The 70,295-nt window shown below is 39.0% G+C and overlaps 2 protein-coding genes and 1 pseudogene across 6 annotated transcripts in view; 2 read left to right on the forward strand and 1 right to left on the reverse strand.

Moving 5' to 3' along the window:
• EIF2S3 (eukaryotic translation initiation factor 2 subunit gamma) overlaps nucleotides 1–16,025 on the reverse strand; it is a 16,648-nt gene extending 623 nt beyond the window's left edge. Inside the window, exons 1-13 of one of the 2 annotated variants that reach the window (XR_016391388.1) lie at nucleotides 15,837–16,025; nucleotides 15,219–15,282; nucleotides 14,095–14,222; nucleotides 13,883–14,004; nucleotides 11,670–11,764; nucleotides 10,234–10,392; nucleotides 9,157–9,291; nucleotides 7,561–7,655; nucleotides 6,995–7,139; nucleotides 4,916–5,085; nucleotides 4,364–4,536; nucleotides 1,133–1,316; nucleotides 1–382 (exon numbers count right to left, since the gene is read on the reverse strand). The exon at nucleotides 1–382 is cut by the window's left edge and continues 623 nt beyond it. Coding sequence is in view for 1 of the 2 variants with exons in the window: in XM_022560436.3 (XP_022416144.1) it covers nucleotides 319–382; nucleotides 4,364–4,536; nucleotides 4,916–5,085; nucleotides 6,995–7,139; nucleotides 7,561–7,655; nucleotides 9,157–9,291; nucleotides 10,234–10,392; nucleotides 11,670–11,764; nucleotides 13,883–14,004; nucleotides 14,095–14,222; nucleotides 15,219–15,282; nucleotides 15,837–15,905 (1,419 nt within the window). In the remaining variant the exon portion in view is untranslated. The remainder of the gene's footprint in view (nucleotides 383–1,132; nucleotides 1,317–4,363; nucleotides 4,537–4,915; nucleotides 5,086–6,994; nucleotides 7,140–7,560; nucleotides 7,656–9,156; nucleotides 9,292–10,233; nucleotides 10,393–11,669; nucleotides 11,765–13,882; nucleotides 14,005–14,094; nucleotides 14,223–15,218; nucleotides 15,283–15,836) is intronic. The other variant, XM_022560436.3, reaches the window with a different exon arrangement.
• Nucleotides 16,026–20,568: 4,543 nt separating this feature from the next.
• On the forward strand, nucleotides 20,569–20,910 carry LOC111167496 (guanine nucleotide-binding protein G(I)/G(S)/G(O) subunit gamma-5 pseudogene; annotated as a pseudogene).
• A 7,310-nt stretch (nucleotides 20,911–28,220) lies between these two features.
• KLHL15 (kelch like family member 15) lies at nucleotides 28,221–60,375 on the forward strand. 4 transcript variants are annotated; one of them, XM_089904673.1, is made up of 4 exons: nucleotides 28,579–28,669; nucleotides 34,207–34,257; nucleotides 39,913–40,624; nucleotides 55,086–60,375. In XM_089904673.1, exons 3-4 carry the CDS (start codon nucleotides 39,920–39,922, stop codon nucleotides 56,193–56,195), a joined length of 1,815 nt encoding a protein of 604 aa, XP_089760799.1. In that variant the 5' UTR covers nucleotides 28,579–28,669; nucleotides 34,207–34,257; nucleotides 39,913–39,919; the 3' UTR covers nucleotides 56,196–60,375. The 4 variants fall into 4 exon arrangements, with proteins under 4 accessions (XP_022416140.1, XP_089760799.1, XP_089760797.1 ...); XM_022560432.3 differs by lacking the exon at nucleotides 34,207–34,257 and having other exon boundaries at nucleotides 28,221–28,669; XM_089904671.1 differs by having other exon boundaries at nucleotides 34,207–40,624.
• The last annotated feature ends 9,920 nt before the right edge of the window (nucleotides 60,376–70,295 follow it).

The raw sequence follows: 70,295 nt of genomic DNA on the forward strand, positions 1-70,295 counted from the left end.
CAGTGGTATGTGTGCTACAGCCTTGGTTGTAGCAGTTTCCTTTCAAACCTGCACTGATGTATAAATTAGATGTTATTTGGGAATGATTAATTTCTGGTAAAATGTAGATTCAATCCAACATTATGCCAATTTTTACATTTATTGTAGACCCTATTTTAGTACTAGAGGTTAAATTTTCATCACCAAAAAATGAGAATAACCTTATAGCTACTCCTAAGGTAATGAGCTGTGAAATTAATTCCTCACTATTGCTTTGAAAATATACCCCTAGGTTGTTAAGAGAAATTCCGACTTCATCCAAATCTGTTATTTAATTCTTCAGTCATCATCTACTGTTGGCTTGATTGTCACTCCTCTTCTTATTTGACCCCAACCAATTAAACTGCAAAATGAAAATAAAAGAAATCATGAATTTTATATCCATTTCATTATCATTACCACATAATCACATGACATAACTAGTTTTACTTGCCTATCTGCTAAGTCTAAATTTGTTTACAAAACCTGCTCCTCCAGAAAGAAAGCTCACATTATCTTCTTAGACCCAGAGAGATGGGCTCTAGCCAGAAGGAATGATAGGAAAAGCAAACAAAAAGGTGCTATTATAAATATGCTCATCTTCACTCTTATCAAAATATACCTGCCCCTCCGAACCACAGATGAAGCAACTTCCAGTCCGCCCAAGGAACCATGCTCATACACAAACCACCTCCACCTGATTTTTTTTTTTAATTTCATTCTCTTTTCCTCTTTGAAAAATGTTTTTATGTTTTGTTCTGTTTTCTTTTTAACCATTCACAGCACTTCAACAGATCACCATGACTTGCTTTATCATGACTTTAGCTGGTAAAGGAAATTAAGAGAAGACCTAGAGGACTAGATAATCTATAAACAAATTACTCTCAAGAGCAGAGGGATTTCTGCTCCTTCTCTCTTTCAATGTCTGCTCTAGTCACTGGTCAGACCAGACTGCTACCTCAACTGTAGCTTCTAGAACAGAACTTACCTAATCATGGGTTAAAAACAACAAATCTAAAGAATATAAGGATCATTCAGATGCTTCCATTTCTTTTAACATACTTGCTAATTTTTAAGCAACGTATAAAATTTCATTTGGGTAGAATCCTCTTACAATATTAGTAGACAGGGACCTCACTGGTGGTCCAGTGGCTAAGACTCTGTGCTCCCAATGCAGGGGGACCAGGTGCGATCCCTGGTCAGGGAACTAGATCCCACATGCCGCAGCTAAGAGTTCACGTGCCACAGCTAAAGCTCCCGCACGCAGCAACGAAGATCCTGTGTGCCACAACTAAGACCTGGCGCAGCCAAATAAATAAATAAATATAAAAAACAACAGACACAAAAAGATCATTCCTTTCTTTTAAAATACACTGTAAATCAGTATGTCTATAACAGCAAATAGTATAATCACACAAGAGAGTAAAATCAAGCAGGCATAAATCACCACAAAGCAGAAATGATTTACTTAAAAGAGAACAAAAAGTTTAACTCTGTTTAAATTAGAGAGTAATAATTCATATCTTCTGAACAGTAAATGGTGAGAGACCATCCTGAGGCACTGTACCAGGGAAGCCTTAATAAGGGAGGTAGGTAATGAGAAAAAAACAAAGCCAAGGGTGATTTGAGTAATTATGGGGACAATCAGGACACAGAACAGTCTAATTTAGAGGGTTTATATGAGACAAAGCAGGAGAAACTTAAAATTCGTTCAAGCAGGCTTCCAGAAAGGTCCTGAATATCAGAAAGTAGTGGGAAGCTACTAAAAATTACTGAGTACAGCATGAAAAAATGTTTTACGAAGATTAATTTTGACTGAGTACTTAAGTAGCAGTGGAAGAGGCAAATTCGGAATTTTTTGCAATAACTTTTATGTGTGAAATGATGGTGGTATGGGCTATAATGAGGTCACACAGAATAGAAAGGAAACAGTAGATTCAGTAACTAACCAGGAAAAGAGAAAAGAGACAGGAGTCAACAATATGTGCATGTTTCCTAGCTCTATCCACTCGAAGCGTCCCGAAGCAACAGCACCTTAGGAGCAGCAAGCACACCTAGCACCCGTATCTGCATTTCTAATACCATTTTCCACTAAGAGGAACCAGGGCCCCCTCAGGAGAAATGACCAATTCTAAACTGGAGCAGGGGAGAGGTACAAGATGATTCCAGAACATCTTGTGCCACAAAGTAAGGAACTGTCAAAAAAAACAAAAACAAAAACAAACCCAATGGGGAAATACTGAGGCTTGTGCAAGTCCCAACCTGTCCATGGGGTTGCTATCTGCTTCGTAAAACAAAGCAGAGGGTTTGTCTTCTAAGAAAAGTCATCTTCTCTGAAAAAGCCTCTTATGTAGTTGGCTTTGGCATCTTCCCAAGGTAGGAGGGCAGGGACTGATTCTGGGTTTTCAGTTGAGGTAGAGAAGACAGTGGCTATTACCAGAAAGTCCAGAGCGGGATGCAGCTACCTGCAGAATGCAACACTGCTAACCAAGCCTGGGTTTCATGACAGTCATAGAAATGGATTCCTTAATAAAATAATAGGTTAAAAAAAAAGAGGGAAAATGTCAAAAGGACATAGGAGTCACCTAAAGGGTCTCTACTGGACAAATCCTCGACAATTTGGGTATCAAAATAAATAAAAACAGGTTATCACCTCACACCAGTTAGAATGGGCATCATCAGAAAATCTACGAACAACAAATGCTGGAGAGGGTGTGGAGAAAAGGGAACCCTCTTGCACTGTTGGTGGGAATGTAAATTGATACAGCCACTATGGAGAACAGTATGGAGGTTCCTTAAAAAACTAAAAATAGAACTACCATACGACCCAGCAATCCCACTACTGGGCATATACCTGAGAAAACCATAGTTCTAAGAGTCATGTACCACAATGTTCATTGCATCACTGTTTACAATAGCCAGGACATGGAAGCAACCTAAGTGCCCACTGACAGACGAATGGATAAAGATGTGGTACATATATACAATGGAATATTACTCAGCCATAAAAAGGAACGAAATTGGGTCATTTGTAGAGACATGGATGGATCTGGAGACTGTCATACAGAGTGAAGTAAGTCAGAAAGAGAAAAACAAATACGTGCATTAACGCATATTCGTGGAACCTAGAAAAATGGTACAGATGAACCAGTTTGCAAGGCAGAAATAGAGACAGAGATGGAGAGAACAAACTTGGCAGGGTGGGGAGGTGGTGGTGGGATGAATTGGGAGATTGGGATTGACATATATACACTAATATGTATAAAATGAACAACTAATAAGAACCTGCTGTATAAAAAATAAATAAAATTCAAAAATTCAAAATAAATAAATAAATAAGAACAGTAATGAAACATAACCTACTGAATAAAATAGGATGCCATGAGTGCGTATTATAACTAGATAAGTAAATAATGGGGCAGAAAGAATGACAAATGATAAATGAGGAGTGGTGGAGCTGGGGGATGGGGATCACCACTTTGTAAACACTATAATCAAGCTCAGTTCAGACAAAAATCATCAGTGGATGCTAAATCCAGCGGGGTGGGATTTGATGAGGAGCAGGCTATTTGCATAGAGTCGCCCCACAGAACGCTTATTTGCAAGGGTAAAAAAGAGTAACCATATAGTGGAGAAACTGGCTAACACCTTGACTGCATGATCAAAATTAACCTCAACAAGGAGGAATCAGATATCATGTGTCTCTGGCTGTGACTCCCTAAGGAGAGAATCACCACCTACACGAAAGTATTCCAACCAAGAATACGTAACCTAAACCTAATCTTAGGAAATACCAAGTAAACCCAAACTGAGGAGCAGTCTAGAAAGGAACTAGCTTGTATTCTTCAAAATTGCCAATGACAAGACAAAGAAAGGCTGAGGAAGTTCCAGATTAGAGATCAAGAGACATGAAAACTAAATGCAATGCATGATCCCAGACGGGGGACACAGAGGACATTACTGGAAGAAGTGATAAAACTGGAAAAGACTGTAGATTTCAGTATTTTAACAATATTAAACTTGTTAAGTGGTTACATAAAAGAATATCCTTGTTTTTAGGAAACATACACCAAAGTATTAAGACATCAAGGGGCAACCTATTCCTCAAATGGTTCAGAAAAAGATAAGGGAGATATTAAACCTAAGTTCACTGGTTTTCGCATAGGTTGTGTCTATCACAAATCACGCCTAGAAATACAGATTTCTAAGTCAATCGAATAAACAGTTGAGACTTGAAACCACAGTATAGTAACTGTTGCGTTCAAGGTAAAGTGTGTTTGTGCATGTGTTAAGAAAACTGATTCTGTCTTTTTTATTAGACACTGACAAAGGCTAATAAACTTACCGCCAGTGTTTCTCAACTCTTCGGCTAAGTGCAATTTTTTCTCCCACTTCTGTGCACACAGGATTAGTCAAAACAATTTTGCCCAAATCAGCCTTGACTGCACTAACTCTTCCTCCTGTCGACAGGGATCCTATGTTCACCATAAGCACTTCATTCTTAGACAGCTTTTGCACCTAGGGAAATCAAGGGGGGGGGAAATAAACCCCAAAATCAAGAAAATGCTTTCCAAATAACTGCTTATTTTCCTACCACCTTGCCAACAAAAGATGTCAGCAATTTTCCATCTCTGCCAACCTGATCTCAGCAAGACTTTTTAAAAAAATCACATGGATAATAGGAATTATCATGTCACTGTCATACATGACATACTGTTTCCTGTTTTGTTTTACTTTGAACTGACTGCCATACAGAAGTTCTCAATTTTCAGGAAGTCAAATTTATCTACCTCTTCCTTTTTCTTAATCCCATGTTAAATGAAAAGAAATGAACCTCAAAACTGGTCTTAACTTCACTGTCACTTTTTTTGGAACAGGAATTACAGAAAGCACTTACTTTTGCTGCTTTCTTGTCTCCTTCAGTGCGTACACCTAGAAGCCGTCTAAGCAGGAAATAGGAAATTTCCAGTTCTGTGAAGATCTCAGGTAAAGCTCCAACTGCACCAAGTACCTGCCCCACCATTCTGTCAGCCCGGCACAAAGTGGGGTCAATTTTCGTTCCAACTCCTAATACAAAATAAGATATACATTTTATTGTTCAACATTTTATTTCCTATAAAGCTGTTTACCCAAAAGACTTAGTCAAACAAGTACAGCATATACCTATACATTTTAATACACACTTATATTTTCATACTCATGTATTAGCTACATAGATGTGACAAAATACCTGTTTTATCTGAAGAAACAGAACTGTAAACTCATGGGTTAGTTGGGCATTTGAGAACAGAAAGATTCTCTTGATTTAAATTCTAAGCAAAGGACAAACAGAGCTAAGAGCCTAACTCAAAAAGGAGCCTGAATATCCTTAATGAAGGTTGAAAAGATACGAAATTCATAATGAGTAGTTTTCAGGATATTTGCCTGCCATTTCTCCCCTGGAAGGCTGATCAAAAAGACAGCTTAAAGACTTTATATGATTCCTGGGATCCACTTCAAAATATTTTATCTGTATGTCTTTCAAGGAGAAGAGGGAAGAAGATACAAAGATGAGGCAAGAATAGTAAAGTAGGGCTTCCCTGGTGGCGCAGTGGTTGAGAGTCCGCCTGCCAATGCAGGGGACATGGGTTCGTGCCCTGGTCCGGGAGGATCCCACAAGCCGCGGAGCGGCTGGGCCCGTGAGCCATGGCCGCTGAACCTGCACGTCCGAGCCTATGCTCTGCAGCAGGAGAGGCCACAGCAGTGAGAGGCCCGCGTACCGCTAAAAAAAAAAAAAGAAGAGTAAAGTATTGGGAATTCCTGGCGGTCCAGTGCTTAGGAGTTGGTGCTCTCACTGCCATGGGCCCAGGTTCCAGGGAACTAATATCCCACAAACCGCGTAGCGTGGCCAAAGTAAAAAAAAAAAAGAGTGGTAAAGTATTAACTGTTGAACCTGGGTGGTGGCTACATGACCACACATTACACTACGTTACACTATTCTCTCTACTTTTATGTTTGAAAAGTTCCGTAAGTTAAATTTTAGAAGTCTCCAGAGTTTCCTTGTTTACAAAACAAACAATAAGGATAAAATTATACATGGTAAACTCCTAATTACAAGATACAAGAGAAAAATGAATTATATAGCCAAACACCGGAGAACAAAAAGACAAACTCCTTCACCAAATGTTTTCTTCTTTAATCTAAAAGTTATAATACCTCTAATTCTCACTGTATCTTGCCTTTTTCTGGGTATCTGGTAATACACTATTGTATGAGATGAGAAGATCCATAAATTATCTCAGTAATTCCAACATAATGGAAGTTATCTTCTTTAATTCCCACCTCAGTGTAACTATGATCTGACATGATCCAGCTGACACTTGTGGGTAACTCTCCATTTGCAAAACATACATTAAAAAAAACAAAAACAAAAAACCACCACCACTCTACTCCCAAAACCATGTAGGCTAAAAAGAAAAGTATAGTTAGGTATTTTAAATGATAGGACATAAAACTTACTTTGTTACTGCTAAAAAGGAGCTACTTTGAAAACTAAACCAAGGGCTTCCCTGGTGGCGCAGTGGTTGAGAGTCCGCCTGCCGATGTGGGGGACACGGGTTCATGCCCTGGTCCGGGAAGATCCCACATGCTGCGGAGCGGCTGGGCCCGTGAGCCATGGCCGCTGAGCCTGCGCGTCCGGAGCCTGTGCTCCACAACGGGAGAGGCCACAAGAGTGAGAAGCCCGTGTACGGAAAAAAAAAAACGAAAAGACAAAACTAAACCAAAATTCTCTTTTATGTTTAAAATTAATTTTTACAAACACATGAAACCATCTTATGACCTAAAATCAACAGCTTAACCACATATGTTCCTCTACCCCATTCAATTATTAAACATCAAATTAAAAATCTATATCTGTATGAGTAATATGTTTCTCATGAAAAGTACCATGAATATCCACAAATTAAAAACGTAGGGATGAGAGAAAAATCTTTACCAATAAGACCTCCTGGAGCAGCATACTGAAGATCATTATGCTCTGCGAAAAGTGATACAATTTTGGAAAAGATGGGTTTACACATGAGCTTTCCTTCACTGTCTTTGGAAACAATACCAGGTCTGACTTCTATCTCCTGGCCCACCTGTAAAAATATAAATTAGTGATTAGAATTTGTGGGACAACACGATTTCCATTACATACAAAAAGTCCTAACAGGAAGACCACAAAACTGAAAAGCAATCCTTTCTCTATTTCAAATATCACTATTTTAAAAAAAAAAGATATGGGAGAGATCTTCAAAACCAGAACCATCCAAATGTTTCAAACTACCTACCACACAGGCCTATCACCATATAAAATGTGCTCCATATTCATAGAAACCTATAAAGTTAGAGGTCAAACACACTCAAAAGATATACTAGTAAACAAAGAAGTCTATATCAAGTACTAGACACCATGAAGAAAACAATTATTTTTCAATTTGGAGTGTTCATGCTATTTTCCTAATTAAGACAAGAGAAAAACAAACAAAATAAAAACACAACAACCAAAACCTAGTTTACCTTTAATACTCCTTTTAGAATACTACCACCAGCTACACCCCCCTTAAGGTCATCAACTTCACAGCCAGGTTTGTTGACATCAAAGGATCTAATAACTAAAAAAAAACAAAACAAATTAAAGCCAATTCTATTCACATTAACTTCAGAAAAATTTGATTAAGTTAACTTCTCTAAAATAGTAGACACATAAGATTTATACAAGGGGGACTTTGTGACAAAATCTAATATTATTCCAACTAAGTATACTGCAACCTTAATTACGATGGAAAAAGTGGGAATAACTTAAAAGTTCATTGATAGGACGCATATTATGGTATACCCATAGTATGGAGTATCACGCAGCTATTAAAAAAGAACATTAGAGCACATGTAATGATGTGGAAGGATAACCTTCATATATTGTTAAGGAAAAAAGAAAAAACTAGTTATGCATAGTATGATCCCACTTCCACAAACAAAAACTAAAACAAGAAATGTGTATATGTTTATACATGATGATATGAACAAAAAGAAAGGTGCAGGTATAGTACACACCAACTGTTAACTTTGGTTACTTCAGGGCTAAGGGGCGAGGCAGGGAGACTGTAGACCTTTTTCTTCATATACCTCTATATTATATGATTTCTGCATTAAAAATGTAGTTTTAAAACTTCAAAACAACCCTAGGATTGGACTTCCCTGGTGGCGCAGTGGTTAAGAATCCACCTGCCAATGCAGGGGACAAGGGTTCAATCCCTGGTCCGGGAAGATCCCACATGCCACAGAGCAACTAAGCCCGTGCGTCACAACTACTGAGCCTGCACTCTAGAGCCCACGAGCCACAACTACTGAGCCCACGAGCCACAACTACTGAGCCGGCGCGCCTAGAGCCCATGCTCCGCAATGAGAAGCCTGTGCACCACAACAAAGAGTAGCCCCGGCTCGCCGCAACTAGAGAAAGCCCACACACAGCAACAAAGACCCAACACAGCCAAAAGATTAATTAATTAATTAATTAAAAACAAAAAACAAAAAACCCCACAACCCTAGAACTATGTGACCTGGACTTCGGTCCTGAGAGCAGTGATCATTAAAACAAGGGGTACACATCACAATCACCCAAGAGAACCCTTCCCACAACACACAGAGGGGGGGCCTGGATGAAGGAAGGGGTTCAAATGTCTGTTTTGAAAAGGCTCCTATATCTATGTAGAAATCACAAGTTTAGATGATCAAATTATACCAATATTGGTACTATGCACTTAAATAAGTTGAAAGAGATGAAAATCTTCATTAATGGTACAATGAAATAATTTGTATGGAAATTCTAATATCCTGCTCCTGACTAAAACATAATTCCATACAGAATAATGCATTACTCCACCTCAATCACATATCACATACCAAGCACAAAAACACTAAAAGTTCCTTCTGTATTCGAAACTTTCTCTCATCAGTAATGCAATCTAGTACTGCTAATACAATCTCAGAATTACTGAGTTCAAAAAAAATTTTATGGAGATTGTAATTTATTATCACCCCTGCAGAAACCATTGCTGATTCCCTTAAAGAGGAATCACCAATGTGGAAAAGATCAGACAAAATCCTATCACTTACCAATAAGTCGGGGTTCTGAAGTAAAGTCTCTTGGGGGTACTGGAATTTTCTTTACTATGTACTCACAGACAACTTCAATATTGTATTTTAGCTGAGCAGAAATTGGAATAATAGGAGCTCCTTCTGCTACTGTACCTATAAGACAAAATTCAGAAAGATCAAAATTCTTCAGTTTTACAGAACTTGTTCTTTACATATTATAGGAAACAGTTAAGATTACTAAAATAGATGCCTAAACATCCCCAAATACCAGCAACAGGTAGAAAATGATAATTCTTTTTAGAAAAGTGTCAGTATTCTATGTTTGTTTTTGCTCCTGAAAATGAATACTATTGCATTTAAGGGAAAAAAAGGTCAAAATATATTAATAGATATATTTAATACACCAAAATGATAAAACTGCTCAAAAGAAGAAAATACTAACACTCCTGGGAAAGAGCACTTTACTAGTTGAAAGATTTCTGATAACATGTAATTAACTTCCCAATAAATGTCAAGATAAAATTATAGACTCTGCTAATCAAAGACTGATGGCATATATAGTATTTGCTCCTTATTAATTGTCAAACAGGCTGGTGAAAGAAACGGACCAAACACAATGAGGTTTTAATCAAAATGACTTATTCTTTTTTGTTATGAGAGAACTGGGTGCATAGGAAATCAACCTTTCTAGCAAGAAAAACAAGGCTAAGAGAGGATCAAATGTCAATAATAAGATGTCTTCCCTGAAATGAAAAACACTGCTGTTAGAGGAAAGGAACACTAAAAGATAAAATAAATCATTGTCAGTTTCAATTCTAAAAGTAGCTACTCAGTAAGAACAGTGTAAGACTGAAGTTTTTTTTAATGGATTTTTTAATTAATTAATTAATTAATTATTTTGGCCATGTCGCGTGGCTTGTGGGATCTTAGTTCCCCGACCAGGGATTGAACCCACTCCCTCGGCAGTGAAAGTGCAGAATCCTAACCACTGGACCACCAGGGAATTCCGAAGACTTAAGGTTTTTTTTTTTTAAATGCTTTTGTTTATTTTACTATCACTGAGGAGGATTTTTATTAGATATTATGGCTTCTTACCTTGTACAAATGCAAGGATCTGTTCATACTGTTCTTTAGCCTGGCTTTCTTTTACCAAATCAATTTTATTTTGTAGAATCAAAATATGCTTCAGTTTCATGATTTCTATAGCAGCCAGGTGTTCAGAAGTCTGGGGCTGAGGACAAGACTCATTACCAGCTAAATGATAAAGAATAAAAAAGATGCATGAGAATTAGCTAGAAATATCTGTCAGAATAGGCAAATCCATAAGAGACAGAAGGCAGGTTAGTGGTTGCCAGGGACTGAGGGAAAGGGGGATCAGAGTGATTGCTTAATGGGCACCGGGTTTCCTTTTGGGGTGATGAAAATGTTCCAGAACTAGACAGTGCTGACACTTGTAGAACACTGTGAATGTACTTAATATCACTGAATTGTATACTTTAAATGGCTAAAATGCTAAATTTTGTGTTATGTGTATTGTACTACCAAAAAAACACTAGCTGACATCTAAAAAAGGAAATGCTTGAATGCCCTAGCCCTACTCAAGGCAAAAGTCCTGGATCGTTGCCGAGCATCCACCTTTGCCCCTGCTTCATCCACTGTGTCTGGATTCACTGGAGCCTCCTGATCATTTGGCTCTCTTCCCTGGTCCTAAGCCAAAAGCTTGGACTCAACAAGTTTGACATCTCAGGGTCTGCCCTTAGCTTTTGCTCAGGCATAAGGAAGAGCCCTCTGGCTCTGTCTAGTCTTAGAGACGTTCTGGCCCAGTCAAGCTCCTGAGAGGCAGAGAGTAATTAAGGGAAGACACTTAACACAGTCCATGAATTTCAGCTACTATCAGAGGCTACTCCCTAACAAACCGAGGGAAGAACACTAAAAACAACCACTGGTATTATAAAGAAATAGGTATGTTTTTTGGGCATCTTAATGACCATCCTAAGTGATGATGTTCAGGTGTCCTGTACTATATCCACTCGGCATACTTTTAAAAATTATATCCCATAGCAACAAAATCTCTTCTCACATAAGGAAGGTGGCACAACACCAGCCTTGAAAACCCCAATTCATCTAGACTTCAGCACTTATTATGAATGACATTTGCATCTAAATAAAACCATTATACACCAGTGTCGCAGTAGACAACTCAAAGATGCACACAAAAAAATACATGCACTTTTACATGTAAATATAAAACTAATAAATCATTTCATGTGATCTAAGGGGAGAAAATGCACTATTGATTTTTTCAAATATATACTACCAAAAGAATTCTCACAAGACATCTGCCCTAGGTCTATCTTTAGTATTTTGTGATAGCTGGTAGACAAGGATATCATCCTGGTTGACATGTTAGTTCCCATTTCCGTCACCTTTAGGTACTGGATGTGGCCCTTAAAGGCCTTAGTTTCCCTTTAAATAGTCCATCTTGGATTTACCCCACAATGATTTGTCCAAACCAGTTCTGACGTATTTACCTATCAACAGAAGAGCTGCATCCATCACTGCGGCACCATTCAGCATAGTAGCCATCAAAATATCGTGGCCAGGACAGTCAACAAAGGAAACATGTCTAACAATTAAAAAACAGCAATCAGTCCTAAGATCAATCAATACTTCAACATTCAAGTTACAGATTTCCTAAAGTTAAATCCCTTTATATATAGAATATGAATATTACATATAAATATGAAATAAGAATATGGAAATAATTTTTATTTCTGTAAAGTCAAGTGGTTACAGGACTTGGTGTTTCTAGACCTCAGAAATAAGATTACCTACTGGCTCAATTATACTTCAAAAACAAACAAACAAAAAAACTCATAGAAAAAGAGATCAGATTTGTGATTATCAGATCTGTGGTTACCAGAGGTGGGGGATGGAGGAAGGGGGAATCGAATGAAAGCAGTCAAAAGGTACACACTTTCAGTTATAAGATAAATAAGTACTAGAAATATGACATACAATATGATATAGTTAACACCACTGTTTGTTATACATGAAAGTTGTTAACAGAATAAATCTTAAGAGTTCTCATCATAAGGAAAAAATTTTTTTTCTACTCATTTAAGTTTATATGATGATGGATGTTCACTAAACTTATTGTGATCATCATTTCATGACGTATGTAAGTCAAATCATTATGCTGTACACCTTAAGCTTATACAGTTCTGTATGTCAATTATATCTCAATAAAACTGGAGGGAAAAAAATATGAAAAGAACAACAACAAAAATTACCTACTGGATGAGAGTAAAATCACTGCAGATCATTACAAAGCAAATGAAATTAGCTATGTGTAGAAATAACTGGATACAAAAACTCCCAAATCCAATTAAAGTGAATATGGTATAAAGTATATACTGGGAATGTCACTGATTTGAAAGCTAAACCAGTGTTAACAGAATGGGCAGTGCCATCTGAAAAAATTTGCCAAAAACTTCTCTAGCATCTTGAAAAGCTGGAATTGCCCATCTGAAGTGCAGATGGCAGCACCATTTAAACAAAATTATGCTACTCATTCGGAATCATTATTTTTAATAATTGTATGCTCACACTCACGATCTAAAATAGGGGCAGCAGACTGGCCCACTGCCATAACCACTCATGCACATCATGTCTGCTTTCACAACACAATAGCAGAAATGAGTAGTTGCAAAGAGAATCTATGGTCTGCAAAGCTGAAAATATTTACTATTGGGCCCTTTGCAGGAAAAGTTTGCTGATATCTGATAAGGGCCACAAGTAGGGTGAGGCAAGTGAGCCACTCGCCCTAGGTGCAAAATTTAAGGGGGTGCCCAAAAAAACGCAGTAATCAAAACAAACAATATTTAAACTTAATATTTAAAAAAATCAAAGTTCATGCAAAAAATCCATGATGAACAAAATATCAAAAATTTAAATGAAAACAGGATCAGCAACAATGCCACGCCAAAAGCAAATCAACCAAAAAACCCCAAGTGATAATGAAAAGGAAAACACTAGTAGTTTGAGCTGTCAAGGAACTAAGATCCCACAAGCTGCACAGTGGGGCCAAAAAAAAATTTTTTTTAATTTAAAAATAAATAAATAAATAATACTATTTATCTTGATTACCGAGGCTCTTTTTCTTTTCTTTTCTTTTCTTTTTAAAGCTTCTCCCTCCCCTTAAACTTTGGGCTTCATTTGCCTCTCCCTAGTCCCAGCTCGGCCCCAATCTACAATTTCTTTATGGAATATCCCCAACCCCCATAAACATCGCTGGGTGGATGACAGTATCCTCTAATAAAGAGTAAGTATACACAATCATATTCAGAAAACAGATGGGTAACAAGCCCGTGTATTTAAAAAACGTGATTAAGAATGGCTTTGTTCTCCTCTAAGAAACAGAAACAACACTGTTTAAGAGAAATTTATGAGGCCTGGCAAAAAGAATCCCTTAAATCCAATGAGCCATGTTTCCCTCCATTTCATTCTGCTTATGTGATACTTTTCCTTTGGAGAACCTACATGTACATCTCTTAATGTAGGTTTAAATACGTGACTTTTCAAATTATTGTCATTATGGACAAGAAAAACAAAATAATGCAAAAATAAAGCCATTCAACAATTAGGTTCACTGTTTAAAGTCTCAGTTAAATATTTCAAAAAGCACAAATCACACAACAACAAAATATGAAGTGTAAAGTGTTTTTAGCAGAAAAGAGGTCACCTGACTAATTTGAAGTTCCCTTTGGTCCCTGGAATATCTGTAGGAAACTCATCGGGTGTACTACTTCCACAGGATCTATAACATTCTGGCCGAGGACAACTTGGGTCGTCAAGTTTATAAATCTAAAAGTTCCAATGAAAAAAAAACTTGGATTTGTTATCTGCACATTCAACAATTAAAGTTAGTTTCTAATTTCACTGTACACAGCTCACCTTAGCATTAGCATAGCCAAGTTTGATTGTAATATTTCTTTCTAGTTCATTTTTGAACCTGACAGTGTGAACTCCAGAAATAGCTTTTACAACCGTAGACTTCCCATGAGCTACATGACCAATTGTACCTATAGACAAAGTACAAAAAATTAATTCATGTGCATTCAGTTACACAACATATTTTTCAGTTTTAGAGTAGAAAACCCAAAGCCATAACTCACTGTAAACATCAATGGAAAACTAATAGTGACTTCAATTTCTCCTCCTACACATCCTTGATTACAAAAAACTTACTCTGATACAGGACTGAGGAGAACTTTCCATGTAACCGACAACCTTGTTTTAAACCATACTCAGCATAATAAAAGCTATCCATCTTATGTTTTTACTCACAGAAAAGAATGCCTTCATTTAAAATAAACACTTGGTAAAAAGTACATGAAATCTTGTATATCAAGAAACTTTCCAGCATTTTCAGAGTGAAGTAAATAGGTATGAGGAGCCCTCACACAACAAAAAGGAATCCATGAAAACAAAGAAAACAACTCAGGTATCATTACGGTAATGCTGTCAAGGGTAGCACATATCTTATAAGTTTTTTTTTTTTTAATCTTATAAGTTTTTAACAGCCTCATAGTAGAGCCTTACTTTTAACTAGGCTTTACTGTGTTGTTTGTGCAGACTCTCAAATACCCCAAATTTACAATCAGTCAACATAACTTCTTCTCTAAAGTTCTATGTGCCAATTAAGAAAAAAAATTATCTAGTTAATAATAGCTTATATATCAAACAAAACTTCCGCAAACTCTGCCCTTGCAATAACCCTGTGTGGCAAGTACAGTCGCGTTTCCCTCTTTTCTTTAAAATGCTACATGACTATAATCACCTTATGCTATTAAACTTTTCTTATGTATTTATCGCTTCTTCTCACCTAGTCTGTAAGCTAGGCACGCGCAACATGGGCTTCCCAAAAATATCTAGCAGGTGCTTGGCTCGCAAGAGCTGAACATCTATTTATTGAATATCTGCATCTTCATGTAATTCAGGTAATCACACAAAGGGAGAGATTAAAATTAGTGGCCAGAGATCAATTAAGTCAGGTCTCCAAGTTACTCTTATCTTACCTATATTAATTGTGGCCTGTCTGCTGATAACTTCATGTGAAAGTGGCGTCAACTTGGTAACATCCTGCAATCGAACATTTTTATTTTAAATCGCTGTACATAAAACAAATCACAACTTTGACTTTACATTTGCTACCTACAGCTCTCTACCATTTGAATAGCCCTCTTCTACTTCTAAAGCGCTTTTTCTGTACAAGCAACCTTGCACTCTGATGACTGGGAAGCCCTAAAAGTCCTTCATCGTTACACACTGCCTATGGGGGATGTGGAAGCTTGAGGTCCCCCAACCTTGAGAGCATTAGCACTAAGGACAGTGTAGATACTCCCCCTTCCCAGACCTTCCGAACTAAAAAGCCTTAATGACACTTAACACTGTGACTTTCCAGCCGAATGATTCGGGAGGCTCGGGGTCTCACAACCGCATAGCCTCATTCCCAGCTCGCATACTAGCAGAGGAGCATGGGGCGGCGAGAGCACGACTTAGGGCGCCGGGCTCCGGGTCTCCCTCCTAACCCATGCTCCCGACAGCCCGGCACTGCCTCGTCTCAAAGCCTCCCGGAAGGCCCGGTCATCCCCACTCCTGAGCTCCTTCAGCATCCTGCCAGAGCGATGACTTACCAAAGTGTTGAGATCTTGCCGAGACAGGTGCGGCTGCCCTAAAGTCACACCAGCCTCGCCCCCCGCCATCTTGCCCGGAGAGGAAGGAAGCCGTCCGGGTGGCTGCCTGACCGTTCGCAAGCCCCCTGGTGCAGGGCGGGGCAGCGGAGGCGGGAGGGCCGACTAGGGCCCAGGCCTGGGAGAGGAGGATGGCCGGTGCAGCGGAGGCCTCACTGCTTGGACTTTTCTCCCCATGGATTTGTACAGTGCCTGCCGGCAGGCTGACTAAAAAACACAAGGCCAGTTTCAGGATCTATTCGCAACAGACCTGTTGCATATTTGTGCAGGCAACGATGAGGGCAGCCCTAAAAAAGGCCCCTTGCTAGGCAGGCGATGCAACCGACGCGCGCGCTGGGGAGGGTGCAGCCATTTCCGCTTCCCGTGGGGCGGGCCGAAAGAATTTCCCGAAACCCGGGATTCTTATCTGGGGTGTGAAGATAGACACTGGGAATGTCGTTCTTTACCGATTTCTATAATTTAGTAAGGCGAGATCAGCTCCGGGTCCGGCCGGGGCCCTTGGCCGGAAAGTGGCCGCGCACCGAGCTGGCGGTGGGGAGGGCGCCCTCACGCGGAGGTTCCGCGGCCCAGGGAGGGCAAAAGCAAAGTCTCTAACTTGCTCTCGGAGGGAGCTTTCTAGAGCCAGGGAGGTGGTCCATGGTGGCGCTAATGGAGCTAGCACTGGATAGAAGTTAGGTGTCTTGAGAGCGCCCCAATTTTTTTTTAAGCCGATCCGAATTTCCATCTCTATTTTCTTTACCCTTTCTTGTTTCTAAATATTCAATGTACTTTTTCTGCAGCTAATGAAAAGTGAAGGTCTTCAAATGTCATGTTTGAGAGTACAGATAGTATTCAGTGGAAATTGGGAGTCATCAAATATGTTTTTTTATCCCAAGAACATAAAACAATCTGTACATACATATTTTTTGTAAATCTTAAATGTAAGAAAATATAGTTAAAAATCACCTGCTCTAAAATCAAATGTAAAATTATTCTTTGGGGATTTGCTTTTTAAAACAGTGAAAAAAGCAAAGAGTAGTGAATATACTAAAGATATTTATAATCTCTGACTTATTTTAATGTACTTGGAATTTTGTTTCTGGTAAGAGCTATTGCTTTCTTGTTTGACTTCCTGATTTTCAGTAAAATGTGCATATAATAACAACAAACTATTCTGTATGAAAAAAACAAATCCGAGAAAACCCACTTTTTCACTCGAACCATTACCAATAAATCGGTATTTTAAAATTTAAAGATTTTTGAGACTTTATTAACCCCTTTTTCATCGTGTTAAAAAGAATTACAGTAAGTTTCATTCGCATTTCTACACTTTACAAATTTTCTATCATGTACAGGTCTTCATTTCTAGCCAGAAAAAAATGTAAGGAGAAATTAGTAAGTATTTCAGTTACCTGTGGTCATTGAATACTTAAGCAAGATTAAAATTAATATATGTTTTCTATCTGAGAAAGACAAATACCATATGATATCACATATGCGGAATCTAAAATATGACAAATGAACTTATCTACGAAACAGAATCACAGACATAGAGAACAGGCTTCTGGTTGCCAAGGGGGAGGAGGAGTCAGGGAGGGATGGATTGGGAGTTTGGGATTAGCAGATGCAAACAATTATATATAGGATGGATAAACAACAAGGTCCTACTGTATAGCGCAGGGAACTATATTCAACATCCTGTAGTAAACCATAAAGGAATATGAAAAAGAATGTATATATATGTATAACTGAATCACTTTGCTGTACAGCAGAAATTAACACATTGTAAATCAACTATCAATAAAATAAACATTTTGTAAACATATATATGTTTACATATATAAAACATATATATTTTTTATATATATATGTTTTCTATTACACAAGTTTGGGGTACAACAGTTAACCTAAAATAGTAAGTTACATTTCAATAAATGCATTCATTGGTTAAGTGATGGTAGAAACTGTACAATATATTGTATTTGGGTGGAGGCATTTAATTCCTAAATTTGAACAAATTTAACTTCTAAATTTATAAGTTCCTAAATTTCGAATTTATCTTACATTCTAAATAGTTATACCGTACCAGCCAATTCAGAAAACCCACTGAGGTAATAAAGATGTGGAATTAGTGGTGATGGTTACACAACTGCAAATATACTAAAAAACAGTGAATTGTACTGTTTAAAAGGGTGAATCTTATGGTATGTGAATTATCTCTCAATAAAAAATATAAAATTTGTTGGTAATAGTATATAATATGCTTCACTGTCAGAAACTTTTATTGGAAGTAGAAATGTCACTGAAAATAATGCTATTAATAATAGTATTAACATTGGCTCCAACTTGGGGAATTCCCTGGCGGTCCAGTGGTTAGGATTCGGTGCTTTCACGGCCCGGTCCTGGGTTCAGTCCCTGGTCGGGGAACTAAGATCCCACAAGCTGCAAGGCGCGAGAAGAAAAAAAAAAAAAGTATACAATTCAATGCTTTTAAGTAAATTTACAGAGTTGTGCAACCATCACCACAATCCAGATTTTGAACATTTCCATCACGCCAAAGAGATCCCTCATGTCAATCCCATTTGCAGTCAATCCCCGTATCCATCTCTGGCCCCAGGCAACCACTAGTGGTCTTTCTCTATATATAGATTTGCCTTTTCTGGACATTTTATATAAATGGAATTATACAATATGTGGTCTTTTGCTTCTGGCTTCTCTTACTTAGCATAATGATTTTGAGGTTCATCCATGTTGTAGCATCTATCAGTAGTGGTTCATGCCTTTCTATTGCTGAATATAATTCCATTTTATGGACATACCACTTTGGTTGATCCATTCACCAGTTGATGGATATTGGGATTGTTTCCACTTTTTAGGTGTTGTGAATAATATTGCTATGAACATTTGTGTACAAGTTTTTATGAGAACATATTTTCCTTTATGTTGGTAAATATCTAGTTGTGCATTTGCTGAGTCCTATGGTAAGTCTATGTTTAACATCTTGAGGAACAGCCAAATTTTTCCAAAGTGGCTGCACCATTTTACATTCCCAGCAGCAACATATGAGAGCTCCAGTTTCTCCACACCCTTACCAATGCTTGATATTGTCTCTTCTTTTTATTGTAGACATTCTAGTAGATGTGGTTTTAATTTGCATTTCTCTAATGACTATGTTGAACATCTTTTCATGTACTTAATAGCCATTCATATCTCTTCTTTGGTAAAATATGTATTTAAACCCATTTTAAAATTGGGTTGTTTATCTTATTATTGAGTTGCAAGAGTTCTTTATATATTCTGGATACAAGTCTTCATCAGATGCATGATTTGCAAATGTTTTCTCCCAGTCTGTAGCTTGTCTTTTCGTTTTTTTAATGGTGTCTGTGAAGAACAAAAGTTTCTACCTTTGATGAAGTCCAATTTATTTCTTCTTTTATGAATCTTGCTTTCGGTGTCAAATTTAAGAACACTTTGCCTAACCCAAGGACACAAAGATTTACTCCTATGTTTTCTTTTTTTAAAAAATTAATTAATTTATTTTTATTTGTGGCTGCATTGGGTCTTCGTTGCGGGCTTTCTCTAGCTGTGGCGAGCAGGGGCTACTCTTCTTTGCGGTGCGTGGCTTCTCATTGTGGTGGCTTGTCTTGTTGCAGCGCACGGGCTCTAGGCGCGCAGGCTTCAGTAGTTGTGGCTCATGGGCTTTAGAGCGCAGGCTCAGTAGTTGTGGCGTACACAGTCTTAGTTGCTCCACAGCATATGTGATCTTCCTGGACCAGGGCTCGAACCCGTGTCCCCTGCATTGGCGGGTGGATTCTTAACCATTGTGCCACCAGGAAGTCCCCTACTCCTATTTTCTTCTTAAAGGTTTATGGTTTCAGCTCTTACCTTTTGGGTCTGTGATCTATTTTGTGTATAGTGTGAGCTAAGGGTTTAACTCCATATTTTTGCATGTAGTTATCCAGTTGTACCAGCACTATATATTGAAAAGACAATCCTTTTCCTATGGAATTGCCTTGGCACCTTTGTCAAAAATAAACTGACCAAGGACTTCCCGGGTGGTCCAGTGGCTAAGCCTCTGTGCTCCCAATGCAGGGGGCCCGGGTTTGAGCCCTGGTTGGGGAACTAGATCCCACATGCTGCAACTAAAAATTCGCACGCTGCAACTAAAAAAAAAAAAAAGATCCCGCATGCCATAACGAAGATCCTGCATGCCGCAACTAAGACCTGGCGCAGCCAAATAAATACTTTGTTAAAAAGAAATTGACCATATAAATGTTTATTTCTGGACTCTCTATTCTGTTCCATTGATCTACATGACTATCCTTATGCCAGTACCACAATTGTCTTGATTTCTGTAGTTTTATAGTACATTTTGAATTTGGAATGTGTAAGTCCTTTAACTATGTTCTTTTTCAAAACTGGTCTGGCTCTCCTAGAGCCTTTGTATTTCCATATAAATTTCAGGATCAGCTTGTCAATTTCTGCAATAAAGCCTGCTGGGTTTTTGATAGGGATTTTATTTTGGGGGGGATTATATCTTTTTACTCCTTTGGATGCTCTCCTCTTCCTAAATACCCCCAAATTCTTAGCATATATTTCTTAGGAATAATAATATAAATAAATATTTACTGTTTACCAGGCATGGTGCTGAGTGGTTTACAGTCCTTATTGCATTTGTTCCTTACAATTACCCTTGGAGGACCCACCACCGATCCACCGACGGATTGCCGATCTGCCCAGCTCTCGCGTGCGCCATGTGTGGTTCCTCCAGCGTCGCCGCTATGAAGAAAGTGGTTCAACAGCTCCGGCTGGAGGCCGGGCTCAACCGCGTGAAGGTTTCCCAGGCAGCTGCAGATTTGAAACAATTCTGTCTGCAGAATGCTCAACATGACCCCCTGCTGACTGGAGTATCTTCAAGTACAAATCCCTTCAGACCTCAGAAAGTCTGTTACTTTTTGTAGTAAAATGAATCTTTGCAAGGTTTTTAAACCACTTTTCATAAACCGGTGAATATTCAAAGGAAAGCCAAATTTGAAGCCTGTACAAAAGCCTGTCTCTGTAACACGTGCCATACTATACAAACTTCTACTTTTGTCAGTCTACCTCTCTGAATATTCATGAATTTCTGTTTCACAAGGGTAATTATTTTATATACACTGGTGGCAGCATACAATAAAATACTTAGTATAAAAAAAAAGAAAGAAAAACAATTACCCTTGGAGATCGTCCATATCCTTGGAAAGGTGAAATTAATTGACATGTACACACCGCTATATTTAAAATAGATAACCAACAAGGACCTACTATATAGCACAGGGAACTCTGCTCAATATTCTGTAATAACTTAAATGGGGAAAGAATTTGAAATAGATACATGTCTATGTATAACTGAATCACTTTACTGTACACCTGAAACTAACACAACATTGTTTATCAACTATACTCCAATATAAAATAAAAATTTTTTAAAAATAAATTGCCCCAAGGCATAAAGCAAAAAAATGGAGGATCTAGGATTTGAACCCACGCAGTCAGACCCAGACCCACATGTTGAAGCACTGTGCTGCACAGTCTCCTGCACTGCTCTCTGGTGAAGATGACCGAAGTGCCACAGGTACATGGTGTTTGCTTGTATAAGGAGAGCACTTCTGATAGGGATTGTTTTAAATCTGTAGATAAATTTGAGGAAAATCACCATCTTCACAACCTTGAGACTTCCATTCCCAGAGGGCCATCCTGCCCCACTTATGTTTAGCATTCCAGTGTCCCTCCCAAGTCATGCTCCCAGGACAGCGGAAAGTTCAGCCATCCTTTCAGCCAGGCCTGGGCCCCGGTTGTTCACATGGACCTCCCCTGCTTCCACTTCAGCTACCCCCGCCCCAAGCTGAAGAGGCCAGAACTGACTTACCTGAAGTCCCTCCGTGCCCTGTATTGACAAAGACATTTTGTCCCAAGACGGCTATGCATAGCTATTTTTTTTAAAGAACTTAGTTTTAGAACCAATAAATAACCTCAGAGCCTAGATTCAATCCCGTCTCTATCCTTAACCACAGTCCCCAAACCCTAAAGCTGTGCTCTGGCAACAGTAGTTACTGGAGGCTTTTCTTCACTTCTTTCATCAAGCAAACGCCATATAGCAGCTCTTCATTGCTCCCACTCACCTCAACTCTGGTGTTCACACTTAGGATGTGTGTGTGTTTGCATGCAGATCTACTGAAGTGCAGTATTGATGAATATGCGGCTTGTGTCTTGAGGCTTCTAAAGTATAGTGTTGCTTTTCATTGGTTCATAAAGAACATAAAAATGATTAACTTTAGGGGAGGATTTGTTCTTTTTAACATTTTCATTTACAAGGGGGTATTGTCTACATTGTGTTTCAAAGTAAATACATTTCATTAAAATGATGGCATTAACTTCATCTTTGATTGATAGTGGGTGTTTAACAACTTACAGTACTTTTCTAGCCAGCTTAGCATACCACACTCTGTTTTACTCTTATGTCACTGGCTACTCCTTCTCTGTCTCCTTGACAGCTCTCTATCTTCTCCCAGATGACTCCCTAACGTTGGAGTGCCCCAAAGCCCAGCCCTTGCTCTACTTACCCTCAGCCCCTTGGTAATCTCCCAAACACCTCATGAATGTGTGGCTTGCATGTTGAGGCTTCTGAAACACAGGGTTATTTTTCATTAGCTTGTAAGGAGCACAAAAGTGGTGAATTTCTTTTAAAATTTTATTTTTTAATGTTTTCATTTTCAAGGGGGCATTGTCTAGACTGCATTTCAAGGTAAATATTTTCAGTTAAAATGGACCTAGAGATTGTCATACTGAGTGAAGTAAGTCAGACAGAGAAAGACAAATATCACATGATATCGCTTATATTGTGGAATCTAAAAAAAATGGTACAAATGAACTTATTTACAAAACAGAAATAGAGTCACAGATGTAGAAAACAAACTTACGGTTACCAAGGGGGAAAGTGGGGGGGGGGGAATTGGGATTGACACATACACACTGCTATATATAAAATAACCAACAAAAAACCTACTGTATAGCACAGGGAACTCTACTCAATACTCTGTAATGACCTATATGGGAAAAGAATCTAAAAAAGAGTGTATATATGTATAATTGATTCAATTTGCTGTACAGCAGAAACTAACACAACATTGTATTTTTTGTTTGTTCGGTTTTTGGCCGTGCCTCGCGGCTTGCGGGGTCTTAGTTCCCCGACCAGGGATCAAACCTCGGCCTTTGGCAGTGAAAGCACAGAGAGCTAACCACATTCCACGCCAGGGAATTCCCTAACACAACATTGTAAATCGACTACACTCCAATAAAAATTAATTTTTAAAAATGGCGACATTCGGGCTTCCCTGGAGGCGCAGTGGTTGGGGGTCTGCCTGCCGATGCAGGGGACGCGGGTTCGTGCCCCGGTCCGGGAAGATCCCACATGCCGCGGAGTGGCTGGGCCCGTGAGCCATGGCCGCTGAGCCTGCGCGTCCGGAGCCTGTGCTCCGCAGTGGGAGAGGCCACAGCGGTGAGAGGCCCGCGTACGGCAAAAAAAAAAAAAAAAAAAAAAATGGCGACATTCACCGTATCTTTTATTGACGGTGGATGTTCAGCAACTTACGTGTCTCCCCAGCTTGTAGCGTACCACACTCTAGTCTCCTAGGCCAGTTCCTGATGTTCTCTGGGATGGCTCCCTACCCTTGGCACACCCCAGGTTCTACTCCTTGCACCTTTTCCTTTTTCCCCCATTCCCTTCAAACCCACTCCTTCTTGAAGTCTTCCAGATCTCAGGAAATGAAAATTCCATCCTTCTTTGCTACCTTTCTTTCCTTTATCCCTACATCCAGGAAATTCTGTTGGTTCTACCTTCAAGAATATTTGCAGGCTCTGGCCAGTTCTCACCGCCTCCACTGTGGCCCCCATTCCACTCCATCGTTGGAAAAGTCTGTCTCCTTACCCATCTCCCTGCTTCCACACTTGTCTGCCTAATTCTTTTTTTAACTGCTCATTTTAATTTTTTGTGTGTATTATCTTCCAGTGTTTTTTTCCCCTTTCAGTTCTATTGAGATGTAACTGACATACAGCACTGTATAAGTTTAAGGTGTACAGCATAATGATCTGACTTACATATATTATGAAACGATCACCACAATAAGTCTAGTTAACATCCATCATCTCATACAGATACAAGAGGGGAAAAACAAGAAAAAATGCTTTTTTCCTTGTGGTGCGAACTTTTAGGATCCACTCTTTGAGTAAATTTCAAATATACCATACACCAGTGTTATCTATAGTCATCATGTTGTATATTACATTACGCCTAAATTCTGTTCTACACAGCAGCCTGAGTGTTAATCATATTACTCCTCTTCTCAAAACCTTCCAAAGGTTCCTAATTTCTCAAAGGCCAAAGACCTTAAAATGGCCAAAAAGGCTTTACACAGTCTGGTCCCTCATCTCCTTCAAGTCAAGGCTAAAATAACAGAAGAAAAAAAAAAAGGGACTTCCCTGGTGGTCCAATGGTTAAGACTCTGCCCTTCCACTGCAGGGGCGTGGATTCAATCCCTGGTAAGGGAACTAAGATCCTGTATGCTGCGCAGTGTGGCCAAAAAAAAAAAAAAAAAGGCTAAAATGACTACCCTATCATCCCAGTTAAAATTGGAACACCTCTCCCCCTTGACACTCATAATCTCTTTATCCTGCTCTATTATTTCCCATATGGTCACATTCTAAGAGAGACCATATAATTTGCTTATTTATTTTATTGCCTGACGTATGCAGTCTATAAGAAGGCAAGGATTTTTATATGTTTTGGTCACTGATAGATCCACAGTGCTTAGAACAGGACTTGGTACATAGTAGGTACTCATATTTATGGCATGAATAAATTAGTATAGTAGATTATAAGTGAACAATTTATTGAATTAACTAGGAGTAAAACAAATGCAAGTGTGAAGATCACTGAATATGTTAATCTGTAAAATAACATAATACAGTGGAAAGAGCATGGGGTGAGAGGCAACACAGGAGGGGAGAAGCCCTGTCTGCCAAGGTCTATACATGCCAGCCTTCCTGATTTTTGCTTCTTTTCTCTCTGCCCTTCGGGTCCTATTGTAACCCTATATAAATTTTCAGCGGTTCTCTAAATAAAGGTGCCTCGCTGCCTCTTCCAGGATTGGAAGGCACTGCCCTGTGAGTATCCTTTACTCTTTTTCCCTTTCCTCCTTCCCTTTGGACTGAACTTAGCAATCACTGTCTCCAAGTAACCTTGCTTGACACGCTCAAGCCCAGATTACATCACCCCATTTGTGCTAGGTCACACACCACCCCATGTTGTCTAAATGTGTCACAGAGCGTTAGGGCCTCTGAAACCAAAGCTGAGTGTTTTTGAATCCTTGTTGGCTGGCCACAGGTGCAAAGCAGTTACTCTAACAACTGCAGGCAGAGAATTGTTTGCTAGGGCTTTAAGGATGGAAGTGAAATATGAAGAAGCATTTGGTTCCTGGAAGAATTATAGTGCTGAGTCCCCTTGACCATAAAGGTATGTTATCAGTTCATTTTCCTTGAGGTAGCTCCGCACATTGGTGAAATAACACAAATGAAAATATTTCAGACACACCTGTTTCATGGGGGGAGTGCCCTGTGAAGGGCCTTTGCTTGTTTGTTTTTGTGTCCACATCCCTTTTGGATGTTTAGGAATTTCGTATTCTCCTAGCTGGGCCCAGGGGATTGGTCTGGGGGCTCATGAGATTGGGGAAGTGAGAAGATGGGAGAAACAATTGATATTTTTAAGAAAGGGTTCCCACCAAATAGTACAGATCTGACTTAGAGATGACCAGAAAGAACATCCCTGTGTAAGGATCTCTAGAAGCCATGACCTGTTTAGAGACTGCAGTTTCCTTGTGATGGCTTTAGGTTTTTGCTTTGCTAGGGAAGTGGAGGGAGAACTAAGTTTGAGTCACAAAGTGCAAAGAGGGAGTTGGAGAAATATGGAGAGGTGGTGAAAGACCAGAAGGCCAGAGGTAATAACAGGAGAGAAGCTAAGAAGAGCCATTCCAAGTGACAGGTGACCAACGATGCCCAAGATGTGTAAACATTAACCAGGATTCCTCCAACATTCATGAGGACACCGATTTTTTATTAGTCATGCAACATAATATTCTGTTTGGCTGTTAAAACAACAAACTTTCAAGGCTGGAAAAGTTTGGGATCAAACAGGGCATCCTGATTGCATTTTGAAGGTTCTATCTGGGATAGGGACCCGGAAATAAGGCCTAGGACAACAGCCACCATCCTGGTGGAATGTGTCAGTGTACAAGTCTTGGTGTGGACCCGCAGAAGTTTGTACTGATTTGGGGGATACCGGTGTACCCTGAGGGGCTTAGAAAAAACCCCTGAAGAGCTACAAAGTGCTTGGCAAAAGTTTTCGAGGAAAGAAAATGCATAATAAAATATGCATTTTATATTTTATAAAATAACTTTAAAACGTTACAGAGGGCTTCCCTGGTGGTGCAGTGGTTAAGAATCCGCCTGCCTAAGCAGGGGACACGGGTTCAAGCCCTGGTCCAGGAAGATCCCACATGCCGCGGAGCAACTAAGCCAATGCGTCACAACTACTGAGCCTGCGCTCTAGAGCCCGCGAGCCACAACTACTGGAGCCTGTGCTTCGCAACAAGAGAAGCCACAGCAATAAGAATCCCGCGCACTGCAACAAAGAGTAGCCCCCACTCGCCGCAACTAGAGAAAGCCCGCGCACAGCAATGAAGACCCAACGCAGCCAAAAATAAATTTATTTTTTAAAAAGTTATTTATGGCTTACAGTTTTTTAAAGCTTGTTTTATAGTTTAAATCAGAAAAGGGACACGTATTTCCCTATTTTCAAAAGATTAAAGTGATTCACTATTTTTTCCCACGGAGTAGTCTACTTCAGCAAAACAGTACACAGTGTGCTATTTTGGCCCCTTGGGAAACATGACATATTCAAGTTTGCTAGAAAGAGATTAATGATCGTTTTTAGCCATACATCTCCCAATATCTTCGGGATATTGGTGTAGAGAGAAAATGGTGGCAGGGGGTGGGGGTAGGAGAAATCTCTCAGTTTAGGATCAGAAATGGGCAATGGATGACTTAATTTAAGGTTAGCTGTAGAACCAGTGGCCTCCAACTGTGTTTTTCTGTCATCTACACTTTTCCCACAGAGAGATTTCACAACAATAAATTTACAAAACAGTCCTGTAATGTAGTTTTAAATTCTTAAATCAAGAAAAGGCGGTATGTGAAAAGCATTAGCTACAACTCTAGAACCGATTTGTCAAAAGCGAACAACAACCCCCAAAATCACTGCCCTCTGAATGTTCGTTCTTGCTATCTTATTTTGACGCAAATAGAAACCGAACAGCGTTTTTAGATCCGGCATTTCTGTGCGGTGCAGACATGCCGTTTTCTATGAATTTTCTCACCTCTGGGAAATGTATTTCTGAAACGCGTAACTGTTGTACTAGCCAAGTGGAGGTATGATGCAACAATCCCATGCAAGTTGCCTTTAAAACAATGATATTATTTGGCGCAGATGTAGTCACGTTTATAACACAGGTACGTACCGCAAAGCTCCCTCCACGTCGTCCCTGATTCCCCCACCCCCACCGTGTGCAAGATGCAAAATGACATTTCCCGGGTTTCCTAACCCTCAACTTGTCGAGGGTTGGCGCACCCCACTGGCTCGAGCCCACCGCTCGTGCAAACGAAGTGGGACCAAGGCGAGGGGACCAGCATTGCCGAGAATTCCCAGCCCCGACGGCGAAGCCGCGCGGGAAGCCACGTCGGGCCGGGCCCGCGGCGGCAGCGTCGGGCCGCCTTCTTCCCTCGGTGAGGCCCGCTGGCGTGGCCTACAGAACGTGGGGCCCCGCGGGCGTGGGACAGCCCTGCCCCCACCCCGCTCCCACACCCGCTCCCGCTCCCGCGGCGCCGGAAGTGACGCGCGCTGGCTGAAAGATGGCGGCATTGGCGCTCGACCAGGGGGAAGGTAAACACCCTCCGGGCCGCTCCCCGCGCGCGGGCCCCCTCGAGGCGCCGGTGGGGGCCGAGGGCGCCTCCCAGGCCTCCGTTCCAACTCTCGGCTTCCCACCCCACGACCTCCCTACCCGCGTGGCAGGCTTCCGCTTTGCGACGACGGCGGACGGAACCCCATGCCGGCTGGCCCCGCCTCCCTGGGCGGGCCCCGGGCGGCTCCCGTGGCCCGCAGGGGGCGCGCGGCCCGGAGCGGCCCCTGGCTCGTGGCCCCGCACGCTCCGCCCCTTGCCCGCCCCTTTCCCGCCTTCCTCCACCCCCGGCGTGGGTGATCCTGAGGCTCGGCGCGCTTCGGAGCAGAAGCCCAGAGCCGCCGTCGTCGACGTCGCCAGTGCGTGCACCTCTGCTGCTGCCCACGACCCCCCAGCCCCTCTCTCCGCCCGAGGCCCCGAGTCGGCCCTACCGCCGACCCCCGCCGGGCGCTGCGAGGCCCCTGGCGTTGGCAAGGCCGGGCCCGGCCCCGACGCCGCTCCGCCTCGCGCAGATCCCGACTGTCTCGAATCGCGTCTCAGCGCTGTCTTCTTTCCCAGGACTGGTTTCGTGGGGGCCGCAGGCGCGCAGACTCGACCCCCGCCGGAGCGCCCCGGCCCGGCCCCGGAGCGGCCCCTTGTAGACGTTCGAGGAGCCAGCTGAGTGCCGTCCCGGCGCCCGACCGCCCACCGTCCGGCCCGCTTCTTCCTGATGCAGACTGCCGTCCACTAGAGGCTGGACGGACCCCCGAGGTGCGTAGCCGCCCCTGGCCCTCCGGCCTGCGGGAGCCCGGGCTTCGTCCGCGGCCCCGCGCTAGGCACGGATTCGGTAGCCCTTTCTGCACCGACCCGAATCACACATTTGGTTGACGCCGGGATCTAATTTGTCTTTGAGTTTACTTAAATTGTTTGAAATTTAATTTTTTTCAAGGAGAAAAAAAAAAAAAAAAGGAAGAAGCATAATTCAGCCATTTTTTGCAGCACACAGCTGCAGGTACCATGACTATTTTCTCCCTAACCCGTTTCTTCCCTTTAAAAATTCTGTGTGTGCCTGAAATAGAACTATGCGAAATGCGAGGCATAAAACGCGGAATCAGAAGGTCTGGGTTCGACTGGGTGACTCCGAGAAAATCGCTTACCGAACCTCGGTTTCTTATCTATGAAATCTAGTCAGTTATAGCCACATCACAGGGTAGTGAGGACTGTATGAGGTCATATATGTGAAAATAATTTGTAGCTGTAAAGTGTTGTAAAAATGCAAGGCAATTTTTAAAGTAACCTTTGCCAGAGTGGTGAATGTTGTAGTGGCTAACTGTTGCTGCCTCTTTATTTCTATATTATAAGTATAAGGAATAAGTGCGGGATAGCGAAGCAGTGCTGTGAATCGACTAGATATATAATAGTCACGTTGCTTGGCCTTCTTCCTACGAAATGCTAACTGCTTATTTAAATAACGGTATTCTTTAATTCAAATTTAACGTTACTGTAGTGCTTTGCTTTTCATTTTTCTAGGCCGCTTATGCTCTTTTTCTTACTCGGAATATTAAGCACCTTGCATTTGTTTAGTCTTTTCTATATTTTGAATTTACATTTTCATTTGGTAATCTGATTAAATTGTAATTTAGGAAATGCTTTTAAGATATATACCCTAATTTTAATGCCTGGTTTTCATATCTAGGAAACAAGATGCCTGAATATCTCTACTAATTTGAAAATTGTTTTTGGAGAGCTTGTAAATGCATTCAGATTTCTGCACTTAATAGATCTAGAAATGTATAGAAAATTTCAATTTTGGGACACTTAATTTCATATTTATGGAATTTAATTCCCTTTTTTAATCATCACAACACTTAGTAGGTGCTTAGAACCAGTTTTTCAGTGGTAAAGGATGTTAATTTGCACTTTTTATTGCCGATTAACTTGGGGGGGATACTAGGATATATAAGCCATAAATATTTGTGGTTTGAAAATTGGACTTATTTGTCAGAATTTATGATACATATGTGTAACAGATCAGTATGAAATCATTTTTATTTGGCACATCAAAAATGTATGGCTTTTTTAAATGGTCCACAAAAAGTGAAAGAGAAGCTTTTTTTTTTTAGTATATTGTTATTTTTAGCCAACAAATGGTTTTCTGAGTTTTTTTCTGAAATGTTTTATTAAATTTATAATCCAATACCAGTTGTCTTTCCGAATATGCATTGTTTTTTTAAAAGCAGAATAATATAAGGCAGGCAGGATTAAACTAGCAAAAGGAAGAGCCTATTTTAATGTGCTAGCTTTTATACATTGGACTTATCGCTTGTCCTGAAGATAAAATTTTGTCAAATCAGTGCTTCATGGGGAATTTCAAGGTTTGGCCTTCTCTCTGCCTTGATTTGGGTTACCTGGGGCTAAAACCTTGGAACCAGGGCTGGCGTGGCTTCATGGGTGTCCAGAAGGACCCCAAACTTGGTTTAATAATCTGCGCATAAAACTGGCATTGTACAATATAAAGGTGAATGGTGAAATTCGTGGTAATAATGTAAATTTTTATTTTTCTTTACTTAGAATGCATTAAAGAGCAAATTAAAAAACACCATGACATGTCGAGAGAGACCTCAGAAGAAAGGAGAAAGCTTTGTACTTTACTACCTTTAACGACACTTTTTTCCTGCTTTTGAGCGAGGGGCCCCACATTTTCATTTTTCCCTGGGCCCCAAAAATGATGTAGCTGGCCTGTTCTGAAACTTGCCCTTTCCTATTTTAAACGTTTTCAGAGTGAATAACATTAACTGTGAAGTGAATGAATCTATAGCTTATGAAGGGTCGGATTAATTTATTAGCATATATTTCCTCTGAATTGGAATGCTGTAGCTGTTATGGGCTTTTTTATTGAAGAGAAATGAAAGGCAGTTATTGGTGAAGCATTGCAGGATAGTGGTTAAACTCGAAGGCTCTGAAGTCAGACTGACCCCAGCTTATGAAGACTCATAGCCTTGGGCAAGTTACTTAACGTCTGTGAGCTTTGGTTTTTTTTCATCTCTAAATCAGGGATGGTTACAGAGCGTGGAGGGTTGCGAGGGTTAAATTTATTTATTCATCCCACAAATATTTATTAAGCACTTATTATGTGCCAAGCACTGTTCCTAGAAAGGTTCTGGGGATACAACAGTCAACGAAACAAAACAAAACAAAACAAAAAGAAAACAACAAAAAAGTAAACTAAAGAAAATAGCCTGTATCTCCATTTAATATACTATGGAGAAAAATAAAGCAGGAAAAGAACAGGAGGATATTCTGTTGGGTGGGGCGGGTGGGTGGTTTTTGATTTTAAAGAGGGGGTTTGGGGAAGGCCTCACTGAGATAAGACACTGGAGTAAAGACCTGAAGGGAGCCATGTATATTGGGATTAGTGGTCCAGGCAGAGGGAATGGCAGGTTCAGAGGTCTTAAGGCGGGTGTGTGGCTGTTTTTCAAGAAACAGCAAAGAGGCAAGTGGCAAGATATTTCCTCAGACTTTTTGTTTTTAATATAAGACCTTTAAAACTCATCTGGCTGAATCATTGAAGCAGATAAAAACAGATAGAAGATGTATTCTTTGTCTCTGATAAGATCATTGAATTTAGTTAATGATTCTGCATCATTTTAAGATTTGCAGGAAATCTGTATCATAACATCAGGACCTTCCAAAAGGTTCAGTTTAGTTGTTTATTTCTTATGTAAAACTAAGGTGTTAACATTATAGTATTGATGATTTCATGTTAGGAAGTAACTTAGTAGAAGATTTGGGGTTTTATTCCCCAATAGAGGCTTTTCCTAGAATTCTCACTGGATCCAATCTCTAAAGGCTAGGGAAGCTGTTTTCCATGACATCACTCTTGGACTACTTTTACTTGTAGTGAGGAATAAGCAGAGGAGCATTAAATTAAAATCTTCTGATGAAAAAATAGCATTGAAACAGGAGTGGCTTTTTCTTATAAGGTTTCTTTTATTATAGGATGACTAAATGCTAAACATACCTGAAAAGTGAAGTAATTTAGATATTAGGTGCCAACCGGGAGGCTGGAGGACTCAGAGCCTTTCTAAAAGCTTAGTTAATGGTCATTTGCAGTTTGGTACTGAGTTATAAAAACATTTTGATGGACAAGAAAGAATTTCCAGTACTAAACAAATTAGTTAACTTATGCAGCCTTTCCTCTAGTATTAGACTTAGTTGTTTCTCAATTTGAGTAGTATATCTCAGGGTAAAATGACTGCTAATAGAGCTAATAAAGTTAGTCTGTTTTTGAAATTTCTTTCCTTTTAGATTGAGAAGTTGGTTGCTTTGAGATTGTTGAATAAAAGTTTTACTTCACAGGTTACAGAAATTGTGAGAAATTTTACGATTCAGGAATTAATTCTATTTTTATCCTTAGTAAGCTTTGCATTTTCTTTTTAGTATGCAAGTATGGCATTTTCTGCATAGGCATTAACATTGGTAGGCTAACAGTTTGAGGATGAAGGTAGTATGAAATAATTCCCGGTTTTCATTGGAGATACGTATATCAACCTCTGAGAATCTAGCTTTGTACTGAATAAATTAGGGTTTAGTATGAATTTTCAAGCAGCTGTAGGAGGAATGTGAAAGCATTAAATTATTGCTTATGGCATAAACATGGAGGTTAGTTAATTTTGAAATATCTTCTACTTAATTGCCCAGAATTTTGCCTTCCAATCAGAATGACAGCCTTCTAACTGAAAAGGAAGCATTTAATTTCTTTGCTTTTAATTTCCTGTCCAGTTTTACCCCCACCAGACTTCTTTCTTTACTGGTCACTAGAGAGTTTGAACTGTTAGAAATTTCTGTGATACAAATAGCAGTAATGGTCTTCCAGGGCAGAGGTAGGAAGAGGTTGCTTTGTGTATGTGTGTGTTGTTATTTAGCTCTTGTGCAGTCAGTGGTACTTAAACTTTTTGGTCTCAGAACATCATTGTACTCTTAAAAATTACTGGGATCTCAAAGAGCTTTTATTTATGTGGGTTGTGTCTATTTATACTGACCATATTAGAAATTAAAATTGGGAAGTTTTAAAAAAATACTTGTAATTCATTCTAAAAACACATTACATGTTAATAATTAAAATTGGGAAGTTTAAAAAAATACTTGTAATTCATTCTAAAAAAACCCATTACCTGTTAATCTAAATAACATTTTTAATGGAAAATAAATATTTTCTAAAACAACAAAAAACTTGGTGAGAAGAATGGCATCGTTTTACATTTTTGCAAATCTCTTTACTGTCTGGCTTAATAAAAGACAATAGGCTTCTTATTGGCTTCTGCATTCATATCACATGTAGTATCTGGAAAACACTGAGAGAATGAAAGTAAAAAAGAAAAATCGCTTTTAAAATTATTATTATGGGCTTCCCTGGTGGCGCAGTGGTTGAGAGTCCGCCTGCCGATGCAGGGGACGTGGGTTCATGCCCCGGTCCGGGAATATCCCACATGCCACGGAGCAGCTGGGCTCGTGAGCCGTGGCCGCTGAGCCTGCGCGTCCCGAGCCTGTGCTCCGCAACGGGAGAGGCCACAACAGTGAGAGGCCTGCGTACGGCAAATAAATAAATAAATAAATAAAATAAAATAATTATTATGAAAATTGTTTTGATCTCGCGAAGTTCTCTTAGGGGACTAAGGCCCCAGTTACACCTGGACCACACTTTGAGAAATGCTATACCAGTCATTCTGATGCATAGAAAATGTGAGGCTTTCTTTTTTCTGTAGTCAGTGCCAAGTTTATGGAACAGGACAAACTCCAGTATTTTCTTTCCTCGTGGTATCAGTATGCCTTATCATTTAGTTTAAGTTGGTTCATCTTTTGAAAAACCCTACCGTTTGAAATTCTGAAGGCCAGGTGTAGAATACAGAAGTGTAGAAGGCCAAGGGTATACAGGTTTATAAACCATGATTTCTCTTAACCTGATGATGTGTTTTGAAAAGTTAGGATACATAATTTTTGTACATTGAGCATTTTGTATGTCAGTAAATATCTTTTCTCAAAGCCCCTTAGCAGATTATTTTTCTCCAGCCCTCATTGATTTATAGTTATTTTTGTTTACTTTTACAGTGATTAGTTCTTATAATTATTAATTTATTCCTTAAATTCCTATAATTCTCTATCTTACACTTAAGATTTTGTATATTTTTCTTTTTGTATTCTTCTTACACTTACCTTTTTCTTGTTTATTTTATTTGCTTACATGTGTGTTTTGTGTTATTTTTGTTTTATTTTAATCTAAATCTCACTTTTTTTTCTTTTCTTTATAGCTTCCAGGGTATGGATTGTGAACAAGTTGGTTTTGTTTCACATGTTCATTTGTAAGTTTGGTTGTTTGACACCTTAAACATTTATGTTATAGATCTGTGCTGTCCGACAGAATATAATGCAAGCCACAATATGTAATTTAGATTTTTCTCATAGCAGCAGCTTTAAAAAGTAAAAAACAGGTGAGATTAATTTTAATGTTTTATTTACTCAGTATATCCAAAATATTACTTCAACATGTAATCAGTGTTAAACATTTGTATAATGAGATATTTACTTTTTTTTTTCTAAGTCTTCAAAATCTGGTGTTCATTTTACACTTAAACCATATTTCAAGTGTTCAAAAGCCCCGTGGGTAGTGGCTTTCATATTGAACAGCACAGATACAAAGAGTAGTTACTCTTGTTAGGGCAGAAAAGCCTAAGGAGCCCAGAAAAGCTAGAAAATTATACTTGTGTGAAGAGAAAAAATGGAAAACAATGCCATTGCAAATGAGGTCCAGTGTTTTGACTACCAGTACATCTCCTGATCTCTTATAAACTTGCATTGTGATAAACCTTAGGGAGGTATGGCGTCCGTAGAGGGAAGTTTGAAGGGTGTTAAGTTCCTGTGGTTCTGTGGGTGATAAGGAGCATTAGGTAAGAGCTGGACAGGGAAGGCAGCATTGATTGACCTCTGCTGGGGTGCCTCCCTCTGGGCTAGACATGTAACTTACGTCAGTTTATTTGATCATCACCCCAACTCAGTAATAATAGATGATGATTATTCCTAATATATGGATGGAAACTGAGGTCAGGAAGTTAAATTTCTCCAGGTCACACCGATGGTAAGTACTAAAAGCGCTCTGATTTCAAAGATTTTGCTCTTCCTAACCACACTATTTTGTGCTTCTTGCAAATCTAGTCTTAACTCTATTTCTAACTAGTTGTATGACTTTGAAGAAAAATTTCACCTGTGGACATTAGTATCTTCATCTCTCAAGTTAGAGTTGGCCTGCGTCCTAAGAGACTTTACTGAGAAAATGAGCTGGGGTTTGGAGTGCTGTTGCTAAGAAGAAGGGTTTCTCCAGAATTAAAAGACTCCAGGTCTGGAGTCCTGTACTCATAACTCACTACCATTTACAGACTATATCATGTTGGTCAGTTAATCACTGAGTATCATTTTCTACTTACATACATGCTTCCTATAAAAGTGTAAGATACTGCTGCTTCTCTAAAGTTGTCTTATTGATAGATGCACCAAGCTTTTTCATGTAGAAAAAAAATTACTGCAAATTTCCCAGCTATTACAAATTAGTTTTAGAAGAACTTTAGATCAGATAAACTTCAGAAATGCATTGCTAAGACTGAAAAAATAGCTATAGTTTATTTACTTTGCATATCTTTATACGTGCTTTACACATCTGTAAAATCATACAAAAAGTAGAATAAATAAGAGTTTTATTACTAAACATTTTTAGAGATCATCGTGTTGAATGCTTTTATTTTATAGGTGCAGAGATAAGGCCAGGAAAGTTTGAGTAACTTACTCAAAGTATAGCTATTTCTGCTCTAAAACTGTATTAGTTAGGAACCTTGGTTATATGTAGGAAAAACCCACCTGAGGTAGTAAGGGGGGGATCTATTCTGAGCATGTAAGGATTTCTCTCAGCACCCATGGGTAGGAATAGAGCTGGGCCTAGGAAGTGGAAAAATGAAGGAGTTAGGGAGCACTCCCTGTCCTCTCGTCTTGGCTTTCCTCTTCTTTCTCAGTTGACTGGCTTTCTCTGATACTCAGCCCACATGGCAGGCAGAAGTTGGTGCCCACAGCTGCTCCTTGACATGTTCTAGTTCCAGTCATACATAGTCAGTGCACGTCTCTTTTTCTCTTTCTCTCCTCTTCTTTCTAAATTCTTGACACAGGAGCGTTCATCTTGATTCATATTTCCCACCCCAGTCTGACCATATGTAACAGGACAAGATCACAGGGTAGATGCCTGTCTGCTAGGAATCCCACTTGGTGGGCTGGGTGCCCAGAGGAGAGTGGGTGCTCTCCTTACATCTTTAGGGTCTTTTGCCTCACAGCTTATCAATCCTCCTCATTCCCCCCACCCACTCCCCCGGCTTCTTTGCCCTATGATGTTACCACCATATTAAGTATCTGGAACCTAGGTTACTTTTTTTGAGAAAGCATAGTATCTCTTTAAAATCTTTCCTTTAGGGCTTCTCTGGTGGCGCAGTGGTTGAGAGTCCGCCTGCCGATGCAGGGGACATGGGTTCGTGCCCCGGTCCGGGAAGATCCCACATGCCGCGGAGCGGCTAGGCCCGTGAGCCATGGCCGCTGAGCCTGCGCGTCCGGAGCCTGTGCTCCGCAACGGGACAGGCCACAACAGTGAGAGGCCCGTGTACCACACACACACACACACACACAATCTTTCCTTTAGATGGAATCTTTGTCTGAAAGGTGAATATTAGCTGTTTGAGACCATATCACATAGTGATAACTGTTGAATAGAGAGGGTTACTTTGAAAAGAAGTGAAATGTATGGTATTTTAGGCACTGTCAAAATAACAGATTAATGAAACAAAGCAGTTTCCTCTCAAGTATATGAATGCTCATGCCCAACCTTCTACTATTAAATCCACATTAACTGTGACCAATAAATCTTGATGAGTCAGAGTGATAGTTGGTGTCCCTAATGATCCTGAGAAAGATAATGAAATATCAAGATATTCATCTAGTTTAATTTGTTTTTTATTCTAATTATTTTGAAAATTGATAATTAGTGTGATATTGATAGCCTTCTACTGGCCAGAATATTTGATTATTCCGATATGTTCCTTTTGTTCGCAGTATGCATTTGTGTACATGTGCCTTATATCACTTGGAAAATTCTAAGTTCATTCATTTTACCTTTAAAAATAATTCAGGAAATAAAATCTGATAGCTTACTTTAGTCTTGAACGTGTTAGTAAAGTAGTTCTGCCAAGCATTGATTACAGTGTCTAAAATATTTTATATCTGTTTTCCAAATTATAGACAGCGCTTTTGTGTTCTACCTTTCCAAAATGAAAGTATATAGCTTTTGGATTAATGGAGTGCTGATAAAAATTATGATATTAATTTCATCTTGTGCATACTTTGCTGTGTTAGGTAAGTGAACATATTATGTGGGATAATCAATAAGACTTACAGGTAAGTTAAGGACAAAGGGGGAGAAAGAGGCACCTAGCATGCCTCTTGATAAGATGGGGAATACAAAAGAAAACTGATTGGGGAGAGAGTAGAGTTATGATTGTTTAGACACAATTTTGAGATCCCTGTGGGGCACCCAGAGGTATCTAACAGGAGATTTGCTATGTATAGTACTAGTGTAAGGATAGAGATTGGGACAGTGATGGTGAAGGTACTGATAAAGGTAGGTAGTAGTAGAAACCGTGGGTTTAGATGTGATCGTTGAAGGAAATACAGTGTTTAGATGAGAGGAGAAAAGGTGCAACAATAGAATCCTGGGGAACACCAGTGTTTAAGGGATAGCTCTCTTAGATAAAAATCCACCTTCTATTGCTCCTTGTTACTTACCATATACACATATCCTGATCTCTCTCTCTCCCCTCCATATTCACTGATGACTGTGGTACCTGGCTAAGACTCATTTTCTCCACCTCTTCAATGTTCACATAAGACCACTCATCCAAAACCTGAGAGGCAAAGTTCCCTGACCACCTAAACTCCTATAACCCCCCCCCCCCCCGCTCCATTTTAAAACCTTATTCTCGGGCTTCCCTGGTGGCGCAGTGGTTGAGAGTCTGCCTGCCGATGCAGGAGACACGGGTTCGTGCCCCGGTCCGGAAAGATCCCACATGCCGCGGAGCGGCTGGGCCCGTGAGTCATGGCCGCTGAGCCTGCGAGTCCGGAGCCTGTGCTCCGCAACGGGAGAGGCCACAACAGTGAGAGGCCCGCGTACCGCCAAAAAAAACAACCTTATTCTCAAACCTGCTGGGCCTTGCCACAATCAGGAACTGATCCATACCTGAAATCTTTAACTGTCGGCTTCCCAGTCTCTGGCTTAATCTCCTCTCTTTTCATTTGGTCTGTCATCTCCAAACTTTACCTCTGTCCTTCTCCAGCTTAGACCTTCTTTCCTTTCCCTGGTTGAGTGTTTGGTTGGACCAAGAGCCCTACAGTGAAGCCGCTGGCACCACAGTCACTGCTGGCACCTGCTCTACCTCCTCCTTCAGGGAGGCCATCCTGGCAGCCTCACCAGTCTATTACCAGTGCTTTCCCCTTTGTTAACCAAAAGAAGAGCACCTCTGTGTGCCAGGCATTACATTAGATATAGCGGTGCGGTATATGCCTTTCAGGAATCCCCTCTGCCATATTTTAGAAAAAGGACAGTAGAAAGCCAAGAGAAGGCTTATTAGAAGGTAGGTCATAAGCTATAGAAGAGCATTTTGTTCTAAAAAGAACATAGAAGAGGGTTGTGTTTTTTTTTGTTTGTTTTTAAATCAGAAAGCCGAGAAAACTCTCTGTGACCTGCATGAGCCTGTAGGGGAGTTGGTTTACACTGAAGCAAGGTTCCACAGGGCACAGTGGAAAGGGTTGGGAGGGAATTCGTGGATGGGATGATGTGTCAGTGTGGAGGAAGCTTGGAGCTGTGTGAGGATGAGAGTTGAGGAGAGGATAGATAGTTGGCCTGGGGGGCTTGTGTGGAAAGAAAATTACTTTGCTTCATAAACAGTCTAGTAAGCTGAATTAGTTTATTCTGCTTAAGAGATCTAATTATAATCCCACTATTTGGCTTCGTTTCTCTGATATGCAAAAATGCGGCTTAATTTCCTTTAAAAATTATGTATTTATGTTTTAAATATATAAACAATACATGGTCATTGTTTTTAAAAATAAGGTTAATGAGGTAAGTAAGAAGGAAAAGATAAACCTCAAAGTTTCCTGAAGTCCCACTACCCCAGGGACATCATTTTGGTATATATTCCTCCAGACTTTTTCTCATCTAAACATATATATATATATATATATATATATATATATGTATATTTAATTTTTGAAAATATACTGAGTATACTGCAGTTGCCTGCTTTTTTTTCCCACATAACAACAATACCTAGTAAATATTATTTCTCAGAATAGGTAGATTGCTGCCATCATTTTTAGTTGTTATAGTAATCCATTGTAGGACTGTACTGTATTTATTTCTATTGTTGGGCTTTTGAATACTTTCCAGTTTTTTATTATCAATAAGGTTAGAAAGAAAAACCTTGTGTGTGCAAGTTGGCATATGTATCTGATTATTTCCTTTGGGTAAGTTTCTAGGAGTTTTCAAGGTCAACAGTGTACTTTTTGGTTTAATTTCTTATCTCTTTTTCTCATGATTTAGTATTTAGCTGAGAAATCCTTTTCGGTTGATAATTTGGGGACATGTTTAAATATATTTGGTAAACAGTGTAAAATCACTGGGATAGGCATATATTTGTAAGTTAACAATTTACCATTGTTGAATAGATATTTAATAGATTTTTTCCCCCAGGTAGGGAAGCCAAAAATATTAGCCCACAAACCTTTAAGTTGTTTTCTCCCAAAGGGTTTGTACATGTAGGACTTAGGCAGTGGAATTGAGATAATTATAAAAACTTTTTAAGCTCTAAGTTAATAATGTCTTCAGAATGCATGGAAATGATTAACACAGTTTTCTTTGATTACTTTTTTTCCAGGTGATTCATGGCAGGGGACGTGGAAGGATTCTGTTCCTCCATCCATGACACCAGTGTCTCTGCTGGGTTCAGAGCACTGTATGAGGAGGGATTGCTTCTTGATGTCACTCTGGTTATTGAAGATCATCAGTTCCAGGCCCATAAAGCACTCTTGGCCACCCAGAGTGATTACTTCAGAATTATGTTTACCGCAGATATGAGGGAGCGAGATCAGGACAAAATTCATTTAAAAGGTCTAACTGCTACCGGTTTCAGCCACGTCCTTCAGTTTATGTACTATGGAACTATAGAACTGAGTATGAGTACTGTTCATGAGATTCTTCAGGCTGCCATGTATGTTCAACTTATAGAAGTGGTGAAGTTCTGCTGCTCTTTCCTGTTAGCAAAAATCTGCTTAGAAAACTGTGCAGAAATTATGAGACTCTTAGATGATTTCGGTGTAAACATCGAGGGAGTCAGGGAGAAGTTGGACGCCTTTCTGCTAGACAACTTCGTACCACTCATGTCCAGGCCTGACTTCCTGTCTTATCTGAGCTTTGAGAAGCTCATGTCTTACTTGGATAATGATCATCTGAGCAGGTTCCCAGAGATAGAGCTGTACGAGGCTGTGCAGTCTTGGCTGCGGCATGATAGAAGACGCTGGAGACATACCGATACCATCATTCAGAACATCAGGTTTTGTTTGATGACCCCATCCAGTGTTTTTGAGAAGGTTGGTGCATTTGAAAGCAATAGACAGGACTCATCGTTTAGCTAATAAGGCAGTATGTCTTTATAGATAAGATTCTCAGGCTTGGTCAGGAGCCAGAAAGAATGAATAGTTTTTAAGAATAGTTATGTGTAAGAAGTCTAATTTGTTGTAGCTTTTGTATTTAGGTTTTTTAAAACACATTTTGTGGGTGAAAGATGGACCAGGTAGGTGGTAGAATAGTTTCATTTTGAAAGTACTTTTAAAGTTGAAGCATAATTATTTAACCCCAAATATTATAAGTTTGCTTTAGCTTCTCTTTCTTTTCACAGAGTAATTAAATTTGAACCGGGTCCGTCTAGCTCTCTTTTCAAAAATGAATTTAAGTGAATCATGCTGAAATTAGAGTTGAGAGGAGTTTTGTAGTTCTGAATGATAAGTATTAACACAATTTCGTATTCCTCTAAAATGTAGTGAGGAAACATAAAATAGCTCTTGAAAACCAGTAGGCCCTGGCACTGATTTTCTTCCCTACTCTTGCCTAGTTCTGCGCCTTCCCGTCCGTCTCCCCCAGCCCCCTTCACTGTGAATACTAACTAAATTTAATCTTGAAAACATATGTTTGTCTAAAATCGTTGTTTTGGCATTTCTAAACAAGTAGACTATAGATCCTCTATCTACATTGATCAAATATCCCTGTGCGCATTTTACCATGTAATAGTTCTGCTGTCTTAAAATTGTCTTTCTCCAAAACAGCCTTGGCCTTTTTGCATGTAAGCATTTTTCATTTTTATATCAGAGTCTCAGTTGTGATGCTCTCTTGCCCAAAGGAGAGAAAGCAGTTTCAGTAATTGCTTAACTTAATTGGTTTCTAATCACATGGTTACCTCTGGCGCTCTGTTTACCTCTTGCATCTTTTCTTCTTTCTAGAAAGCACACTTAAAGCTTTGGTCGACACCCTTCATGTTAGGTGGTTCCTCAGCTTTAGTTACCAGACCTGGTGATAAAAATATAATATTTGCAAAGGAGGGTTGTTTACACCATTTGAAAAATAAACAAATTTGCGCCTTCGAATAACACTCAGCAGCCTGGCATGTCTTTTTTTTTCCCCTCTGAAATGCTGTGAAATATCATTAACTTAAACTTTTACTAGATAACTCAGTTTTGTAGGATTTTATCTTTATTCTCAGAATGTACTGATATGACAAATAATTGAAACTAAAGAATACATTTCTTAATTATTTTTTGTTCAGTGATAATCAGCCCCACATCAACAATGTAAATCATTTTTCTCTGATGTTTTGATTTTTTTCCTTACTATTGTTTTTATTGCTCTCTTTTCCTGGGGAATCCTGTTTTGTCTTTACATGTTAGATGGAAATGCTTTCCCACTATTAAAGCAAACAAACCCCCCTCAACTTCAGTCTAGATGGAAGTGCTCATGAAATAGAGAATAAAATTTTCCCTCTTGTAGGACATTATGATGGATAATTGATAGCAGTAAATGATTAAGTGCTGAGCTGCAGAGCCTTTTTATATTCCAACTATCAGTTCAGGGTGGTCAATAGTGACAGTGGCTGGAAGTTAATACCATCAGGTAATTTTGTAGTTTGTTTTTTTTTTTCCATCATCTTCTTTCTTTCTTTCTTTTTTTGTTTTTTTTGGCCACACTGCGCGGCTTGTGGGATCTTAATTCCCCCGACCAGGGATCGAAGCATGGAGTCCTAACCACTGGACCGCCAGGGAACTCCCAGTTTTGTAAATCATATAAAACAACATTTGTACCTTCTGATGGTTCTGTTTGCATATATAGCATAGGATGTGGTTATTACTTATTGGCCAGGTATTGGGAATCTCATCAGAATAAAAATGTTGTTAAGGCTTCCTTCTTGAATTAATTTCTTACAAAAACTTAATAAGGCCCTGGCTACAGAGAAATCTTTCTGTTTTTTATAATATAAATCTTCAGTTTTATTTGTGATACTGGTAAGGTAAATGGAAGGGAAGGTAGTTGGTGATTCTTGTCTTAGCAGTGTGTGAGAGATAATGTTTATCAAAGGAATGTGTTGTAAAACACTAAGCAGATTTGAGACCTTATCTCTAGAAATTAAACTTCAGAAACTAGAATGGAAAATTTGGTTGGGGAATAAGAATTTGGACTATTTTACACCATACTGTTTTGAGCTCCTTGAAAATAGGGCCCATCTATTTTTCCTGTACTCAGCACTCTGCAGGTGTCAAACAAGGCCATTTTAAAACCATTATATATGCATGGAACCAGAAAGGGCACAGAAATAAAGACATAGTACATCTGTGCTGGTCCTTTTTTAGTATGAGGATCTACATGGGGAAAAGTGTAGGCAGTTTTGATTTGTGGTTTTATCCTATTTTGCTGAAATTTAGAAAAATGGAATGTTAATATGCACTTTTTAGCTTTCAATTTTTAAAAACTATTAGACTTTGTAAACATACAAAAAAGCTGAAGGAACAGTAGAATGTTCACCCATAAACATATCTTGTAGGTTAATAGTTGTTGTCATTTTGCCACCCTGTTTTTAGATAGAGAGGAGAGTGTGTGCCTTTATGTTAAATTTTTGTTTTTTGCTAAACCATTTCAAAGAAAGTTGTAGATGTGATGTTTCCTCCTTAAGTACTTCAGCAAGCATCTTATCTCCCAAGAGTGAGGAAATTCTACATAACCATAATACCATTATTGAAATTAACAGTCATCCCTTAATATCTGTAATATCCATTTCATTTTCTGATTTTCTCAGTTTTCCCAAAAATGTCTTTTTTAAGCTGTTTCTTAAAGATTGAATCAAGGTTCATACAGCACATTTGTTATTACGTCTCTCTTTAAATCTGAAATTGTCTCTCCTTTTTCTCGTTTATGATGAGGATGCTCAAACATACAAAAAGTTGAAAGAATAGTATAATGAATACCTATATAGCTGTCACCTAGATTCAAGAACTGTTAACATTTTACCATATTTTCTTTATGTAGATTTTTTTTCCTTTGCTGAATGTTTGAAAATAAGTTGAAAACATCATGACATATCATCCCTTAATACTTATTAGCATGCCTCTCGTAAGAATAAGAACTTTTTCCTACCCAGGTTCAATACCATTCCACCCAGGAAAATTAACAATAAGACCCTGATAACATCTAACAGCTAGTTCATATTCAAAGTTGTCCCCCAAATGCCCTAGAATCCAGTCATGGTTTACACATTGCTTTTGGTTATCATGTCTGTTTAATCTTTCTTAAAGAATCTAACACAGTCCCCCACTTTTTTTTTTTTTTTAGAAAGATCAGATTACCAGTTGTCCTAGTGTGTCCCCACATTCTGGATTTATCAGATTATTTCCTTGTGTTGGTGTTAACTTAGTTCTTCTCTTCCTTATATTTCCTGTTAACACACCTACTTTTTAGCATCGTGTATTTTCAGGAACAATTACAGGAAAATATTGTTGTAATGCCAGAGAAAGTCCTGGAAAACCACTTAGCAACTCTGATCAAACTTAGAATTTGCCATTCTTTTTTGTATTAGGAGGCTAAGTAGCCCATTCCTATGACTAAAATCATCAAGGACTTTATTCACACTACTCTGCATTAGGTTCCTTTTAGATTCATAAAATTTCCCTCCCTTTAAAAAAAAATGTGGAGCCCTTCCATTCAATTTATTGGAATTAAAACTAGCTAAAATGTCAAAATTAAAAGATTATTCTTTCTTATTAAAAAAGTAGTGTATCTCTAGAACCATGCTGTTCAGTACAATCACTGCTTGTGGCTTTTGAATACTTGAAATGTGACAAGTCTGATTTGAGATTTCAAAGGTTAAGATGACAAAAAGGATATAAATTACCTCATTACTAACTTTTATATTGATTATATGTTGAAATGATATTTTGGATATATTGGGCTAAAATACATTGTTAAAGTCAGTTTCACCTTTTTGCTTATTAAACTATGGCCACTAAAAAGTGTAAAAATTACATCTTTGGCTCACATTTGTGGCTCAGATTATATTTCTGTTGCACAGCGCTGCTCTACAAGTTCAGGGAGTAAGTTGTGCTCTAGAAACTCTAAATATGCATACATTAAACAGCCTTTCTCACTTATTTAACCCTCTCCTGGATCCTTAGCCTTTAGAAATGTTCTGTACAGTTTAGTGTTAAGTGAACCTTCCTACTTAACTATTCTGTGGAATGGCTGATGAAGATAACTTAAGTATAGCATCTCTTTGTCAGAATCCTTTTCCTGGCCTCAGGAAAATAAAAAGTGATTGAACAAAGCTTCGTGAAGAAACCTTTAGAGATTTTAATTCTTCCTTTGGTAGTAACGATCAGATCTGAGCAATGGCTTTGTAAGGGGCCATTCTGCCTCTCCCTAAGGAATAGCCCCCACTGATTCCAGGGACCCGAATCATGCCCTCTAGCTGTGTCGAAATCTTTGGGTTTATTCTTCTGCGGTATCTTTTCCCCTAGTCGTCTACTGGATTTTCTCCCCAGCTGAAAACAGACTGTCTTAACTTTTGAACTGACTCTGGGACAGGATCATCACCCAAGAGACCAAGACTTTCCAGATTTCCTCACCAAGTTCCTTAGAGGCAGTGATTCTACTTATCTGAACACCTTACACTTATATGCCAGGCCTTGCACTGAGTGCTCTACACATAGGTAGAGTCTGCAGGTTATCTCTGTTTTGTAGGTAAGAAAACAGGCTCAGAAGAGTTAGGAGTCTTATCCCAGATTAAGTGGCACTGTCCAGACTGGAACCCGGGTCTGCTTGCTTCTCAGTCCAAGCTACTAGAGTAGGGAGAGGACCCTCATGTGCAGGAAGCATATAGTTAACCCTGTGGGCCTGCTTGGGTGGTTTAGAAGTTGTTACAGAGCTGTGAAAATTCTAACATGTTTGCATGAACAAAACATAGCCTAAGAATTTTAATGGCACTGAAAAAAGTGTAAGATGTGGGAACACTGTAAGGTGTGAAAGCAGAATTCTGGAGTTTTCCCTGTATAATCGAGGAAAGCTGAAAATTAAGGATCTTGTCCTTTTGACATAGTTGGTTAGGAGTATGATTCATTTTAACTATAGTCCATTCTCAGTTTTAATACTAGACTTCAATCTCAGTATTTACGTAATGCAAATGTCTGCGTCATGTATTTTTACTAACTCTAATGGTCTTTGCATCTGTTAACAGAGATAAGGCCTGACATTTGTCATTCTGAATTTCAGTGATGTGAAGATTTAAATAGTTTAAACTTTGGTCTTTTGGTTTTTAAAAAACAATTATTGCTTTATTGAAAACATTTTATTAAGTAAATGTATATTTGGCAAAATGCCTCTTTTACTTTTTTGTACAGAAAAGATCTTTTTAGCAAAATTGTTAAATTATTCATTAAAATACCCATATGTTGATTTTTTAGTAAAGTGACATTTTAATATTTTTGAACCCAGGGCATCTTCAGTATCATAAATATGCGTAAGGTAAGATCTGGCATATTAATGATCCCCTTAGAAATTATATTGATCATAATCATAAGATCTTACAATTTTTCAAAAGGAAAGAAAATTATTTTTTAAGGAATCAGATTATATAGATGAATTCTGCTTTATTCCAAATATTTTGTTTTATAAACTAACTCATGATATTCAGATACCCTAATGTGCTTTTTTCCCCCTAACCTGTTAAATGTAATTCACCATATCCCCCCAAATTAGGTTTATTTAACTTTTGAAGAGCAAAGCTAATGTTTTAATGAGAGAAGATGTTAGTTCTCCTTCACTGAGAATATATTTGGATTTAGCAAATCATATCTGCATTTTATAAAAGTTTGTTGTTATAAGGATATTTACAGCCTTGAGATAATTTTGATAGTCCATTGAAAAAAGATAAGTTCATTACTAGTGAGTATTAATCCTAGGATCAGAGTGAAAATGCTTCAGAAAGGCTAACACTTTTTTTTTTTTAATGTCTTTTACTTAAGGACCAGAATTTGTGGCTTTAAAAGCTACAGTTTAAAATGGGGTAAGGTGTCCTGGACTCACCTTGAAACTGATAGAATTTAAGGATTACAAATTATCCAAGTATACCTTACTAAGACCCTTAGTACCTTCCTAAGAACATGGTAGCTCTCAGAACTGGTCTTCACAAAGCACTGATAATCTTCCAAATATTTCTCTATCAGCATAGTTGGTTTATATAGCATTAACAATGGACTATGACACATAAGGAAATTTATTCTTAATGTGTCGTGCTTGGGTGGTGCGATATCTTGGTTGAGGCACAACCCACTTGGTAATGAAATTGCCTGGGCAAGGACACATCTATGTAAAAATGTAGGGGCTGTGTACCCCTCAGAATTCCTTCACTTAGGCACTGCAACATGATTTGACTAATCTAGCACTTGACCAATCCAAAATTTCTGTCCAGAAACCAAACCATTAACTTTAGTGTTACCACAGTTTAGCCCCAAAACTCGAGAAAAGTAATTATTTCTAATGACTTAAACTACAGCCAGACAAATCTAGAGGAAAAAACAAATTTCCCTCTAACCCTCACAGTTTTAGAAGAAACAAGCAGTGCTGTATTTGACAATAAAAATATTTTTTAGAAGACAGTAGCCTGGATTTCCAATGTGAAATTTGATTAGAATTTCTAATAAGCTTGAGTTGTTTTTGAAAAAGTTTTAAATCCTCTTCATATATTAAATAGTACTTATACAGCTATAAACTTGAAATTACTTAACAATCAGCTCACTTGCCCCTTGGAGTGAAAGCACAGAGATTAGCAGGTTTTTGTTTGAAACTAGGTCAGTGGGTTAAGCGTACTTTCTCAGTCAATGTCTTTTTCTGCATCAGTCTCTTTTTTATCGACCCCTCCCTCCCAGCCCCATGGACTTGGATGATTGTAATTAATACATGTGCACTTCTTTAAAAATCACCCAAGGTGTTTTTCTCCTCTCCAGTCTTCTGCCCTTTGTGTATAGATATGGAGTGCTCTTATTTTCCACCTTTGACTTGCATTCACTCCAGGTTCCTGGAGTTGACTAGGTGTTGACTGCTGTGAAATCCCCTGGGAAAGAGACTATTAGAAGGTTGTATTAAGCTGGTAGGAACCTACTGAAAATGGGAGTTAAAAAATTCAACCTACCTCGCTGATTTTCCTTTTAAATAAAAGGGAGATGAAGACAAAAGCGTAGAATTGGAAACTGACTGTGGAGTAACAGGAGAGGAAGACATGGAATGGGGACAGCCACATTTACTTGTAAAAGGAGAAAATCTTTTTAATGAATTGGGAAATAAAGAGAGGGAGAGAAACCAAATGATACGCAGAAATCGAAAAGGATCAGAGAATTCAGAAAATGACTGGAGAAAAGGTTAGGAGCAGGAAAGGAACCAGGGGGGTATATTAAGATTTTAGGCTTGAAAGTTTTAATTCTCAAATTTAATATTTACCCAGAAAATGTTACATGTGTCATAGGTAAGCCTTGCTCATTCAGGAGTTAGTTCTAGGATTAAACCTTTTATTTGACTTTCCTTCTGCTCTTCCGTATTTATAAATAAAATATTGACATAGTTGAGAGTATTTCCATAAGTAGGGAAAAACTGTGTAAGAAAAGTTGTGAATTCTAGAACTTAGTTGTACTATCTACATATCGGTGTAATCAGGTGGTAAGATATTCTTAAGTCTTTTACATTATTTCCTACCTTTTAGGCTTGTGCACTCATTTAACTTCTAGTGGTGCTCTATTACTGTTTACCAAAATTGGAAGGAAATGGGACTTTCTAAGCCTATTTATTTACCTGTCTATCTGTTTATTTATTTTTGGCCTTGCAGTGCAGCTTGTGGGGTCTTAGTTCCCCGACCAGAGATCGAACCTGGGCCCTTGGCAGTGAAAGCGCCAAGTCCTCACCACTGGGCCCCCAGGGAATTCCCTAAGCACATTTATTTATTTATTTATAATTAATTTTTATTGGAGTATAGTTGACGTACAATGTTGTGTCGGTTTCTGCTGTACAGCAAAGTGAATCAGTTACACATACACATATATCCACTCTTTAGATTCTATTCCCATATAGGTCATTACAGAGTATTAAGTAGAGTTCCCTGTGCTATACAGTAGGTTCTTACTCGTTATCTATTTTATATATAGTAGTGTGTGTATATGTCAGTCCCAATCTCCCAGTTTATCCCTCCCACCCGCCCCCCTTTCCCCCTTGGTAACCGTAAGTTTATTTTCTACATATGAAGCACATTTATTTTTGAGTTAAATATTTTTCACTATCTATAGAAAAGTTGAAGGGATAGAGGACTCACCAAATTGTGCTGAAACTCTTATAAGAATATTGTCGTGAGGGAGTCCTTTCCCTTTCCCCCATTTGCCCTGGTCACTTGCCTTCTGAAGCTGTCAGTACTTTAGACTCTTGTCTACTCGGAGAAGACAGGATGTGTAATCCTTTTTAAAATTTGTTTTAACTGTTTGGTATTTGACTGCAATTATAGTGTTATTGAGAGGATTTGTGCTTAACAGGAACTAATTTTTTAAAATAGCCTTATCCCTGGTCATTATTCAGTTTTTCAGGACAAAGGGATTAATTAAAGGTACTTTGTAACTAGCTTTTTTTGTGTCACATAAATCAATACAAGCTTCAGTTCTGAGCATGATTTTTTTTTTTTTTTTTTTTTTTTTTTTTTTGCGGTACGTGGGCCTCTCACTGTTGTGGCCTCTCCCGTTGTGGAGCACAGGCTCCGGACGCGCAGGCTCAGCGGCCATGGCTCACGGGCCCAGCCGCTCCGCGGCATGTGGGATCTTCCCGGACCGGGGCACGAACCTGTGTCCCCTGCATCGGCAGGCGGACTCTCAACCACTGCGCCACCAGGGAAGCCCTGAGCATGATTTTATAAGTAAACCTCTGATATCAGGGTAGATGCTTTTGCAGTACAACATATAAAGACTTCCACATTTTACTGAATATCAAAATTAATATCAAATGTAGCTGTGGTTCCCAAAGACATAATTTGTTTTCGCACTAAAGCTCCATGACAGTAACTGCTTTATTTCTGGGTATTTCTTTTGAGAATACTGAATCATGGAGGAAGGATGATAAAACTGACAGCCAGGACTCAGTCTTCCTTCCACATGACACCTTATATTCATCGTTGCAAAAATTAGGTTAGCAGTTTTGGATGTAGGAGGGCCAGAGAGATGTCTGTTCATGCAACTTACACCTTTTATAAAGGGAAAATACCTAAACTGGAGGCTCCATGGTCACACAGTGACTTGGGGACAGTGTCAAGTCTAAAACCTGGGATCTTGAGTTCAGAGATTATTCTAACCCTCAGTCCTCACCCCTCCCACCTCCCTACAACTGGATAAACTAATCAAAGGCCTTTTGTTTCTTTGGTTTAGTATATTGGGCATTTAAAAAATCCTTTTGAAAGGTGAAACAGCTGATAATACCTTAAATTGGCTGGCTGAAAGCCTAAAATAATTTTTTAAACTATAGCCTGTTTTAGTAGATACTTTTAAATTGTAGATTTTTAATCAAATAAAGGTAGTAAGCTCTATGGAAATGCCTGTTTTAATTATATTGCCTGCTTCATTTTAATTCTTTCAAAATTAAGAGCAGTATAAACAAATTACCTTTAAAAGTTAAAAAGTTAGTAAGTGGACTATATAACATTTTGACAGTGAGAAGAGAATCATGAAATTTTTACCCAGTGCTAATGGCTAGCTATTATTTCTTTGACTTAATAAACATATTTAGAGGAATCACATTCAAAATTATTAATTTCTCACATTTTCTCTACACTCATATGTGCATGCACACAATTTCATTAAACCAAAAGATTAGAGGAGGAAATGGCCAATTTAAAATGTTCAGATCACTGTTTTTAAGAGGTAATAAATACTTTCACTTCAAAATGCTTGTCATAATACAATTTTTTTAAATATCAAAGCAAGAAAAGTGATAATCTTTCCAAGTTTTAAAATAAGACAGCTTTTTAAATCCTAGGAAGGATAAGGAAAGTAATTCAGAACATGAAAGAAATGTCATTCTTTCCATATCTTTCTTTTGAGAGAGCCTGATACACAGAGAGTTAAACTGTTATATGAGGAGCAAATGATGAGAGAAATGCTTTCTCTGTGAAAAGATGAGCCACACGTTTCTTTTTGGATAGCTCCCTTCATTAATGCATTTTAAGTGATTCCATTCACAAAGAAGCTTTTGGCCCTACACTTTTTGTTTTAAAGCAGAGTGTATCTGTAATTACTTTGTCCAGGATTATCACAGATTCATTAATTTCCTGTTTCTATCATGAATGGAGAAGCTAGTCATGCTTATTGATATTGTGTGGTTTTAGAGGAAAATTGCAGCAATAAGTAGCCCTGGGAAAAGGCAAGGTAGGTCTAGAACTTCTAGCCTTGGCAGAGAGAAGTAGGAGCTAAATTTCTTTGGTTAGAATATCTCTTAGGGTATAATAGCTATCTCAAAAGGCACAACTTCCATTATTGTGGGCTTAGAGGTAGAACAGATCAGGTAAAGATGTAGCTATGACTGGGACTTCAACATAGTGCTGAAGTGATTCTTGTAAACTCATTGGAACCCAAATATCAAAGGAGCACGATAGAATGAATAGGGAGAGGACAAAGGGACCAGAAGATTGAGTATATAAAAAAAAGGCTAGGAAGTGACTCTAGGAAGCCATTAAGCTGGCCCAGTTTGACATGATCTGCAAGAACCTGGGGTTGGAAGGTGGAAAGTCATTATAGGCCATTCTGCCTAGTCCTCGTGTGATGCTGGAATTCCTCTCCAGCCCTCCTGATAGGTGGCCACACCTGCACTACCTTCAGTGGCAGGATGCTAGACTCCAGAAGTAGACAGTTCTTCACTTTGGGAACATGTACCTGTACCATTTTTACTGTAGTCCCTGTAGAAAAGCCCAATACAGACCTATTTCGAATCTCAAAAGGGCAAGCCCCTCACGAGCTCACTGGTAACTATATGTTGTACTCGTATTATATACATTTTTCCCCTGCATATTACTGCTGACTGTGCAAAACAGTCCATTTTTATTTTTTGAGAGTATTATATATACAGTTCTGCAGGTTTTGTCATTTTGACATTTTGAATGTCTGTGTTAACTGCATGTGGATTAATCTCATTCCTTTTAACGATTGCATGTTATATACCAGAGTTTGGTCAACCAATTTCATATTAATAGATATGTGAGTTGTGCCCAGTTTTTGTGCTCTTACAAATAATAATGCAGTGAACATCCATTATGTTGTCAGTCCTAATTGCAAAGCTTTTCCTTATATTGGCCTAAAGTCTTTCTCTTAACTTCTACTTATTGGTCCTGAAAACAGTTGCCATCTTTCTCTCCTGAGTCTTCTCGTGGATTGAAACATTCTTCATCTGTTTGACCACTCTTCCTGTGATTTGGATCTCTTTGCTGTCTTCTCGACATGATCCACTTTGTTGTCTAAAGTACACTGGTGGAGTTGAACACTTAGTTGTGGTTTCACCTGAACAGAGAGGGTGGGACTGTCTAATTCAGTCCATGATTTTATTAGTTCTTAAGACTGTCATATCACATTGTTGGTTCGCAGTGAGGATAGAGTCATTTAAAGCTTTACATTTGGAGTTTGTGGATCCCTGGAACATCTGATAAAAGCTTTGGACTTCCCCCCTCTCCCCTCTCCCCCAAATGCATTAACATAACTACTGTTGCAATTTCAGGTGGTTCATGGGTCCCTAGTGTTTCTGTTTTCTTTATGACTAAGCTTTGTTGATTACTTTGCTGAAGTCATAGGTTCTCTCATTCTGTAGCAGTGTTGTTACATCATCAAAAATTAAACCAGAAATGGTCAGTCTTGGCATTACTGGGTGAGTCTGTGTTGCCTCCTAGTTTGTAGTGCTTTCTTATATGCAAGTGCTAACTAGTTTTTAACAATGCAGGATCAGGCTCAAGCTAACCAGTCTTAGTTCGGAAATCTGTCTGGTTTCTAAGTCCTCTGCCATCCTTCATGATTCCACACACATTACAGAGAGCAGTTAAGCAACCTTATCTGTGAAGGCTCCTAGGATCCCAGGACGTGATTTGTGAGATCAGATGACTTGAACTCGGTGAGAATATCTGCCTGGTTTTTCTTTTTTCTCAGCCATCTTGGATTTAAGTTTTTTCTTAGTTATTGTGTTTGATCTTCAGATTGGAAAGAATATAATATTCTTAGCCGAGAACGGGAATAAGATAGGAGGCTGTTTCTCTTTATCTTTGTTAATATTACATTAACCACCTCATCCGGGGGGAGTTCACTTTTTCCTCTACTTTTTTTTTTTTTTACTTTAACCTCTAAAATGCCATTTATTCACTATCTGGCACTTTGTAAAGTCACAATTCCTCCTAAGGCTTTACCTTTGTTCACAATATTCTTACAGCTCCATTTCACTCTTTATAATACTTGTTTTATGTGCCTGTTTTTTACCATCTGTCGTAAGTGGTTTTTTAACATCCGAATTCCAGAAAGCTCTCTGCAGCACATCAGATTTTTTAGATACTTTCCCCCTTTCTTCCCCTCATCAGTATGTTTTGCAATTATGTAGTCAGCATTATGCTTTTGAGAGCCTCCAAGCCTTCTCGAGCTTCTTTACACAGTTTCTGATCTTGGAATTGATCCTATTTTTCCTTTGAAATCTTGAAATCTGCCTATCCTTTATGGGCAGCATTCCCCTTCCTTTCTTTCTTGATCTCCAAACAACCCGGCTGCTTCCTCTAAAGCTTCCTCCTACTTGCATGTCATCAGTTATGCTTTTCTGGTGAGGATTAGGTACAGAGTAACAGTTTTTCTCATTTTTCCTCTACTTTCTGGAAGACTGAATATTTACACAAACAAACGCACATCATCAGATGCATTAACGTAAACTGAGTGACACTTCCACAGATGTCCCCTGGTCAGTAATAATAGCTAATAACAGCCGTAATTTTTTCTGCACTGCCACATGACAGGCACCATACTAAGTCCTTTCCGTGTAGGATTATCTTGCCTGTCTCCTACCTTAGGGTTATGAGGTGTAGGTGCTATTGTCCCAGTAATACAGATGAGGAAACTGGCTTAAAGATACTGAGTCACTTGCCCAAAATCACACAGCTTGTGAGTGGCAAAGTCAGATATTTCCTAAATCGAATTCTTAATCACCATACTGGGCTGCTTGATGTCATGCTTAATTACTATGCTGAATCTGTTACTTCAAAACCTGTGAGGCAGTCAGACTACTGGCTGTGCACAGTAGGCCCTTAAATATTTAATTTGTTAGCCTAATGACCCCTCTAAGAGGAAAGATCGTATAATTGTTCTTAATACAAAGAATTAATCATACGATCACAATGGTTGGACATACAACCTAATTCCTCCTAGCAAAATAACTGTGAAAGAAATCAGCAAATAATAATAGTGAACAATTTCAATAAAGAGAAAAAGTATAAAATCTGTCGATTTTATCTCTACAGGATCCAAATGGTAACCATCCAAATCCTAGCCCTCTTATCTCACCCTTGTCATGATACAGGCTGTTTCTGCTTGGTTTCCAACTTCCTACCTCTTTCACAAAACATCCCTTGAATGTTTTGGACCAGTTTGATATGTTCTGTATCTAAAGTTCATAGCACTCACAGATGTGCTATACAGCTTCATACCTAACTGTCAATTGCCTCATTTACTTAAAACTGGTAGATGTGTATTTGTTTTCATTTCCTGAAATATACTCTAAGTTCTTTGAGGAAATGGACCACATCTTATACTCTTTTTTTTTTCATCTCCCCACAGTAGTTAGCATGATACTTAAAAGTGCTTCATAAGATGTTAGCAGTCATTATAATTAGGTAGTTCCAACCCCAAAAACAAAAAGGAAAAAGTTTGACCTTTTCTTGTCAACTGAATTATTACTATAGGAGTTAATGATATCACACCAAGTTTTTATGTCAAAAACCAACTGAGGATTTTGTGTGTATTTAAATTTTTACTAACTCACTAACTTAATTCCCCAAATTATTCAGCCATGGGTGTTCTTACAGTGTTCCTTGTGGTTAAGAAAACCAAGGCCAACATTTCCTCTACTGTGAAACCTCTACTTCTCCTCGTATAGCCACCACTTGTAGCCCAGGGCCCGACATATATTAGATGATTAATACATTTTGTTAGAGGAATTTAGCTTGTGCCTGGAAAATAACTTGTTTACTTTTAAAAAGATGGGAATGTGCATAAATTAGTACAAATAGAAATTACAAAAACAAATATGATAAAAGCTTTGTAAAAAAAATAATAAAAAGAAAGTATGTGATCTTAACAGGAAATCAGTTTTAGTAAAGTAGCTTAAAATCATAAGCTAATCATCTTAGTGGGCTTTGATATTTTGTTTGCCATTGACGTTTTGTTTTTTGTTTTTGTTGTTAAATTCTTTTACTTGTATTCTTAGGTTAAGACATCAGAATTTTATAGATACTCCCGACAGCTGCGCTATGAAGTTGACCAAGCCTTGAATTACTTTCAGAACGTTCACCAGCAGCCTCTGTTGGACATGAAATCAAGCCGCATCCGCTCTGCCAAACCCCAAACTACAGTATTCCGAGGCATGATTGGACATAGCATGGTTAACAGTAAAATACTTCTCTTAAAGAAACCAAGAGTCTGGTGGGAACTGGAGGGCCCACAAGTACCTCTGCGTCCGGACTGCCTTGCTATCGTGAATAACTTCGTGTTCTTGTTGGGTGGGGAAGAACTGGGCCCAGATGGCGAATTCCATGCTTCTTCCAAAGTGTTCAGGTATGACCCGAGACAAAACTCTTGGCTCCGGATGGCAGACATGTCTGTACCACGTTCAGAATTTGCAGTTGGTGTTATTGGAAAGTTTATTTACGCTGTAGCAGGCAGAACCAGAGATGAGACTTTCTATTCAACAGAGAGATATGATATCACCAATGATAAATGGGAATTTGTGGATCCTTATCCAGTTAACAAGTATGGACATGAGGGGACAGTGCTCAATAACAAGTTGTTTATCACTGGTGGAATCACCTCATCTTCCACCTCCAAACAAGTGTGCGTGTTTGACCCCAGTAAAGAAGGGACCATAGAACAGCGGACCAGGAGAACTCAAGTAGTTACCAACTGTTGGGAGAATAAGAGCAAAATGAATTACGCTAGATGTTTTCACAAGATGATTTCTTACAACGGCAAGCTTTATGTCTTCGGTGGTGTCTGTGTGATCTTGAGGGCCTCTTTTGAGTCTCAGGGATGCCCTTCCACAGAAGTGTACAACCCAGAGACTGATCAGTGGACCATCTTGGCGTCCATGCCAATTGGTAGAAGTGGCCATGGTGTGACTGTGCTGGACAAACAGATAATGGTTCTTGGAGGCCTTTGCTACAATGGTCATTACAGCGATTCTATTCTCACTTTTGATCCGGATGAAAACAAATGGAAGGAAGATGAGTACCCGCGGATGCCCTGCAAGCTGGATGGTTTACAAGTATGCAACCTGCATTTTCCAGAATATATACTGGACGAGGTCAGACGTTGCAACTAATGGCATCTTTCTCCCTTCAATAAAGCCAAACAAAAAATTTGTTTGAGACAAAGTAGTTAATTAAAACACATAAAGAAGAACCTCACTAGTTTTACTATCAAAGCCATTGGTCTAATACATGAAAATGTTTTCGTTCTGTTCTCGCATCCTGTTTTTTCTTTTTAGTGGCCTCAAACTCATGCAATAAGTCAATTCTAAGCACTAGCTCTTGAAACTACTTCCAGAAGCAGTTTAATAGAACGATTCACTTATCTGGGAAGTTGATGTTATGCTTTAAACATTTCTTTCAAATGTCAGTGTAGGAGTCATGCATCTTCTAAGAGAAGACCTGATAAGTGTCACTGGATGTAATTTCAGTTCCTATCTCTATCTGAAATCTTTTTGAACATTTATTTCGGTGTATTGCAGTCTGTTAGACTTTTTGGTTTTATTTTTTAAGTTTAAAACTCTTGACCTTTTTGCATGGCTTTTTGCTGAAAATGCAAAAATATAAATTTTCTACAAATTTAACTTTTTTATATTCAGAACACTATTTCTAAGCTGCCTTCTCTTATCTGCATTGTGTTAGTGAAAGCATATCCATACTTGCTTACATCTTATGAATATATAAGGCACATCCCCTTTTATGCGTGGTTAGGATTCTATATTTTTAAGCTAGTGCACTTGCACACACGGTTTGCCATACTTGTATTCTAGATGTAACGTCTTTTCATGTATTAACATTTTTAGAAAGTTAAAATAACTGGAGTCCTCGTTTGGTATCAGAGTAGCCTATCTTCAGTCCATACTGATTCAGTAATATTCAAACTCCTTATATTCCTGAAACATGTATGGTTTTATGAAAACTAACATTTTATGTTTTATTTTCAAAAGTAAACGTTAGTGTTGCTTATCGATGTATGTCTTCTTTTTGAAAATGTTTTTCTTTGCAGTCTGTTTAATGTTACCCTGTTTTTAGTGAGAATCGGAGTGGTATATGACAAGCCCTGGCCCTGCAGCGTGCAAGCACTTTTAAAGAGAATTTAGGTAATACCAGAGTCCTAAATAAAGGCCCCTTAAAAGTAAGTGCAACTCCCATTCTTTACATTCAATAAGGCTGCTGCATCTGTTATTGAATGGAAAGTAGCAACTTGTGGAAAATTTGAGCTCAGTTTTGACTTAGAGGTAAGGAATAGAATTATAATCTTAACTGGTCATATCTACTTGTTTATTTAGTACAAAATATTTAGTGGCACTGGGGATGTAAGCCCTCAGCTTTTGTTTTATTTACTGAAAGCTACTAGCATGAAAGATAGTAACCTCAAAGTTCAGAATGGATCAAGAATAACTGTTTAAAAGCATTTATAATAAGTGTTTTAAGATTAGCCGCACCTTTCAACTCTTTAAACTCGAAGAAAAAGCATATAGTTGTCAAAATTAAGCAAGAATAACCAGGGAGTGGATCATTCAAACTGATGCCATTTTCTTCTGAGTAGACTCTATGTATGATACAGACTAGATCTACACTGGCAAAACTTGCCAGATCTTAGGATATTGGTGCAATATTGCAATGCCTTCTATATGGCTGTTGTGTAAATTTTCTAGTTTTACTTTTTTTTTTTTTTTTTTGCTGCTGCCGCCACTGAATATAAAATGGAAGAGTGAAATCATGGAAATGTGAAAACTTGTTTCATTTTTGCAATTAAAATAGACAACTATGAAAAAAACCTGATTTTAAAACTCTACAACTGGAGGCTAGAAACAGTCAGGTACATAAGTAGTTTTTTAAAAAGCGAAACATTGGGATTGGCTTTAGAAATCAACTTAATATTCTTTTGTATATGAGACTTAAATTTTTATTAAGTGGTCCTATCATTTACTTTCAGTTTCTAAAAACGAAATTCAGTATCCTGTTTCCCATGGTAATATGGGTAAAAGCCTTTTTCTACATCTTAAAAATCATTTTTAGTCATTTTACTTTTGAAAACTAGGAGTTAGATTAGCCGTTTAATTCTTTTTCTAATATATTAGTTGGCTTAGTGTTTTATATGTGTGCCGTCTTGCTTTAAAGAAAATAACAGTAACGTCTTCATTATTTTCCTCATTGTTGTCTTTTGCTGGAAAAGACCGAGACAGGGAACCCCATCAGGCTTTTACACTCCAGTGGTGGTTCTCTTTAATTGCTTAGATATGACTTCGTAGTCCTAGTTAAAGTAAGATCTGGGCAAACAATTGAATATTCTTGGTCTTCATTGTAAAAACACAAGGCCAAGGTCAAAGTTCATGTTTTGGAAAATTGGTGAAATCTTTTAACTTGAACTGACTCTGGGTTTAGCTTCACACGTAAGTCATGTCTGACCTGATGTCAGCTGTAATCAGTTTTGAGCTTTAAGAATCGTTGTTATTGCTTTGGGTTCCGAATGTATGAGAAAACTCTTCTGTTTATATGTAGTGCTAATTTAGCTTATTTTAAATCCATGATTAACTTACATTCCCTTTTAAAATTATGGTTTAATTGCTGAAAGAGATTTATTTTTGTTATACTAAACTATGGAAAATTTTTTCATAGAATTTTTTTCAAGTTTATTTTTTGTGTGCTTCATTTGGAACCATTTTTTGTTTATATACATTATATGTGCTCAAAATAGTTTTTTTTTTAATTCAGTAAGATTTAAAACTATACAGTGTAATTGCTGTGATCTTTGTGTGTTAATTTTCACTTTACATTTTAAATGCCAGACTTTACAAAAATAGCTGATTTTTGTTAATTGCATCTTAATTAGAAACGTTTGTTCTCTTCCATGTCTTTGACCTTCTAAGTTTTTATTTTAATCTGCTTAAAGAAAATCCTTGCACTACAACCTTTTCATAAAATTCAAGATTCTCACGTTGAAGGTTTTGTATTGGAAGAAATACTACTGGTTTTTAAAAAGTAAAGCATAATTAATAGAATTATTAGCTTTTCTTGAGACAGCTTTCTCTGTGTCCTCATTACTCTGTGTGAGTGTTACTATAATTTGTGAAATATTGACTGAGCCCTTCACTTATCTTTTCTAAAGCAGCACCTTTGGACACCTCATTCTGGGAAGCCTGCTCGAGTCATAGTGAAGGACACACATTTGTGTGGGGAGAAGTGGTAAAAATGGTTTTGTCTTAATTACATGAAACTAAGCTTTAAAGTATTTTATAGCAAATTATTTGAGCTGCATTATCTAAACATGTCAAACGTTCAGTGGGACTATTTTTATATATGTATATGTGGTTGTAGGTCATAACATTTCAGTTTATAATATAAATTGTTATTTCAGTTTATAAGCTATCTCTCAGAAAAGACTAGCTCTTTTGAGAATACGTAATTTAAAATTTTAGACTGAAGTAAAACACAACATAGATAATAGTGTAAATTAGATATAAATGAGGGCTATATGGCAGTAAAACTGCTCGTGCCATTTTTCCTGTTTGCCTATTATACATTTTTTATTTTTTTTTGTACTCTGAACATTTTTAGGGATCATACGTTCTATCAGATTAGAGTTGGTTTGGGGATAAATATCTTCTAAAAAGAGATTTATCTTAAAAATGAAAGTTCTGAAAAATTAGTTTATCAAGAGTTTATAAAGTCAAATATTCAATAGACATAGACTGGAATAGGTAAACTCATGGAAGTCGTTTCCTTTCAGTATACCAGTATAACTTCAATATTACACGAGTAACATTGAGAGAATGCTGTCAGCTTTGTTTGTTCCTCCTTAATGTTCTTAGATTTTCTTTTTACATCTTTGGGAACAACTACATTAAAAACCTTATTAATCAGTATATCAGTAAGGATTAGGTGTTTGCTTTCTGAAGGAATGTTCCAGTGAGGTGATCAGAGAGGTTATTTTCTATCTAACTTGTATATGCCCTATACCCCTTGGGCATATTTTGTCTATAGAAAAAATATTTTGACCTTTAGGTACATTTTGGGCCAGTAGTCAAATAATCCTAGGGCCGATTTAAAAATCTTAGAATAATTTAAGGTTTGCCTTTTATACCTGTTTTGGAAGCCTTTACATTTTTGTCAGGTAATTTTTCCCAAGCCGTGAATATAATCTATTCAAAACATGTTTATGCTATCCATTCTGTTTTTAAATTGAAAAAAAATGTTAAAAGTGTTTATGAAGAAAAGTTTAAATAAAATATTTTTAATCTTTAAAATATACTTCATCTCTTATTATTTACTATCTTGATATAACCTATCACTTTCAAAGTCGCTCATGACTTGATTAACAGTATACATTTTGTTTTCCTTCAATGTGCCAAGGAAGTGCCACAAAAATGTAATTTCTACCGATGCTTTCAGCCACAGATTGAAATGAGAGCATTTGAGTGAAATTATTTACACTTACATGCAATGGAAATTTTATAGTGAAGCCAAGTAATTAAAGTTCCACTAACAGAGTTTTGCAGAATGGAAATAGAGAACTGAGAAAAAGCATTTATAAGCCCTCAAGCCTTAGTTTGGTGATTTTTAGATTTCCTTAGCATTTTTGATTCATTGTTCTTAAAGGTATTTCTGAAATTGGGGAATCCGGTAGAAATGAATCTGCTACAACACAAGCACTTGGATATATTTAGGCACATGTGTGCCTTCTTTAAAACGGACTCCTGAGAAACCTGGACAGGATTCCCTGGATCCTGGCCTCAAGCCACCTTTCCCGCCTCTTTCTGTCACTTCCCGCACTCTATTCTGTTGTGATCTTTGCTAATTTCCAGCTTCAAATCGCTTGCCTTGTTTCCCCTTCCCTGCTTGCAAAGTCCACTTATTTTGCCAAGCCCAACTCCAATGCGCTCCTCCCCTCCTGAAACCTGTTTTATCTCTTCCATTGAATTAACTGCCTCTTCTATGCTCAACACATTTATAGCTCTTATTTCATTTCATTTTGCATACTAGTTGGGTGTAATTCCTTCCACAATTAGATCATAGTCTCCTTGGATGAAGGGACCTTCTTTTATTCCTCTTTGTACCCTCATATCTAGCATGATACTTTTTGTACATAATAGGCACTGAGCTAAATGTTTATTGCTATATGAGTTACAAAAAGATTCTGTAGGCATTTGGAAGAGGGAGATAATATAGTTCCTCAGGGTTTTTGTCTCTGCTTTTTTCTCAGTCTATACATTCCCTGTCCAGTTTCACCCACATCTATGGCTTCACCTACCACTTTTATTCTGATACCTGTTAAATCTCTATTTCTCAACCCAGAGTTCCAACCATCTTCTGAACATCTCTCACATGTTTTATCGGAATCTCAAACTGAACAAGTGCAAACCTCAATACATTATCTTCTCCCCCCCAGACCTGCCCCTTGTCCTGTATTCCATGTATTATTATGTGGCGCTACCTTTGCCTTTCTCCCACTTCACCCCAACGTCTTCACCCACTCCTATCACTTTAAACTCTCAACTGCCCTCACCTTGCCATCCATACTGGCCTCCTGGAGCTTTCTCTCTGATCTTCTACCTCCACAATCCATTTTCTACACTGCTTCCAGAGTGAAATTTCAAAAGGTAAACCTGATCCTGAGATTCAACAGCCTTTAGTAATCCCCCTTCACCGCAAGAATAAGATTCAAACTCCCTAGCATGCCGCTCATACCTGTTCAGTCTCTCTTGTGCCCTATTCTCTAGCTATGCAAGCTGCTGGGAGTTCCCTGAATAGGCCATGTTCTCTCCAGCCTCTCTGCCTTCACACATGATCTTTCCCTCTTCTTTTCCTGGCTAACCCTTTCTTGGCCTTCAAGAACCAGCCTGGGCATCATGGCCTTTGTCATCTTTTTTAAATGTCCCCTTGGTCTTACCATAGCACCTTGTGGATACCTAGACCCCACCTCCTCTAAAACTTGATTATAAATGTCTTCTTTACCTTACCGTTAACTGTACTCACTGAGGACAGATGCTGTCTTTTTATTTTCCAAGAGTCTGACTTAATGTCTGGCAGATGATACGTCTGCCTTAATAAAAATAGAACCCAGAAACTTGGAAGATCACCAGTGAAAGACTCCTGGTGAGGAGGGGCAGCTGTATTAGAGAGCTAGATTGTCTGCCAAAATTGACCTCCCAGAGGAATTTCCCTCCATTCAGTTTCCACTACCATCACTCCTATGTCTAAAAGGTTGATGCATACAGCTATCACAGTTGTCAACAGATAGTTCTTCCCTTAATATCCAGTATTTCTGACCCAGGCTGAAAATGTCAAATAAAATAAGACCAAAGGGTGTTTTGCAGATCATTAATCCCCTGAAATGCTCTTGGGGTTGGGGGGGGATAGTGTTCAGTGGTCACGATAATCTGAGAAAACCCTACATATCATTTCTCTTTCTTAGAGAATCTCAAACATTAGCATGTTAAAAGCCTCTGAGAAGTCCTTATGTAAATTCCTTTGGTTTTGTTTAGCTAGGTGTAAATCAAACATTTGACCACGGAGCTCTTTTTTTCATGGAATGTATATGATTCATGAATGCTCTTGAAAAAGCCTGGCTAAGGAGTAACTGAAAGAAAACAAGCACAGAGGACCACTGATTCAGGCCCTCTGGTTTACAAAGTAGGACTTAACTCCTGCAGCTCCAGTTAGCTTCCAGGCTTGAAGTGAAAATCTTGCCAAGGCAACATTACCCTGGGGATTTCACATCCCAAGGAAGGTCCCACCTTCTCCCCCCAGGAGTAAGATAAGTTTGTGTGATTAATTTGTACAACTTGTATGATTTAAGGAGCAGGACTTCCAGAATGGCCAACTAAGGAGCTCAGCAAATCCTCTCCCTAAAAAAACAATGATAAAAGTGAACAAACTTGTCAAAAAAAATGTAAAGACTCTGGAAATTGACCAAAGGCATCCAACAACTTGAGAAGCACTTATTCAAGAAAATGTATTGAACCTCAGTAAGGACAGTGGGAGTCTGATGTCTTAGCCTGGGGCTGTTCTCATCCTAACTCCTTGTTCCCCAGCTCTGTGGCATGGAAATTCTACCAGGGCCATTGGAGGGGTCAGCCTTTCTCTGGAATGGAGTGTGGAGAATCCCATGTGTCACTGTGGCCGACACTGCAGCTAGCCTGAGGTCTTCATAGTGATTGGGTTTAGCAATAGACTAGTGGACAGACCAGGAGGTCTTGTGAATGAGCCATTTACTTTAACCCTGGTGGTCTAGGAAGCTGTGCTTATGGACAAGGCTGTGTGTAACTAAGGGGAGACCTAAGAGGGCCCTAGCAAGCTACTTGTCCCTGGCTGGATGTGAGGCCTTGCAAGCACAGAAAATAAAAGCTGTAATAGACTTGGAAACTGCACAGACTTTGAATGCATTCCCCAGGCCACACACAGAGATTGCTCAGCAAAGGGCAGAAGCTTTACTGGCTCAAGGTGTTTAAGTGTAACTTCTGACCAATCATTGGCTGACCACAAAGCTATGATGACTCCGGTGATCCCTGGGCATCCCAGTTTAAAAATAAAAACAAGAGTTAAAAAAAAAAGAAAAAAAGTGAGCTGAGACATCGGTGGTTGTACATGGGTGGGGGAGGGGGGCGGGGAATAGCCACCACAATTCCTCCAGGCAAGTCACTAAACTAACACACAACAAACCAAAAAAACAGCAAAACAACCCCACAGGATCCAGAGTTGCTACGATATATCTAAAATGTTTCTAATGAAAAGTTGTGAGACATGCTAAGAAACAGGAAAGTGACTCATACCTAGGAAAATAAGGAGTCAATAGAAAGCTGTCTCAGGGATCAGAGTATTATGGAGATGAGTGAGATTAGTTTTGTATCCTGTATTCCACATAAAATTTTATTAGAAACAATTTCACAAGTCATTAAAATTTCTTTGAAAATATTTGTAGTGATTGCTTAGTGTTACATAATATGGCTGTACCATAATTTATCTAACCATGCCCCTCTTGTTCCTATACTACGTTTAAAAATTTTCTTTCATTTGATATGTTCCAGACTTACAATTGTTTCCTAAATGTAGTTTTGTAAGATGGAATAAAAAAATGAACTGAAGTCCCTGACAAATATTGCTAGGTTAAGCTCCAGGAAAGTTGTACAATATTAAACTCACATCAGCAGTGAATTTGAGTTTCTCTATTACCATACCCTGTACTTAGAAATAAATAAATTAGCAATTTAATAGATGAAAATTGTATTTTAATTACTATTTCTTTGATGATAGTGAGTGTTGAGTAATTTTCACATGTCTATTTGTCATATATGTTCTGTGAATTCCTGTTCATGTCATTTATGCATTCTTCAATGATATTTTGGTCTTTTATTATGGATTTTGAAGGATTCTTCATCAACTATACTTTATCACTCTTCAGTATAGTATTTCAAATGATGACTAGGTATCTTTAATTATTGGCAATTATTAAAAATCATATCACATTTCATTAAATGTGGAAAGCAAATAAAATAATTTAGAGAAAACAAAGGGATGGAAAATATACTAATGTAACAAAATGATTAAGAATCAAATATATTTGAGAGACAAAATACTGAGAAAAGCATGTTATACGTTACAGATTCAAAAGAAACCCTAAACAGCATTCTCCTTAGATCTGGATTATGAGAATTTTCTTTGTAGGGTTCCATCTTCTGTAATGAAAACATACATTCAAACTGTTATTGAATACCTGCTATGTGGGTACTAGTGGGAGTGAAAGAAAAGATCTACTTTGCTCTCAATCTAATGAGGAAACAGAAACACCTAAAAATCACTTAAGACAAGGTGCCAAGTAGAAGGAAAAACAGGAATGCTGTGGGAGCTCAGAGTTACAGTTACTATTGATGAGAATCAGTAAAAGGTTCATGGAGGAATTGGCATTTCTACTTGGTCGTGGAGATTAAGTTGGATTTCTCTAGGTGGAGAATATGAAAAAGGCTTTTTAAGAAAGGATGTGCAAAAAAGCACAGGATGTCACATGAGGCAGGAGGTTCTGACCCAGGCACGCACCCAGATCCAATCTATCAGTTTTCTATTGAAGTGGATTCAAGTTCTGGTAGAAATAATCAACATAGAATAGCACCTAGTAAAATTTGTTAAGATGAAAAAATGGCTCATTTTTATTTAGGGGCTCATTTATTTTAACTCATTAAAAATTTTTTTATCGCTGGGAATTAAAACACCAAGCATGGAAAATTTAGACTCCATAAAAATAATCAACACAATATAACTGACAATGGCAAAAACTTTATACAATTATATTTGTAATCTTAGGTTGGACTCCCTGGAAGCTGACTCCATCTGAGACTAGAATGAGAGTATTAGAATGATCTAAGAGGTCATTCCAGAAAGCATCAGTAGGGAGGTGGGAAATAAGAAAGGGCTGGGGATGAGCCAGTAAAGGGTATATCAGCAAGCAGTTTTTCACTGGGGGTGACCGGGGGTCAATCCCACCCCCTTCCCCGGGGTACTGGGAAAAACTGTGTAGAGCTCACCTGAGTCATCTCACCAGAGGACAAGGAAGCTAGGATATTTATCATCCAACTGCTGTCCGTCATTGGCTCAGGGTTACTCCCAGGTAGACAAAATTGCCATAAAAGTAAACTCACTTGTAAGAGGTTAAATATTTTTATTGGGACAAATTTTTTTTTTTTTTGGTACGCGGGCCTCTCACTGTTGTGGCCTCTCCCGTCGCGGAGCACAGGCTCCGGACGCGCAGGCTCAGCGGCCATGGCTCACGGGCCCAGCCGCTCTGCGGCATGTGGAATCTTCCCGGGCCAGGGCACGAACCTGTGTCCCCTGCATCGGCAGGCGGACTCTCAACCACTGCGCCGCCAGGGAAGCCCTATTGGGACAAATTTTAAAAGAGGTCTCCATGGTGACATTTTTATGAACAAGAATTTTCCAGATGAAAATAATTTCAGTAAAATAAAAGCAAATAAATTTAAATATATACTAGAAACATTTTACCTGCATTATACAGAAAAATGATATCAAGGAATTAAATTGATTTGAGTTTGCTCAGGAAAATATGTTCTTCATTAAATTTCATCAATGTTGGCATGATTCTGATTAGAATGTTTGTACTCACAAACATGGAGTCACAGTGTCCTCGGCTCAAAAGAAGAGGAGGATCGAAACATCCTGTTCTTGAATTGCTAGAGGCCAAAAAATGAAGAGGATTTGTGCCAGGGGAAATTGCATGGGTAAATGCAGAGTGGAAAAGCATATGGAATGCTTTGGGAATGATGAATTCCTCACTGACAGAGCTATGGGAGCAGATGTTAAGGAAAAAAAATCATATTCATGAATATTCTGTGGATCTGCAGAGTTCTTTGTTGAAAGCGGATAAGAGAAAAATTGGATATTACAGTCCTCCAGTGAAACTCCTCACAACTTTTCACTAATATCCCATGACCTTACAGAAAAGAATAAAAACCCATTAAAATAATGAAAGATTGACAGGCAACATAATATAAAATTGTGAGCAGCCCTGAAAATAATTTTAAGGCAGATGGAGTTAGACTGAGAAAAATAGATCCATACTTCACATTATGGAATACTCAGGCTTCCCTTCATGAAAGAGAGCAAGTGGAGAAATACATTTTTTTTAAGGTATATTGTTATTGCTCCACCAACTGTATCCTGACTCAGAGATTCGGGCCTTTACTAGCCAGAGAACTGGGCATTCAATTCTCTTGATTCCAAAGAGCTACACTGTAAGTGAGGCAGTTTTGTTCCTGAGTTTTGCCCCTTGCCTTGAAACCCGTCACCCCCACCAGCGCCCTCTGACCCCTCCGGCCCCCATCCCCACCCCTCAGTCTGCCCAACTGTCTTTTTTCATTTTCACATTGAGACAGAACAAGCCCAGCAATCAACTAGGCAGGAAGTAAGGACCAAGTGGCCGTGGTGTAAAGCATATCCTCCCCCATTACTCACTCAGTGTAGGCGACCACAGACATAGGAAGAACAGTTTCACTTACTGCCACTGGCTTCCAGTACCAGAGAAGGAGACAATGAGAGGAGGGCAATAACCACCAGAATTCAACAGGTGCAATGAGAGAAAGCCTATTAGAAGCTGAAATGTGGACTGGAAGCTGTGCTCATCAACTCACCCACTTTCCAACTACAGATGTATCAAAGGGATGGGACCGCTACCCAAACAGATAGAAGTTGAGACTAAAGGCAACCCATGCATTCTGTTGACACGCTGAGTCTGGAAGGGTCTTCCCTTATTTGTGTATGACTTAAGTGAAAAAACAAGTTGGGTGAAAAAACAAGTTGGGGTTTACAAACAAAGACTATGGGATAAAATAAGTAGTTGGAAGACTCGGAGAAAGGAAGTATTTGTGGAAAATTATTTGCTTTCAGGTCCTGAAGAAAGAAGTCACACTACTTGGCATCTTCAAAAGATTGCAAGTAATCATAACCTCTGTGCGTGAGGAGCAAAAGGTCACAGGAAGATGAAGAGCAAAAGACGAAAAGGTAGTTTACTCAAAGACTAAGAAAATTCCAAAGGCAACAAGAGAATTAAAATCCATATGAAGTCAGTAAAGAATAGAAAGGATGTGGTAGAAAATTCACCTGCTCATGTGAAAGACATCTTTGAGATGCTTTCCCAGAGTGCAGAAGAAAATGACAAGGAGATTCAGTTCTTCACCACATGCTTCATGAACACCTACTACGTGCCAGTCACTGTGCTAGGTGCTAGGATCTAAAGGCTTTCATATTCTCTATCTTCAGAGTACGAGAGGCAGCCATTAAACCCTTAAACACAAATTAACACGTAATTGCAAATTGTGATGGCTGCCACAATTGGCACTATAAAGATTACTCAGGAGAAGCCAGTTCTGATTGGGTGGTTAGGAAAGGTCTCTCTAAAGAAGGAATATATAGCTGGAGATATAAAGGATGAGTAAGAGAAGATCGAAAAATAGAGAGTGGGCAGGGGTGTGTAGCTCTGCAACAAAGAAGCAGGTGGGGCAGCAGAGAGACTAAAAGAGGACTGAGGAGAGGAAGGTGGGAAATGTGGTGCAAGATGTGATGGGAGAGGTACTAGGGCCAGATCACACAAGGCCACCTAAGGCTGGGTGAGGAGTTTGTATTTTATTCTAAGGGAAATGGGAAGTCATTGAAGGGTTCTAAATAAGTGGCCGATGTGATTTATATTTTAAAGGGTCGTCTGGTCCCCAGATGGCAATAAGGATGGAGTTGGGACTCTCACTGAGTGGGTCAGGGAAGTGTGAAGGGTGATGATGACTTGGAAAACAGTGGTGGCTGACACTGCAGACAGAGAAGCGAATGGTTAGGACATCCTCTGGAGGTTACAACCGGCAGAACTTGGTGATGGGTTGGGTACAAGAGGTGCTGGAGAGGGAACCATCTTGAGTACAGGACATTTGATGATGCCATAAATTACAATGGGAAGGATGGGTAGAAGAGCGATTTGGGGAGGAAGTAGCGGGAGTGCAGGTTCAGTCCCATCAGGTCTCAAATGCTTGTGAGGTGTTCACAAGTGTAAAGGTCAAAAAAGTCCCTAGATATAAATCTAGATGAAGTTTAGAAGAGAGGTTGGAGCTGGAGAGATACACTGGACAGTCATCCACTATTACAGACAGTACTTATTTATTTTGCTTTTACGTACCTTTTCCTGATGGAAATATGCAAAGGTACACAAAAGTAGACAAAATTGTATATTGAATTTCTATATACCCATTATAGTACACATAATATTTTGTCATGAGAATGGAAGTATCCTAAAGAGAGAGAGAAAGATCCCAATTCCAACTCATCCAAAAAATGGGAATATTTGAACCTACCTGATGGAGTTACAATGAGATTAACCATGTCTACAGTGTGTGGTAACCAACGTTAGCCATTAATATTTTGTTACTGTTGGGTGGGCAGTATTGATCCAGTACTGGAGAAAGAAAATGTATCAGGGTTAGTGAGTGGAAACAAATTGGTTACGTTTCTAAACTCCAGGAGAAAGTATTCAAATCACTGAGCTCTTATGGAGCGAAGAACAAAACAGAAGCTGCTGACACAACTATGGCAAGGTGAGGCGAGCCAAGGACACAGCAGGAATCTGACCTAGTAAAGTTAAAGTTTCAGTGAAGTGTGGACCGTGCATATAAGACTCCTAGTCCCTGGCACTGGAGCCCCCACTTTATGATAATAACATTACATTAAGGGAAAATTCACATGAAGATGAAGTAAGCAATAAAGAGAACATGATGTGATCTGGTCTGGTGATAAAGTCTGGGAAGGTTCTTGCTGTAAAGAATGACTTTGTGGCGGCTTCCCTGGTGGCACAGTGGTTGAGAGTCCGCCTGCTGATGCAGGGGACACGGGTTCGTGCCCCAGTCCGGGAAGATCCCACGTGCCGCAGAGCGGCTGGGCCCGTGAGCCATGGCCGCTGAGCCTGCGCGTCCGGAGCCTGTGGTCCGCAACGGGAGAGGCCACAACAGTGAGAGGCCCGCGTACAGCAAAAAAAATAAAATAAAAAAGAATGACTTTGTGAGTAGACCAAAAAAACAAAAACAAAAGGATCATGAACAAAAGGGTTAAAGTGGCCTGTGCTCTGGAGCAGAGCTTCTCAAAGGTTAATGGGCACCAAATCGCCTGGAGATGTTGTGAGAAACGCTCCTTGTGATGCAGTGGGTCCTGAATGGGGCCTGAGATTCTGCATTTCCTCTGAGCGCCCAGGCTAGGCCTGTGCAGCAGTGGTCTGTGGGATCCTGCAGAGCTGCCGCTCCTCCCCCGACTCTGCCTGAAGTCTGTCACTGAGAAGTCGTGTATGGCAGGTACCTGCCAGCACTGCTGCTAGAAAGACAGAGAGGCCCTGGCCCGGCAAATGGCCAAAGCCCATCTCCCCGGGGACCCCTCCGGATAAAGGGGCTGCCTCATGGCAGCCAGGGGCTTCGTCCTCCCAGGCCTTCTGTGGCCCAGGAGGGTTGGGGGTAGAACAAGGAAGGAGTCAAGCGCTCTTGGGATTAACACTGTCACCCACGTGCACGCCCCCAGGAACTCATCAGGCAGAGGTGGAGGAGAGAACGACGAGAGAGATGATCGATCGATACGGAGAACAGAGAGGGAGCGCCAGCACCCAGGTACTCGCTGTTCCCAGCCAAGACACGCAATGAAAG

The sequence above is a fragment of the Delphinapterus leucas genome, chromosome X (assembly GCF_059928025.1).
Source record: "Delphinapterus leucas isolate spDelLeu-1000000601 "Yukka" chromosome X, BTC_Dleu_Yukka2, whole genome shotgun sequence".
NCBI lineage: Eukaryota > Metazoa > Chordata > Mammalia > Artiodactyla > Monodontidae > Delphinapterus > Delphinapterus leucas.

What these genes read in the sequence shown, in the direction of transcription:
- KLHL15 (XM_022560432.3), top strand. Translation starts at nt 39,920, where the DNA reads ATGGCAGGGGACGTGGAAGGATTCTGTTCCTCCATCCATGACACCAGT. An exon ending in CATCCAGTGTTTTTGAGAAG is followed by an intron (nt 40,625 to 55,085) that starts GTTGGTGCATTT and finishes TTGTATTCTTAG; the next exon opens with GTTAAGACATCAGAATTTTA.